Source organism: Apis mellifera, linkage group LG5 (genome assembly GCF_003254395.2).
Source record: "Apis mellifera strain DH4 linkage group LG5, Amel_HAv3.1, whole genome shotgun sequence".
Taxonomy (NCBI): Eukaryota; Metazoa; Arthropoda; class Insecta; order Hymenoptera; family Apidae; genus Apis; species Apis mellifera.
Window position 1 is genome coordinate 1,932,908 of NC_037642.1, and position 71,796 is coordinate 2,004,703.

Sequence of the window (71,796 nt, forward strand, 5' to 3'; positions counted from 1 at the left end):
TAATTTAATATTATACAATTTCTATGCGTTCATCTACAAAAACATAAATAATATTAAAACTTAAAATATTTTTTAAAATAGAAATAGAATATAGGATAAAATATGAGAATTAACACCATCTTCAAAATGCTGCAAATGAAATTAATATAAACAAAGAAAATAAATAATAGAAAAACATAGAGATAGAATAAGAATTCATTTTCAACGCCATCTCTGAAGAATTAAAAACATTAAAAAATTATGTTTTTAAAAATATTTAAAAGATGGTACTAATCTTTAATTCTTATTCTATTTTATTCTATTTTTGAAAAAATGTTTTTTGTACTCAAAAGATGATGCTAACGATTAATTCTTACTTTTAATTCTATTTTTTTCCTACTATTTACTTTCCTTGTCCATATTAATTTCATTTGCAGTATTTTAGAGATGGTGTTGATCTCGCAATTTTTAGCCTATCTCTGTCGTTTTCCTATTATTTGATCTCTTCATCTATACTTATTAATTATTCATATGAAAGATTTAACGTAGACATTAATAAAAAAATAAATAAAATTATTTATAAAGAAAAATATTAAATATGAAAATAGTTTGTGCTGCCAAAAATTGTAAATATTCTTCGAGCAATAAAGATGCAACAAATATCAAATTCATTAATTTTCCAAACAGTGATATGTAAGTCATCTATTTATAAAATAAATATTATTTATATTATATAAAATATTATTTATATTATAATATATATATTATTTTTTTATAGTTCAAAAATATGGGCACATTATTGTAATAGAACAGACCTTTTAATAAAATCTAATGAAGAATTACATTTAAATTATTATATATGTTCTCATCATATAGAGGATCATTTTTATATAAATAAAACAGATCCTATAATATTAAATGAAAATGCTATTCCAACATTATTTGAATCACATAATGTTGTTGAAAAAGATTCAAGAAATGTCTTTGAGAGAAATGAACAAACTGAAATGGCTAATAATGTTGTATTATCATATTGTGATATGGATGGTGAAATGGATCAATATCATAATATTAGTATTAAATTTTCAAATTTATGTAGAATATGTGAAGAACCATCTTTGGATGGCATTGAAATATTTTCTCTGAAGGGAATGGATTTAAAATTAAAAGAAAAGATTAATTTACATTTACCAATTACAGTTAATTTGGAGGATTTAATGCCACAAAAATTATGTATGAATTGTTACAACAAATTAGAAGTTGCACATTCATTAGTTATAACATCCCTAAAAACAGATATGAAGTTGAAAAAACTTTTAAATATAAATACAGAGGTAAATAATAACTTATTATTTAACTAAAATATATTATAATATTAATATTAATATCAATTATTTGTTTATTGTTATTTATTTTACAGCTAAATTATGATCACAAATATGATGAAATAACAAAAAAATGTTCTTTAGAAATAGCTGAAGAAATGTGTATTAATGAAGCGACTGAAATTACACCTATAGAATTATCTTGTAATAAAATTAGTGAAATTACTAATCAAAAAATCTCAGCTAAGTTTACTCACTTAGAAAATATTAATATACATAAAAATAATTTTGTAAATAATATCAGGAAAGAAATGCAATATGAATTACATAAATTTGAAACACATAATGAAAAAAATAGAGAAAATGAATATACAATTATAACAAAAAATTATCTAAATAATGAAACATTAAACAATGAAATTCAATGCTTTTTTTGCAAGAATACATTTAAAACACAAGAAATATTTGAAAATCACAAAATATTGTGTAATAAAGAAAAAACAATAATACAAAAAGATAAAGGAACTAATAATAATACAAACGATAAAGAATCCTGTAATATAAATCTAATGAATTTTCAATTTATAAAGACTTGTAATATTTGCCAGGAACATTTTGAAACTGAAAAAGACTTTATTGAACATAAAATATCATATTGTAAAATTCTTTCACAAAATTATCAAAATCCTAGTAAAGAAAACAAGGAATCATATGATAACTATAATGATTCTTGTAATATCAAAAGTACTCCACCAATGGAAACTAATAAAAAATGTGGTCATTGTAATTTGATTTATAATACTAAAAAGGAATTATTAAATCATATTATGGAATGTCATCAAGGTCAACTTTTATTTAGATGCATCATATGTGATAGAAATTTTGAAAAGTGGTCTAGTTTAGATATACATGAAGCCACTCACAGAATAGATAAACCTTATTTATGTGATTTATGTGGAAAAAGTTTTAAACATTCTAACAATTTAAGAGGTCATAAAAGAATTCATTTAGATGATTCAAGAAAAAAACGACATATTTGTGATATTTGTGGAAAAGCATATAGATCTAGGTAGCACAGTTCCTAAATATTATATAACATATTAATAATTATTATATAAATATAAATAGCATAAATTAACTCATAATTTTTATGTATTTTTTATTAAATTAATAATTCAGATTTCATTTGGGAGAGCATATGAATCAACATAATGAAAATAAACCGTATTCTTGTGAAAAATGTGGTAAAGCATTTTATAAAAGAATACAACTAAGACAACATAGATTATCACATGGATTAAATAAACATATTTGTCCAATATGCGGTGCAGCTTTCAATCGTAAAGGAAATATGAATACACATATAAAACGTCATAGTAATGGGGGTAGTACATATACATGTAGTGTAAGTATAAATCATTATTAGAAAGAACTTAATAATAATCAAAATTATAAATATATTATTTTTAGATATGTATGCATAGATGTAAATCAATGAGTGAGTTGAAATCACATAGAAAAATACATACAGAACAAGACATTATAGACAATATGAAAAAGAAATATAATGGCAAAACTATATGGCAATGTAAAAATTGTAATCGAATATTTTCAACGCGAGCTGTATTATTAAATCATGAACGTATACATAAAGAAGAAAAAACAAGCTTTGATTGTAATATTTGTGGAAAAAAATTAGCTAACAAAAATTCTTTAATATATCATAAAAAATCCATTCATTCTTCGAACAAGATGTATACATGTCAATACTGTGAAGAATCGTTTATTTCGAAAGAAGCACGTCTTATACATGAAAGAATACATACTGGAGAACGTCCTTACGTTTGCAAAATATGTAAAATGGAATATAAATGTTCAAGTAATCTTAATCAACATATAAAAATTCATTCTAATATTAAACCTTTCAAATGTACATATTGTAATAAGAGTTTCATACGTAAAGGAACATTAAATGTGCACGAAAGAATTCATACAGGAGAGAAACCATTTGCATGCATAATATGTGGTAGAACATTTTCGCAAAAAAATGATATGATCAAGCACACTAAAACTCATAATGCTAAATCATTGTGTTGTGAACAATGTGACGAAGTTTTCGCAAGAAAAAAAGATATTCTGAAGCACATTTCTTTACATGAACAAAATAATCCAATAATGCAGGAATATATAGAAGTACAACAAGAAATAGAACCTTATGTGGAACATATAGCATGTTCTGAATTTGAATGACTTTTATATATAAAAAAAATTAAATATTATATGCTAAGGGAAGTAAATATATCTATAATACAATTGTATAATAAATATGCATAATAACAATATTAAAGTACACAGCCAAATTATTAATAATATTTTATTATTGTAATTATTTAACAAAAATTAAATATATATTTTATTTCTTTATGAATTATTTAATTTTAATTTTTACATATAAATCTCACATTTAAAAATTTAATATAATCTATAATAAATTATAGATAATACAAAGAAATAGCACATCAATTTCTCATTAATAAATAGTACGATTATTGATTTCTAACAAAAAAAATATTTTTTATTAATAATTATTTTATTTTTCTATTTTAATAAACATTATTAATATAATCAATTTATAGTTTCAACGAATAAATAATATAAATTATATTATAATTAATGAAGTTTGTCTAAATTTACTAAATTAAATCAGACTAAAAAAATTAATATATCGAGAAAATATAAATATTTTTATAAATTACTAATATATTTAAATAATATAATAATGATTCTTTATATAAGTAGTATTTTCTATATTTTTTTCTTCTAATTTATACAAAAATTATTTAAAATTAAAAATAAAAAGAAAATTATTTTCATTTCAAATTAATAATTGTAAACGATATTCTTTTTTAAACGCTACATTTTTTCATATATAGGATATTAATATATTGGTAAGACATTTTTGGAAGATCAATTTTAGATAACAAACAAAATATAATATAAAAATATTAATTGAAATTTATTAAATAATAAATAATTTAAGTTTGCAATTATCATGAAACAAGATGAAAAGAACGAAATTGCAGTTTTTTCATCTAATACAAACTTCAATTAATTATAATTTAATAAAGAGATTTAATTTGTATATATCAACTTTTATTTGTTTTATCGTTATTTGGTTTTTATAAAAAGATTCCCCAAAGATGAATATATTAATATTCTATATAAAGTATTTTCGTAAAAGTTCAATAAAAAATATAATTATTCTATTAATTTAATTAAATATTCTATTTGATTAAATTTAATTATAAAATATTTATTATTCACTAAAAATTCATATTATTTAATAACACTAACTTAATTATCATTATTAAAAAAGAAAATCTGCTTTATTATGTTAGTATAATAAATATCTCACAAATACCAAAATGTAAATATTTTAAATATAGTTTTATTATTTTATGTTTATGTCAAAATATTTATGTCATTTTATTAAATTGAACTGTATCATTGTTCTCAAAAAAATAATTAAAATGCATTATTACGTATTAAAAATGTTTTATTTATGATATTCTAATTCAAATACAATAAATCTTAATAATTTTAACCTAGTGTCTCTTCTTATTAACATTATAGATAATTAGAATTGTAAATAACATTATATATAAGATTTGAGCATTAGAATATCGCCTATTTTTGTAATAAAAGTATGAAGGAATAATATATCTTTTCAACTTAAAGTGTTTAAATATTATATACTATATTATATATTATATTATAACTGTATTAAAAAAAATTTAATGAAATCAAATCATATATAAACATCTTAAAACAATATCATCAAAAAGTTTAAAAATGGATAAAATAAAAATTGTGCAACCTAATAATAAAGAAAATTTAAAAAACACTAGTGATAGTCAAATACAAAAGTTCTATACTGGAAAACATATATTTTTTACAGGATGTACTAGTTTTCTTGGAAATAGTATTTTAGAAAAAATTCTAACTACGTGCACTGAAATTAGCAAAATTTATATTATGATTAAATTAAAAAATAATGTATTGATAAAAGAACAATTGAAAAAATATTTTCAAAATGAGGTAAGTAATATAATTCGATAATAATATAAAAAACAAATGAATAGATTTATGATATATAGACAATTAAAAATTAATATAATTAAAAATGAAATAAAGGAGAGAAAATAAGATAAAATGAAAGATATTGAAATTTGTAAAATTTTATTTAAATTCTTTAAAATTAAAAATATTTATTCATTATATATTTATTCACTCATCTATATGTTTATGAATATAAGAACACAAATTTAATTTAGCTTTCTTTCATTTTAGAATAAAAATAACTATAATTAAAATAAATAGTTAAAATATTTTATTGCTTTGATTTATTTTTAATGAAAAAAAAAAATTAATAATGTAAAAGAGATTGAAATGTATGAAAAACTTTAAAATGAATTTACGATAATCATTTGAATATTATTTAACATATATTATACATTATAGGTCAAATGTGATTTCTTTTGATGACAATTTTTAATTAATGCATTAAGCGGAAATTAACTTGCAAAATTTATTCTATTAATACATATAATTTCTTATTAAATAATTTTATTTATAATTTTCAGATATTTAATACGTTACATAAAACGAATCCGAATTTTATAGAAAAAATCGTACCAATTTATGGTGACTTAAGCAAAGCCGATTTAGGTCTATCATCAGAAGATCGTCGATGTTTAGTGGAGAATGTGAATATAATAATTCATAATGGATCGATCGTACAATCAAAGAAAGTATCCTACACATTACGTATAAACGTAATTGCAACGCAAAAACTCCTTGAATTAGCTATGGAATGTTCACATTTAGAAGCATTCGTATATGTTTCGACTACATTTTCTCATCCTTACAAGCAAATCATCGAAGAAAAGTTTTATCCTATTGCGGCCGATATAAAGATAATCGAAGATGTGATACGGGCCGATGAGGAGAATGAATCTGGAATTACAAATGCAGCACTACGCGATATTATAACAGACTGGGTAAATTTGTATAGCTTTAGCAAAGCTTATGCTGAAGATTTAGTTTACAATTTTGGAAAAACAAAATCGCTTCCTTGTGTTGTCTTCAGGCCTTCCATGGGTATGATAATTATATTTTAATATATTTTTAATTTAATCCTAGAAAAAGCTAAAATATTTTATATAAACTATATGCAGAATAATTAAATTAAGCTATAACTTTTTTTCATCTATTTTTGTTGCTTTATATCTGATGCTTGATTAACAAAAAATATGTTGTATACAAATCTTTTAATCTCAAGAATAAATATATATTATTCTAAAATGAATTAATCATTTCAAGATCATATGAAACTTGATTTCACATTACAATTATCTAATTATTATTATTATATGTTTTAAAGATAAAAATTTTAAAATATTGTCATTCTTATATGAAATAATAAAAATAAATAAACGTATCACATTATATTATTTATTTTAACAGTTGCATGTACAAATGAAAAGTTAATTCAATCAAAGAATAAAAATGGTCCTCTAATGTTAACAAAGGCAATAAGTCTAGGTTACATACATGTATCAAATCTAAAGAAGACTGATACTATGGATCTAATTCCAATTGATATGACAGTTAATAGTCTTTTGGCAATGATCTGGGATTTCGTTGTTTATAGGTATTTTTTATTATATACTCATTATTACTCGTTATTATTAAAAAAAAAAAAAAGAAAATCATATACAAACAAAATAATTATTTTTTTTTCTTTGTTTTTAGGAAAAAAGAAGAACCAGAAGTATATAATTATGGATCTACTGATTGGAATCCCATAACAGTAGGCTCGGCATCAGAAATGATATTTAAAGAAATAGAAAAAAATCCATCAGATAATATACTTTGGAAACCATATTTAATATATGTTCAAAATATTTATCTTTTTTCGATACTTAACATATTATTGAATGTTATTCCTGGTATATCGATTGACTTAATCTTATTAATTACTAAAGCGGAACAACCACCGTAAGTTTTTTTTAAGATTCTTATTTAAATAAAAACGTACATTAAAATTTACTATAATAATATCTAAATATTTCATATTCATTTTGCATAGAATTATGAGAACAATATACAAGCTGAAGAAACATTACCTCCCATTTATACAAATCTTTAGGCCTAATCAGATTATAAAAACAAATAAATTTAAAGAATGTCTAACACGTATGAATACAACCGATTTAAAAGAATTTTCTTTTAATTTAGCAACAGTGAATTGGAATGATAGCGTGGTTAAATTAATGACATGTTGTCGAAAAGAAATGAATGAACCAATAACCGCAAGTCCTGCTACAAAAGAAAAGTATCGAAATTTAGTAAAGTTACATTTCATTATTTATTCTTTACTTATCCTTTTTTTATTGTATTTTTTCTATAGGATATTGTCTATTTTTTGACACTGCTAGCACCATTGATATAATAAATATAAGATGAAGTTATCATATAGATATGTTTTCATTTTACCATTCATTTTTCAAAGTATGAAAATGATTAATTGATTTGAGGGTAAAGGATTGCAAAATAGCACAACACCATTATTATATATAGAATAATACTCTTTATTGTTTTTGATAGTTTTTGTTGTTGTTGTCCATATCGTGCGTTATCCTCTTACTTTTTTTTTTTTCAGGTTAATCATTTTTGCGCTGCATTTGTTGTTTTGCATGTTCTTCTTCTTCTTTTGTTGTTGCTGATTCTTTGCTGCTTGATATTTTGGTAAAACGGTATGCGATACAACGACACAACTGTATGAAATAAAGTATGAGAAACGAACGAAGAAAAAGAAAAAGATACAAACATATCCAATCACTCGAGAACCGTACATTTTTCGTACCGTATACACTGGGACTACTTAGGACTAGAGTAACTTTGCGATTCATACTTTTTCCTTTTTTGTAATTCTTTTTTTGCTTTTTTTCTCTTTTTCATTGTAGCAAATTGGCAAGCACGCGTGCAAAGTAACGAATCGCGAACACGCATTAAATTAAAATATTATTTTCTTTTTTTTTTTTTTTTTTTTTACGCTCCATTTTGCGCTTATTAAGAAAAATGAGCAACTTAATCTTATTTCTTCTCTATTCTTCTCTCTATTATATATATCTTTTTATTTATTTTTATTAGATCATTATTAATATATTTTTTTGTTTTTTTTTTATTATTATTATTATTTATTATTTTAGATGCAGTCTTGTGACACGATACGGATTTACAGTCGAGTGATCGGTACATGTTCCGTAGATACAGCCGTGCATCTTAAAATTTGTTCTAGCTCTATTAAAATGGCCGCACACACGGTTCGTATGGCGAATGTACTCCATCGGGACACATCGATTTCAGGCTACTAGTTAATTTTCTATTGTCGAAATCATAACGAAGATTTTGAAGATGAAATCGTTTCTGAAATCTAGAGAACAGTTCGCATATTTCCTATTTTAAATTATCGCCTTAGAATCGAATATCCCTCCGGATAGTGCATTCGCTTCACGCGCCCGGCGCGATTTCGATGCAACTTCATCTTTTCTTCATTTTTTCTCTCTCTTACTTCCATTCATTCTTTCTCTCATTCCTTTCTCTCTCTCTCTCTCTCTCTTTCTCTCTCTATTTTTTACATACATATGCTCTCGCTCGCTCTATTTCTCTTTCTCTCTCTTACACACACATCATTCTTTCTCACTCTCTCTCTCTCTCTCGCTCTCTCCTTCGCATCATCTCATTTTTATCATTTAATTAATTAACTCTGTCTTTCTGTAACCGTCTTCTCCGCGCTAATATTTACAATGTACAGTGTCGTGTGTTCTTCTTTCCATCTGTTCCTAGGTTTTGCGGTCACGATGGGACTCTCGTAAGGTCTCGGACATCCGTTACGATCTAATTCTAATTATCCGTCATCCGTCCTCGTTTCTATGATTTTTTTTCATTTCATTTTTCGGCAATTATATTTTTTTCATACGCTGGTCGACACATTTTGTACGGCCTCATTCTTTCATAATTTTCAACTGAAAGAAAAAGATCGTTCTTGCGTCCGTTTGATAAATACAATCAATATTTAATAATAATAATAAAATTAGCATTAATAATGATGATAATAATAATAATAATAATAATAATAATAATAATAAAAATAATAACAACAATAATAATAATAGTAATAGTAATAGTAATGATGATAATGATGATAATAATAATAATGGTAGTAGTAGTAGTAATAATAGTAGTAATAGTGGTAATAGTAGTAGTAGTAGTAATAGTAATAGTAATGATAGTAGTAGTAGTAGTAATAGTAGTAGTAGTGATAGAAGTGGTAGTAGTGGTAGTAGTGGAAGTAGTGGTGGTAGTAGTAGTAATAGTAATAGTAGTGGTAGTAATAGTAGTAATAGTAGTATTGGTAGTAGTAATGTTAATAGTAGAAGTAGTAGTAGTGATAATAGTAGTGGTAGTAGTGGTAGTAGTAGTAATGATAGTAGTAGTAATGATAATAATCGTAAAAATTAATAATTGTAATCATAATAATAATAATAATAACAATAATGATAATAATAATAATACTATTAGTAATAATAGTAATAATAATAATAATAATAATAATAATAGTAATAATAATAATAATACTAATAATAATAGTAATAATAATAATAATAGTAATAATAATAATACTAATAATAATAGTAATAATAGTAACAGTAATAGTAGTAATAATAATAATAATAATAGTAATAGTAATAATAATAATAAAATTAATAGTAATAATAATAATAATAATAGTAATAATAATAACAATAATAACAATAACAATAATAATAATGATGATGATGATGATGATGATGATGATAATAATAATAATAATAAAATAATCATACAAAAAGAAAAAGGAGGATTCGAGGACGTTGCATTCGTAAGGCGGGCCACACGAGAGCTGCATATTTTATTTGACTGGAATAAAAATGTTTCTAACTAATTCTCGTTTAGATATCATCGTAATAGGAACTTAATCGTACATTTTCGCGGCAGCCCAATTAAATTAATCTTCTTGTAGATGTAATCTCTAGTAAATAAAATTTGTATTAATATTTAAAATAATGATAATAATAAAAATAAAAATAATAATAATAATAATAATAATAATATAATAAAAAATCTAAATATTTCTTTTTTCTTTCATACTAACAATGAACGAATAAAGAAAATTAATATAAATCTCACTTAACTGTGTATATAAATAATTCGATAAAGAGTACGATTAAACTTCTGTCTTATAAATTAAAAATTAATAAATTGGCTATCATCAACGTAGTTCTACATCATTTTAAAGTCCTAGCTGATCGCCGCTAACGTAGATTTACGTCGTTTTAAAATCCATGATTGTCATTTGTATAGTTTTATGTAATTTTTTTGTATCTATTTAGCAATTCATGCAGCAATATGTATAGCTTATAATTATTAAGATTTTATTATATTTTTTTTTATAAAATGTAAAAATCTAAAAATAAAAGATTTAAAAAATTAATAATACAAAATAATATTGATTTTTCAATGGAAATTTATTATTACTAATTATCATATTATTCTAAAAAAAATGTCTTTGATTGATAAAAATATATATTTTTAAAGAATTAAATTTGTTTTTAATTCTTAATTTTTATTTGTAATGTTCATTTTTCATATTTTAAACAAAAAGTAATTACAAAGTGATATTATAAAACAATATTTCTTTATTTTACTGTATTTTAATACAGCTACGACATTAGCTAACTATAGATCTTTAAAAATCGTACGGCGGCATCCAGCTAAGGCTCTTGAGTTAGTTCAAACCGCCGATGAAACAATTAAAAAAAACGCAACTTTATAGATTCCATCTTGTACTTCACTATAATCTATATGTTACGTCTAACTGATCATTCTAACATGAGAAATAATGAAAAAAATTGACAAAAAAAAAAAAAAAAAGAATTCATAATCATGCATATACATAATAATCAAAGATTATATGTAATGTATCAATGTGCATAAAAAAACGATTTGGAAGAGCATGTATGAAAAAACGAACGATAACAATAGAATGACCAGGTTTCGTGTTTGGTTATAAAAAGAACGAGATATCCCCCAAGATATGCGCTTTATAAATTAAATCTGAATATCAATGTAAATCGCTCCGTGGGCCAGCCGCGAATCACAGCAACATCATCCGAACACAACGAGATTGCGCGAGTCCCCGTCACCGCTTTTGTATATCACTTACCACGGTAAATATATATAATAATCTTATATATATACTTCTTGTTTATATATAATATATAATAATATCTTATATATGTATATTTTCTTCACATTATACCTATTATATCATCTTTTATTTCCGCTTAAACATACTTCTGCGCGTGTGCTATTTATACTATTTACAATGTTATCCTTCATCCTCTTTTCCTTCCTTTCTTTCCCTCGATTTACAATCGTAACTCTCTGAAATAGTGTTCGTTACACATCCATATTTTTTTTTTTTTCGTTTTCTTTTTTTTTTAAACGTTAACATTAACACGCACGTAGGCGCAATTGTCGAAAACACACGCGTATAGAACTCGTTTCGTCGTTCTCTCGCACGGTTACATTAACATTTTCCCTGCATCTCGTGATCCACGTATAGCTCGCGCCTCCTCTTCCCCACGTTTCGTTAAAATCTTCGAAAATCGCAGGCACTCCGTCGGTACCGTGTGTATATATGTGTATACGCGTATTTAATATACGTTTCAACGCAGAGAAGCTACATTTCCGTGTAAAAAATACGAAATTATTTATCACCTTCCGAGAGTTCCTTTTTCATGCCCGAGAAGCGAGAGTTATCGGGTCTCGCTTCCAGTTTCCAAACGCACTTGCTTGGTATTCCGTTCGTCGATCAAACTCTGTACAAAATGTTGATCGAGAGGTTAGAATATTTCTTCGTGATTGATTCGTGATTTTTTTTTTTTTTTTGTTTTCAATATCAATAAAATTCCGATACATTAATTAGCGTTGATTTTCTTCTGATCAACTTCTCAAGAACTTTTCAATTTATTATTAACGTGTATCGAAAGAGAAATCTTAAGGCGCCATTTGTGTCGCGACACAGAACACCAAGCCAATGAGGTAGCGCTGCGATCGTAAAACACGAAAAGGCATATACTTGAGAGATGCATCAACGCGATGGACGAATTTCTTTAACAATCTAGCATACGTTGGTATATCTCGTGTATGTGTGCCACGTGCTTTAAATTTCACGCTGTTTCTGATTGGTACACCATGCAAGAAAACAACATTGAACCATCCTAAAACGTCCCCGTACATTCATATCGAGCGCGCATTGTAATTTCACACAACATCGTGCGCGTATGTATGTGTGTTTTGTGTATAAATGTGCTGTTGAGTTTTAACATTTTCATGCGGTTGTAGAATAGAATTGTGCACTGAATTCGAACGATTTGCAATCTTAGAAAAACGTAACGAGAACATCTTTCCCTTATTTTTTTTTTGTTATTTCATTTTCAAATATTTTTGATCATAAATTACTATCGTTCTTTTGAAAATTGATGAAATTAAAGTTTAAATTTCTGTCGATCCATACATATTATTATTTTTCCAATATTTTGTAATATTTTCTATTATGTTTTCACATTTTGTATATTGTCAATCGAGCATACGGTCTAACATACAGAAATTTGTTCCCATTACATGTTTGAAAAAGTTCACATATCGTTCGAAATCGATACACTTATACTTTTTTTCTCTCCTATTTTCTGCACCGTTAAAGTAATATTGCTCGTTGTTTTTTTTTTTTTTTGTACAAAATGAGAGAGGAACTGATGAACGAAATAGAGATGAGATGATTGGTGGTGGTAAATCAACGATTGAATCGAATCGACAAGAGATGACAATAGAATAAAAATCAGAAAATTTAAAATCTTTTTTTAACATTTTTTCTAACATGAATAACTGAAAAAAAAAAAAAGAGAGAAAAAAGAAAATAGAAAACAAGAACGAAAAAATGAAAACTGCCGAGAATTCGCTTGAGTTCGCGTTAACAATTATTAGACTTAGTACGTAGTGTGTATCTATATACATCGAAGTATCTAATGTATTTCATGTATAAACATGTACATGTTCCGTGTTCTTTGTATTCCTTTGTATACAAATATCGCGTGTTACGAAATGGATTTTTTTTTGTATGGTACGTGTCACGTGTTAGTGTAATATGTCTGGCTTAATATTGAATTAATTACAGTTTTAAATCAACTCGTGAAATGTTTTTACCAGTAGAGTTTTCTTTTTTTCGTTTCTTCCTTTCTTGTTTCTTCTTTTTTTTTTTTTTTTCCTATCTTTTTTCGTTCCCTCACGCGAGTAATCAGTCGATTTATAAATTATTGTATTATATCGCTTTATCGTTCGTTTTTTTTTTTTTTAAATTCGCTTTACAACGCTTAACTTCGATTTAAGTATAGCTGCTCTTTTGAGTTCAATTAGTGGACGTTGAGGACGAGATCGCGCGCGGATCGCCATTCCTCTTCGCGAAGTGCGTATCGTCGAGTTTTATTTTATTATTTTTTTCTTCTTCTTCTTCTTCTCTTAATAATCTCTCCGTTCCACACCCCAAGTGAATTATTGGCTCCCTTCGCTCTTTGCTCGTCGGCCACTCTCTATTTTACAATAGTATTATGGTACATATTATTAACGGGAGATCAGTGGCGCGCAGTGGCCTACGTGCGATGATACGAAGGAACCGATATTTATCCCGATCTCTAAAATGCAGGTACATTTGTTTTTTGCATCGTGCGTCAGAGCATAGTACGCATTTTCATTTTCACAAACTATATCTCCATCGGTTAATATTATATGATATTCCCTTTAATAATCGTCTTGGAGAATCCTTGGAGAATCCCAGGAACGATATTGATGCTACTATTAATTAATTTCATTACTTCGTATCGGATATCACACAATGGAAATATGTTTCGACCATCTATGTTCTGTTCACGACGCGTCAGGACGTATCTAGACTCCTCGACGAAGGCTGCAGGCGATCCGTGCGAATTTACGCACATGGCTCTGTGTGTATACAGAATTAAGCACCAGGGTGTGATCGTCCTAGCACCATATATCGACTTTTCTGTGTACGAACCTGTGTATATATCTGTCTGATGTACATATACATATCGTATGTATATATTTATATGTGGTATGTGTATGTATACGCGCGTGTATGTATGTGTATGTATTTATCAGTGTACGGTATAGGCCACGGCGGTTATGTCTTATTACGCGTGTAATGGTATCGTTAGTGTATTACAATGTATGGCATTAATTAATCGTCGCCTGGATAGTCTTTCTAATCCAATGAGAAAACAGCGATCGATGATGATGGACACTCCCTTTTCGACTGGCTGTCGTCGCAAACGACGCCGAAGAGTTCTCAACGTCAGCCAGCTAGGCAAGCGATATCGCGCTGTTCGAATTTCAATTATATAAAAAAAGAAAGAAAGAAAGAAAAGAATATTAAAAAAAATTAGAAGAAAATTGAAGAAATGTGGAAGGAAGAAGAGATTTTTTTTCTTTTTTTTTTTTTTTTTTTTCCCCAGTCTGTCGAAGTACCGTGCCGTTTGTCATCGTTGTTTTTAAAAAAGAGTCGAAGAAGAAGTCTATATAGGTCCTGTAGGTACTTGTCCTACCGTATCGCCGGCCCGGGGGCGTGAACATTGAGCTCTTTTCACTTTCTCTCTTTTTCCCTGTCGCTCTCTCACTCTATTTCTCTCGCTCTCTTCCCCCCCTTCTCTCCCTCTTTTTTCATTCTCTCATTCTATTTCTTTCTGTCTGACGTGCCGGTGGCGACATTTCGAGCGACTCGGGAACTCATACATGCGCCGCTGAATTCGCAGGTGCAGCTGCAAAAACAGATCGTTTCGATATAGTATAACCAGGCTCGTTTTGAGGTGGTCGTTGATGATGATCCGGAGGAGGACCCGATCTCGCGTTGTTCGTTAACTAAAAATTATAATTATCATTCGAATGTGAAAATATATTTCTTACACACACACATATATATATATATATATACATATTTTTTTTATATATTATATATATAAGTATATATATTATATATATATGTATGCATGATAAAAGATTTAAATAATTTCTATTAAATCGATAAGTAAATAATTTTAAAATCTAATATAATTATAATATTAACAAAATATTAAATTATTAGTAAATAAATATCAATTGAAACAACGTGAGTTTAGGTACTCGTCGGTTTAAAAATTGTAATCACCTCTATTTCCTTTGAATTTTAAATATTTCCAATGGGCCATGAATTCTGCACCAGTTGCACCTGCGAACACAGGAGGTATCACGTCTCATACCTCCTCGCCCATAAGGAGTAGACCACCCATGCTGGTTACCGATGTAATACGAAGTAGAACGTAACCGAGATAATCGATCGGTGCGTAATTGACACGAATGGTAATAAATAAGAAAAAGAAGACCTCCTGGAGAATCGCCGACCAGGCGTTGCAAATAATTCGTGAGGCGGGCGATTGCGTCGTCTCTACATCTTGATTTGTGGTTCTTTGTAAATGCCGCATACTTATTTGCTCTGCGGCATCAGTGGGTAAAAATCGATGAGATGACTCAACGATGTCAAAATTGGGGGCTATGATCCAACGCACATTAACGATTCGTGCGTACTACTGCTACTTCCAGTATTAACGCAGGCACTGGCCACGTTGCTATTGGCACAGCTACCGCTGGTTGATACCAGATGCTGTTGCTGCTGTTGCTGATGATGATGGTGTTGCTGGTGTTGCTGCTCTTGCGCCGTTGTACTCCTAAGAATATCGTCCGCAGACAGAGGTGTCAATTTCCATCCGGGCATGAAGTCTAAATCTAGATCCGGACCAATATCGACATCCAGTAACTCGTTGTTGTTCAATGGATCTAAGGGCGACTGACTCGAAAGAGATAGCACGCTGCCCCAGTTAATCGAACGACTATCATCGCTATCGCCGATACCAGAATCGACGTCTGTCTCGTTTGAAGACGTTGGTGGCATTGGAAATGGCGTTAACCTGCCCTGCTCAGGAGGTTGAAGTTGAGCAATAGGCGCTGGTATAACTGGCTCCATGGGCGGTGGACTTCTGTCCCTCTCCATTTCGCGTTCTAGATGCCTCAATGTATTGCAGATGAGAACCGATCGATGAAGGCTCGGATCCGGAAATTGGCGATACCTCGCAAGCTTGCACATTGAAATATTTAACACGGCTAGCCGCCTTTGTCTATAACACGCTCTGCCACGTCGACACCAACTCGACCTCGAACCCTCGCAGCATCTATCGTTTGCTCGATAACTAGATCCAAGCTCCAAGTAACTTTTCCCGTTTTCTTCTCGCCGTATCGTTGGAGGTTCGTAATGATGAGGCGCTCCCCATTGCGGCTGAGGCCTCGACAGTTGACTGTAACCATTATTACCGACCGGACTGGTAGGTCCGCGTTGATGGTGATAGTAGTGCTGCGGATGATGGTGTAGGTGCGCCACCGTAGACGGTGGAGGCGCTGACGTTGGCGTCGATGATTGTTGCTGTTGTTGCTGTGCCGTTTGATGTTGCTGTTGTTGTTGTTGTTGTTGAGGACTCGTCGATGTTGGTTGACAAGGATTTGTCTGCAGGCAAGGCGGACTCACTTCCATATCGTAATAAGAAGCCGGTGTTTGGCTAAGCGGAGGCGTGTAACTATCCTCCATCGCCCACCAGCTACCCTCCACTCGGCCTAACTTCGATGGGCTTTCGCCCATATCCATGTCGAACTCCATGCAGCCCACACCTCCCTCCAGTTTACGTTTCCCTGCCGTGGCCTGCAGACCCATCATTGCACAACTCTAAAAATAAATAAATTACATATTATATTAGTTTTTCTAAATTCTTTTTTATAAAAAAAAAAGTAAGTATATCTCATTTTATACTCTATCTTTCTCTTTTATATCTATCTTTAAAATTGCTTTCATAAAGTTATATAAATAATATTATTATATAATTATATAGAAAATTAGAAAATTGATATATTATTATATTAGAAAGAATAATATTACAATTAAATTAAAATTTATATGAAAGAGAAAAAATTTTAATGATAAGCTAGGAATCTTTCTTAAGTGATAATTTAGCGACATGATCACGAGAGACCTTGCCGAGTCTCGATATTCTGCTATAAGCAAAAGAGTAGGCAAAACGGCATGACTCAGAGGGTCGGCTCGCTGACAGACGTTGGAGAATGACGTCAGACGACTCCCTACCCTAGCCTGGAAGAAGTCATCGTTGGAATGGATGATCGAGTGGGCATGGAAGAGAAGGGGGACACAAATGGCGAGGGGGACAGAGGAGTGTTGTTACTCATGGGTTCAATCAGCAAGCATGCGGGCCCCTTGTGAAATACTCCTCTTCATTTTATCTTTCCCTCCGTCTTTGTTTTCATTTTTCTTCTTATATTCGTTCACAGATATATATATATATCAAATTTATGAAAATATATATTATTATTTCAAATATTTTATAATAGTGACTTTACTATTCTTGTTACTATTGTTAGTAAATACATATTAAATCAAATATTAGAAAAATTTAAATAATAATGTTTATTTTTTCTTAATTAGTTTTTAATTTATATATTTTTTTTTTAATTAATGAATGTAAAGTATATAAATGCTATCTTGCATCACTTACAATGATACCAACTAAAAGAAATTTAATCGATCCATGCGATATATAATTCTAAATGATAAAATATTTATCGATTAATAATTTTCATTCATATGTGTAATTTCAGTTTTATTAATTATTATTTAATTATGCGAATAAAAATAAAGAAATAGTCACTTTTTACTTCCACTTGCTTAACTTTTGCTTAATCAAATAAGATTTTTAAGATAAAAATAGAAAAATTTTGAAAAATAAAAATTATATAAATTTAATTGAGAATCACTGATAGCGCAGTTAGTTGAACGAATTGCCGTAGGATGTCACTAGCGATACGTTCGTCATTTTGTCCGATCCACGTGGTCTGCACATGACGTTTGATTTTATAAAAAAAAAAAGCAAAAATAAAAATTGAGGGAATGGAACTAGCGAAGAGTTGACCTATGGGTAGGGGATGTACAGTGGCGTGAACGTCATTTAACAGATAATCGATGCGTTATGTTGTCCAATATGAAGAGTCTCGTGTGTGTGCAACTAGTAAGAACAACAGTGGGAAAAGGAGGGAAAAAAAGTTCCGAGGAAACGAGCAATGCCATCAGACGATACCGGCGCGCTTATAATGATACCGATGGTAATGGCAAAATAAGCGAAGCTATTTACTGTTTTATTTAATTATATTTTAAATAAATAATAGAAAAATAAAAATTTCGAATTAAATAAAGAATAAAAATGAATTCGGATATAATACTAATTAATGTATAAAAAGATAATTTGACTTTTATTATAATAATTTCATTATGAAAAATAACTTTTGAAGAGAAGAAAAGTACACTTTCTTGGAAACAATTTATAGATTTCTAGAAGTAACTAGTTATACTATAGTAGTAACAGCAACAGCAGCCAACGACTCAATCTCGATTCGACGGTGTACATCCGCCGCGGCGGCCTACTTGGAATACGACTCGCTCGCGAAGGTTCTCCTTCCAACAGGGTCGACCAGTCCCGGAGCTCTTCGAGAGACGATTCATGGAATCGTGGGGAAAACAATGAGGGATCGTATCCGCAAGCTTGATTTCGCCTTCCATTACGGTGAAAACACGATTTCCTCAGGAAAGTACTTCTAGTTTTGTCGATCAATACTTTCCCAATACCCATATTTATCAATATTTATCATATTAACCTTTATGATTAATATAATGCCGTTTTAATACTCTTTAATGAATTATTTATTGTATTAAAAAGAATAAATATTATGATAAATAATGATCAATCAGTAACAGGAGAATATGAAAAAAAAATTTCAAAATAGATTTGGAATTTAATTTATATTATTTATAAATTTTTATTTCATCAACTAAATTATTCGAGATATCTATGAATTTTATAAATAATTTTTCTATGCCTAATATTAAAAAATAGTCAATCATATTTATTGGCACAATTGAGATCAAGATTTCAATGAGCGCGATCAAGAATTGAACGGACGGCCTCTAACAATGTTTGCGAAACATGGTCCGGGCGCACTTGTTGAATCGAGACGACCACCGGGTGGTTACTGTAGGGAGTTACCGCATAACGGATTAGCTGTGTGTAACAGAAATGCACGGTTCTTAACTATCCATAAATCAAAGTCAAGAAGCATGTGCTCATCCCACTCTCTTTTCGTCTCGTGAAATCTTTAAGGGTTGCAATTTGCGTTTTTTTCTCTTACATATAAAGAATCTTTTGAATATTCATTTGTGTTAGAGAATCGCAATATTGAAAGGAACATTGCTATAAAATTAATTTTTATTCGTTTATATTTTTTTAAATATTTTTTATAATGTAATTGTTTACAGTTGATTCAAGATTTTACGATGATAAAAATTGCTTTTGATTGTGAAATATGATATCTTATTATTTAAAATAAAAATATTTTTTTTAATAAATTATCCTTCAATAAAAAAACAGATCTGATTCAATATTTAATAAACTATTTTTTTTATATTTCTCAAACTATTTTTATACAAGTACTAAATAATATCGTATTTTTCTTACAGGAATGCCATCTAGTAGTGAATTCCGTAATCAATTCGTATAGAGGATTTATTTCGAGGTTAATCAGATAAACGAATGTCTGAAATATTGTATGTATTATAATTTTTATCATTATTAAAAAAATTTTAATGAAATACAACAAATAAATTATTAAATTTATTAAACTGTATATTTAAATTTATTAAACATGAATAAATAAATAATATTTTTGAAAAATTATAAGAATATTTCTCTAAATAATTATTATCAAATAATAACATATTAATAAATTTTTTATAGAAACTTTAGTGAGGGAATTTTCATAAACAAATTTGCTCCAATTCCTGTTTTATCATCAGGAATGTAGGTCAATGGAATAAACGTGAGAGAAGTACCAGAACTAGAAAAGATTCATGACGACCGTGCTCGCAATAAGATAATGTTCACTGCATGAAGTCTATCTAGACAAATTATAACATATACATATAGTATGAAAAGATTAATAAAATCTGTTTTTATCTGTTACTTTTAGTAAAATCATAGTGAAATTAGTTGACATAGAAAATGAAACAAAAATAATAAAAATATAAGTTAAATAAAAATAAAAAATTTAATTAAATAGAAAAAAATAAAGAGAATGATTTCAATATATAAGTATTAATTCAAATGTTATTTTTTATTTGAATAGTAAATCTGTAAATACATTTATTTTGAATAAGTTCAATTTCATTTTATTTTTACAACTAATAAGTAAACACAGAAAAGATGGGAGACAACAATCAAAAGTAGAGAAGGTTCGTTGTGGATCCGGCTATGCCTGACGATGAGGTAATGTTTGCTACACGAGTCAAAGCTATCTAGTCAGCCAAAGAACGAACACACACGAAGCCATCGGAGCCCCGTAGATAAAACCAGTTAGTGTGTGGCGTCGTACATTCCTAAGCTACATATATATGTGTGTATACTAGCATACGCGAATACATTGAAACGATGAAACTATAAGATTGAATATTCAAATCCATTTTTGAATTCAAATGCTCCAGAATACTCAGTGCAGCTTTGCATATTTAGTAACGAAAAATATTCAAAGGTGTTGCTTCTTTAGAGGTTAGATCATTAACTCAGTTATACCAACATAATAATATATAATCGTTTTAATAATAATTTCATGAGAGCATAAAATAATGAAATATATTTTTATATATGTATATTAAAAGTTAATGCAAAAGCAAAAAATAGATAAAAGAAAGAGAAGAGAAAGAGATAATATGAAAAAAATCGATATAAAAAATAAATTTCTAATATTCGCTTTATATTTTATTTTATAGTATTAACTGAAAAAACAATCGATGCAATATTAAACGATGCATCATAAAGTTTATGAAATTTTAATTTATCTCAAATTCAAAACTGTATAGCAGATAAATGTAATCAATTCATGTTGGTGCAAATTTTCTGCGCTGTTCAGACACTAGAAGAACGACATCGAGTCAATGTTGGTGCCGGCGGTCGGCAGTCATGACAACATGACGTCAACCGGCCGTGTGTTATTTTCGAAAGGGGACTCGATCGGTGCGGCGCCTGCCGGCGAGATCGCCAACTACGAAAAACAGCTCGACAACGACGTCGCGCACCACGCTATCGGGCCAAGAAATAACAACGCGCACAATATAGCCTGCCGTGTTATGATTATCGAGCGTAATTCCGTCGGGAATATTTAAATAAATGAGAAACCAGCAAGTATTCCCTTATATAAAAAATTTTCGTTCTTTGTACAAAATTAATCTTAAACATTTAATATTTCTTTAACAGATAATATGGTATTCGATATCGTCTAATTTTTATCCGTCTATTTATCAATGACGTGCTATATTATTTATAGGTATGATGTTCTGGATAATTTTCCACTACTACTACAGCCAAATAAATTAAAATAATTCAAATTAAATTAAAAATTACACAATATTATTTCAATATTACATTACTCGTTTAGGAAATTATTTTTATTTTAAATATTGAAAATTACTAAATAACAATAGTAATAAAAAGAAAGAAAATAATCAATATCTTTCCTTTGAAATTAATCAATTCTATATAAATAAATAATTTCAAATATCCATCTAATTAGATCGTATCGAGAGATTTTTTTAAATCGTCGATTTATCTTATAGCATTATAAAAATTATGCAATCGATGAATTTCGTTTCGCGATGTGACGCAAGATCGTTACCAAGCGGTGACATTTCTTTGAATTCGACTTCGAGTTTCGCGCGTACGATCCTGGAAGCTGTTTGAATGCTAGCTTTAACAGTGTAAAGTCCGTGACAGATTAGTGGTACGCTATCTCGTCGAATGGATAAGATTGTCGGGGAGCAAGCCAGTTAGACTTAGATTTCAAGGACTTGCAAATCGCGCTCATCATCGTGAACTTCGAAAAACCTAATGTTAATAGATCTTTACCATTTTTTAAATTAAAAAATTTTTATTTTCGATAAATTATTTTTATTTTAGATATACAATATAAAAGATGAAAAATCACGGCAAAATGGAAATTTTTTGTTCTTTTTTTTTTTTTCAAATTTTTTAGTATACAATAAATATTTAAGAAATCTACACAACTGTAAAAATGATTTAAAATTCTAATACTCTATATATTCAAAGTTAACTTTTATGTATTGTATATGCTACATATATGTGAATATATGTATATGTGTATACATGCTAATTTTATTTTTATGTGCTTGCCTCTGTACTTTAAACAGAATAGTACATTCAAACTTGTAGTAGAGAGATGTTTTTAGCAAATCCAATATATAATATAAGATTAAAGAAGTAAATTTACTTACAACTTATAATTAAAGTCATAATTTTTTTACGTATAAAAATAATATTATTAAATCTATAACTTTTTTTACATATAGTATAAAATAAAAAATATATAAAATGAAAAAATTAATTGAAATAAAAATGAATTTTGTAAAAACATTATATTATATATTATATTGTTATATTACTATATTATTAATTATAATTACATATATCAATATTAATATTGTAATATTGTGTATACATATAATTTATATATGTATTAGTTTAAATATTAGAATCAAAAAACCAAATTTTAAACCAATGATATATTTAATAAAGATGATTGAAAATTAAACAATTAAATTATTAAAATTACATAATCGTTTGTATTGAGAATTGAAAAATTGAAAATTAGTATCACGTCTAAAGTGAGAACAAACTATGCAAGGGATCAGTTTACGATCTTTAAACGAAAAAAGAAGTACAAGAGGCAGCAATCTACAAAACTTTATTGTAGACCATCAAAAAAAGAATGATGAATAAGCATTATCCTTGGTGAACATGATCGTGCAGGATAACATTTTATATTTTAGCCACGTGTTCAATTAATCGATAATAGGGAGAGGAGAGGAGAGAGAGCAGAAAGTTTTATAAAAGAATAAGGGGTGAAAACTACCTTTGATGTATGTTTGCATTAATGGATAATAATCTAAGTCATTCATGTGATCATCTATTATCCTCTAAATGTAAATAACAATAACAATTGAATATTATATTTAAAATATAATTTATTATGCATGATTTTAAGAAAATATAAATCTGAATTGAAAAGAAAATATAAAAATCTTGAATTTTATATATTTAATTCTATATATAAATATAAAAATTTAATTGAAATTTCTATTTGATAAAATATTTAAATAAAACTAATTAACTTACATACATACCATTTCATATGAATAATTTTTACAATATTTAATTATTAAGTATTTATTAAATTATGTTAATAGTTCAAACCGTCTATAATATTTTTATAATACTTATTAGCATTAGTTTTTTTGAAAACATTTTATATCTTTTTATTTCAAGATATCAAAAATATGCATTCATTAATTTTTTAATGATTTTATATTAGCATATAAATATATACTTTTTTTATTCTTATATTCTTACATTTTTGTACATATATTAATTTATTATATGATTATGATTTTTATATCTTTATTTATACAATTATATATATATATGCTTTTTACAATATTTTATAAAATTAAATCACACATCAATTAAATCTTTCTGCCAACTAATTTTCAAATGATTATTTTTCCAAAAAAAAAACGAATAAAATAGAAAATTATAAAAATTTCCAAAATAAAATTTCACAATAATTCTTTCAAAATAATAATAATAAAATATTACTAACTTCCTCTCTTCCTATTAGAACTATTCGAAATTCTAATTTAAATTTCATTCGATCATATTTTTTTCAAAAAAACTTCTTGCAAGAAATAAACCCAGCATCACAACTACGCGAAAAACGTCGTCCCCGAAGAATAGCCCCACGATTGTTGACCCAGTTCCACGGCACGCGATGCAACATTTGCAACCGCGAAAATACGAGCGGCCGTACGCCCATAGGTGTTTATATGCCACGCACAAGCGTGCAATAAATGCATCCATGCACTTAAACGTATCGCAACTACACACATAAACCGAGGAATCCTGCGAATCGTATACTCTGCATATCCTTTATACAAAACATATATATTATTACATACATATATATATATGTATCGTTCATATACAAGTTTCACGATAAATACACTAGCCTATATACTATCGTTGTGCAGGGGAGAAGGTACGCTGGTCGGTCCTATATTAGGGGATGAATAAAGGAAGGTCTCCGAAAAGGGAGGGTTGTTTCCCCTTGCAAGTGGTTCTCATTGGCTGATTTTACGTAATACGATGGAAGAGACAGGGAGAGACTAGGGAGAGACTAGGGAGAGACAGATAATGAACGGTTGGATAAGATCGAGGTTGAGAACCATTGGCACGTAATCTAGTAGGGCACGCGGCATCTGCGGTGCCCTAAACGAAAGGTCCAGCACCCTGAGCACTCAGAATCGTTGGGAGGAAAAAGGGAGAATGAACCGATGTGGGGTGGAAAATTAGAAGAAAGGAATGGAGAAGTGGAAAATGTAGTTGGCTTCTTAGCGTCATCTCCCCCCCCTCTGACGTTAAAAATAAAGAGATCGAAAACGAGGATGGGACTATTTCAATCTCTCGCTGATTCTTGAATTCTAGCTTAATTGATTCGGAAGAGAATGAAGTAATTTAAAGAAGAATAGTTTATGATTTTCTTGTTTCTTCTGAGACTTTTAACTCGCAAGAGAAATACGTTTCTGTCTGTCGAATAAACAAATGTTTAAAGAGATTTTTAATCAGACAATTAAATGATTTTTCTTCTATATGGAACATATCATATATACTTGAATTGTATATATATACTTCAGTAAACAAAGAAAATCATTCATTTTCGATTTCACGCGAAACAAGTTTCGATAAATCTGCGGAAACCAAGCTCAACTCGATAAACTTCATTTAAATCGGTAAAACTATTCCATTGCATACCTATCCTCCTCTCCGTTGCCCCGCGGAAACCGCACAATCCGTCGACTGGCAAAAATAGAAATCGAAGCATTGAACCCGGTGTCTAAAAGCAGAAATTGCAATTTTCAACGAAATCCTCCGATTGAAATTACTAAAAAAAAAAAAAAAAAAAAGAAAAAAGAAAAAAAGAAAAAAAAAACTAAATTATTTCATTCTTTTCATCAATGACATAGATGTATATCGAGAGAATATTATTTATATTTATATATCCCTAAAGACAATGAAAAATTTCCACCTGATGCGAAACTTGGTTGCTCATTTTTGTTGTTATAAGTTGTAACAAAAAAAAAAAAAAAAGATTGTTCACTTTCAAGGAAGCCAGCACGGAACCCATGTACAGCTGTAAACACACACGTGCACGCACACGTGAGTGGTTACCTTTGTCATGTGGGAAGAAAGCCGTACAGAGGTGGGTAAAAAAAAGAGGGGCCATATGGCAGACAACGGACAGCACCCCTTATGTGTGGGAGAACTCTCCCTTTCTCATGCATTTTTTTTCCACCCCTTCGAGCTTTTTACGCGCAGCATCTTCCTGCTTACACACGTACACACAATGGGACGTAACATTCGGCGTATTTTCATTGCATTTTCACGTATGAATGGTTGTTCATCGTTAAATGTCGAAAAATCGAATCGAAAAAAAAAATAAAATAAAATATTCCTTTCGTTTCTATCAGTTTCGACTCGGTGTTTTTGACCGATTACCAATTATACCACCCCATTGTTATCAATTTTTCAAATGAAAAAAATATTGATATGTTATGTTTATGCTATCTCGGTTATATGATGTGTAGACTCATATTTATTGATTGCATATTTTTTTTCTATGAAAAATTCGATCTCTGAATCTCTATTGCGAATTGGAAGGGTGGAAATATGGCTTTTATTTCATTTTTCAATGACTCTTGAAATAATTAAAAGACCATTTATTCTAATAGTCGGTTTCTGACGTTTTCTTTAAAATATAAAGCGATTAAAGAAAATTGCCACATTGCAGTGATCCTCAGATTCGTAATTTCATAACTATAATATTATCTTTTAAATATCCATCTTTATCTAATAATGAATATATAATATTAAATCATACAAACAAATAAAATTCAAGAAAAAAAATTGTATTTCTATTCTACTTTATAGATTAAAGAATCTTTATAAGAAATAAATACTTAATTACTAATAATTAATATAATTTTTTTTATAAATATGATAGATTAAAATATACATCACAACTAAGAGTATTTTATATATTTTAAAACTTTAAATTCATTTCAAATTAAAAGAAAAAAAAAATCAAAAATGAATTTTTCTATTGGCTCATCAATAATTTTCTCTTGGGAAAATTAAATTTTAAAAATATCGAACAACTTCAATCGTTCAATTGAAATTAAATCTTATATAAAAGTAGAGGATGATAATTGATGATAATTAAACAAGGTAAAAGAAGGGTCAGGTATGTAAGTGTGGTGAAAGAGGAAGCGCAAAGCCACGGGTGGAACCTGTTCGCAGTGACGAGTGGGCGCGTTGGCTGAACTTTACGAGGTAGTCATCGCAGGACAGCCAAAGGAGAGAATAAGATAGTTGCAGCGTCGCAGGTGCCTTCACCGGCCATGCTAAATAATACACATACGACTCTTGTGTCGTATATTCGTAAGCACGGTACGCTGACGAGTGGAACAGTCGCAAGATGTATTCGACTCGAGTGACAAACAGGTAGGTTTTGCGTGACGAATCTTGCATATAGAGACATGTATACATAATTTCACCGTGGACAAGAAGAAGGATGTAAATCATGGGGTATATTAAGGTTAAAGGGTAGAAAGAAACTCGTTGAAGAGATGAAACATGCCCTTTCGAAATTGTTTCAATCTGTCAAGATAACATCTTCTTAAACTTTATAAATTCTTTCATATGACTCAGTGGTGAAAATCAAAATTTTGCAATAAAATCCTTAATGATTTCTGCGAATTTAAGAGATCTAATGTAAAGATTTTCCAAATTTTTAATTCGTATGTAAACATAGTGCAAATTATTTTATTATTCTAATCTTTGTAGTACACAGAAGTTATTTTTCATCGACATATGATGTTATATCTTATTTAATATTTTCGGTCAATATGCATTTTTTGTGCATTGGTCTAAATATCAACCAATCAGACCCGCATTTCCCGTCTGCCTCAAAGATATACAACTATTTGTCGAATTTTTGAAATTGCAATATTCGATCAAACAATTAATTACGATTAATTTTCAAATATAAATTATTTACGTCTTACGCGTGAAATCAAATCTATATTTCGACAAATAAGTTCGTCAAAAGTTTTAAAAAAGAGAGAAAAAAGAGAAAAAAGGATGACATAGCAAACACACTCATTAGCATTTTACCAAACTAGGTTATCAGCAAGAATTGAAAGCAGGTATCGGTGTGCACCGTCAATGTTTCACGCTAGGAAACACCGTATAGACCGAGGAGAATTCCATTTACGACGATCAAGGAGCACCTGATCCCTCGATCGATTCACCTTGCTTTGCCAAGCGGCGAGAACACATCGATGATCGCGTTGCAACGCCATTGTTCCGATCTTCCGACCATCGCGAGCACGCGACTAACCCCCTTCGTCCCCTTTCCAACCGTGAGAAAGAGAGAGAAAGCGCGATGATATTCGTGCATGGAAAAGGCAAGTGACGAAAGTCAACGAATATCCGTCCACCTGATAAGATACGCTTCTTAATTCGAGTCGTATCACTTATCCATTCGAAATCGTATATATATCTCGGTTAACCAAACTCAAGATCGATAAAGACGCGTTATACACCACTGCTGCTAAACAGTGAAGAGAAATCCCGGTTAATGCGTTATAAGTTTAACGAGGTCTCTTAACGATTGGACCTGTTGCTGACCACCGACGTTTAATATTAATGGAGTACATAAATAGCCATAATCACCATATCGTCCACCCTTCTTTGCCAACTTCTTAATCTCGAGAACTTTACTCGAAACCCCAAAAATTCGCTCATCCCGTTACAATTTACGACCGATTTTGGGAAACTTGCCCCCTATTCATCCAAAAAAAAAAAATCTTGAGAATAACTATGCCATAACCAATTGCCAAAGGAATTTACTCTGTTTGCGAGAGAGAGCCTTTTCGGATACCTGGGCCCAGGTAGAGGAAACGTCTCTCTGCAACAGGGCTACGCGTTGTTCCTTGACGAGGGTCGGACATTGGGCCACATCGAACGTATCTTCCTTCCCTTTCTCTTTTTTAAACGTGGACCTTTCGATCTGGCCAGTGACTCTCAAAGTAAATACACGATAACCTATCTATTGGAATATGGAGGAGTAAATGATCAATAATTTGAGAACGTACGTTTTGTTTTCTTTTCGACAATCTAGTCTAGATTGGTTCAGAGTTCTTTAACCTTTCGTATGAAACGAGGAAGAGGATTTGTTTTTTTCTTCTTCTTCTTCTTCAAAACTAAGATGCAAATAATGGAATTGGAAGGAAAAGGATAATTAAATTCAATATTTGATAAATATTAATTATTCTTTTTGCCTTATACGAATAAAAATTTTTGAAAGAATAAAATTGTTAATTGCTTTACGAGATCACTGTTTCTGGATAAGATCAATTTTGCGGAAGGAAGTGGTGGTGCACGATATAAAAAATAATCCCGACAACAAATGAATTTTCGCGATATCACATTCTAGGCCTATATATATTTTTAACTCGCGTCAGTATCGAATTATTATAGGCAGAGTGAAGGAGTAAGAATAGCGAACAATCGTTGGGACTCTAAGAATCGGGGACCATGACCAGTCACGTATTCGTCATGCGGTAACGAAGAATTGAACTGGACGCGTCATCGGGATCCAAACAATGACTTTATCTTCGCGGAATCTGACGAAAGCGAAACTTCTCAACATCAACAATTCACTTCCAATTTTTTACGACATTCACATTAGAAATATTCTATAAGAACACTTCTCCTTACCAAAATTTTAAAAATTAAGAGAAACGGGAAGAAATAGAAAAGATCTCTATTAATTAAGATCAAAGAAACAATTTCCATTCTCATTGATCTTATCTCTCTCAAAAAAGTTATTAAATTTGAAGAAGAAGAGGAAGAAGGGAAAAAATTATTGTTATATAATTTGGGGAATAAAATAAAAGCTCCATCGTGTGTTAGAGCTTCGGGGCCCCGATCCTACTCCTGCAGAGTCCCGCAGACAAGCTTTTGGACCCTATTGTTGGATTCGGGGTAGGACACAACCCGTATATATATATACCCTCGCAGGCAGGCAAACGAGGGTTGCAACCTTTTATACGGCGAAGGGTCGCCAGTCGGGTATCGGCCCCCGGTTCTTTTTGTCTGGTTCGTCGAAGCGACAACGGAGAAATCCCCCCTTGTCAGGCGACTGTGCCATGCCTGCCTGTTTGCCTGTCGTTCTATGACTGACGACAGCAGGCCAACGCTTATTTCTTCGCCTCGACGAACGGAAACGAACTTTTACCAATCTTGCTACTAGGAAATGACCGGTGATAGAGGAGAATGGAACAACTTGGATATAGAAATGTTGCAATTCGTGACAATTTTGTGATTCGAGGAATCATCAGGGGTAGGGAGGAGTGATTGAAAATTTTTCGAGATCAATCTTTCTCTGAATTATGAAGAGGAAAATTGTATAAGAAGGATAAAAATAAAACAATGATCGATGATAAATAAATTTCTTATAAATACGTTAAAAAAATAAATATTTGACGTACAGCATAGAAATTGTATTAAGTTGACCTCTTTCCTATGATTATCATCTTTAATCAAGAAATGCAAATGATCATGGAAAAACTACAATTAAGAGTTTATGTTTATACTCTTACGATACTATCATGGATTTCACATTACTATTTGCATCTATTTATTTAAATTTCGATTTGACGATGAACATTTTGGTTTTATAAATAATTCTCGAAATTTATTAAAAAGATAAATAATATAATAACTTATGAAAATGTAAACATTATCATTTTTACATAAAAATTAAATCAATTTGGAAGAGATTTAAAGGATGATCAGACATTTCTTCCATCATATTTTCATTTTTATTCTGGAACTGAAAAAGTTTTTTGATAATGAAAGGGGATCTTCCGTTCGGAGACAGACTTGCCAGCTAACGATCTTCGATTCTATCAATGACAGTGACTTACTCTTCTTGTATATCTCTATCTACTCTATTAAAATTTTTAAAAATTTTAATAAAAAATGTACAAACTTTCAAGATTTACACGTCATAATGCAACTTCTCGGCCCAGCATCTCGCGAGCTATTACGTAAGCACGTTCCTCGCAAGAGCGCGAAGAAACAGCATGCCGCGTGACGGCTTTGAAACAGGAAAAGATCCTAGAAAATGGCGGAATATAGCGAGGCGCGAACCGCGCCTGCGGCTCATCAACGCCACTGCGTTCTCTCGTCGCGTCTCTCACCGATGCTGGAGGAGCCAAGTGGAAGAGTTTACTGTTAGCCGGAGTACACGTAGTATACACAACTAGTGTGTCTAAGCGCAAAAGCTACGGGATGTATATCGGGGAGCTAGCTGGTCGTACGACCGACCGACCAGCCAACCAAGCACCACACAGCAGCAGCAGCCATTGCGTTCACCAGACTAGAGAGCCAGCTAGGCCAACGACAGGCCGGTTGGGTGTTGGTGAAAGGTGTGGCCGCGTTGGCTACACAAGAAAACGAGAATGCAATATTCCGGCTGCTTACACGATATTCACCGTCAAATACGCAGTCGGTAGAGAGAAGCGTGGAGAGAATCGACTGACTCTGAACATAATCGTTCTCATCCTGTTACTTTTCTTATTCTCGCTATGTCGATGAATATCCATCGAAAAGAAAAAAAACAAAAGAAAGAAATAGATCGAGAAGAACTTGGACGAAGACTTTCAGGATGTATGCAGGTGGTCGAGATCTCTTATGTTTTCAAACGCCAAGTATCATTCTGTTCCGATCCTTACGGAGGATAGTTGGCCTACCTTTTTCAGATATTTCATTGTTGTAAACTGTTCTCTATATTTACATATACGGAACCGGAAGATCGTACCTGATAAACTTCCGGTTTTGTTGTGAGGATTGATGAAAAGTAATGGAACAAGTTTTTTCTTTTTAAAGGCAACAAATTTTTTGGGAGAAAAAGTTTTTGTGCCTTAAAGTATATATATGCTGTTATCCTTTAAGGATATTTGATGTATTTTAATAATTTATTTATACGTACATTTTTATGTCAAAGCTTCTTTGTTAGATTATTTTGGTAAAGATAGATTTTTTCGCGCGATAAATCCCCGCGAAAGAAGAAAGAATGGCAATGGAAGATATTCGCCTGTAGCGGTACTGTCCTTGCACGATCGCCTCGAGCAATACCGGCCCGGGTCGTAACTGTTCCCGTATCCTGCCTCGGCTATTCCTAGCTCGGTGCCGAGCAAAGTGCAACTACATTAAGGAGATTATGAGATATTGAAAATGATGATGAATACGCGGGATACAATCCTCGTTTCGCCATCCAATATTATTTTATTACACTAATATAGTTAAAATTACCAAAATGCATATAAATTTATAATTATAGGCTTTCTTAATATCCACATATACACCACTACTGCGAAATATTTATAATACGATTTTTTTTTTGAATTTTTAAAATTGTGATATTTAATTTCATAAAAACTATAAATGAAGATGATAGATTTTCATAAGCATTTTCATAACTAGTTATCCTCATGTATATTAAGATTGATTATCATAGGCCAATCGTAATTGAACATTGATTTGCGTCAAATGTAAAGTCTGTTTCTTTTGTTTATATATATATATACAGATATCTCGGATATTGCACGAAGACCGTCTGGAATCATAGAGAATAGATAACACATACATATTAATAACGCGAAGTTGGTGAAGTTATATCAAATTCGAAATGAAATATCTCGGTCATATTTCTATTTATATATTAGGACTGTTATATTTCTTCGATTTTGAAAAATTCTATAGTAAAGTATTGATATATAGCAACAAAATTGAAGGCAGAATGTTTTGCAGTTTTTTTCCTATACATTTTTGCCGCGAATAATAACCGACGTTGCAAAATTGACTGATATAATGAAGCTCCAGCGAAAATCGCTTGCATAAGGCAGCCGCTCGACACGAGCGGGCTGAAGAACACGATACCGAGTGTACGTTGTCAGCACGTCTACGATAGCTGGTGGATGTAAAAAGAAAAAAAAGAAAAAATAAATCGATTATGCGAGAATTAAAGAATGATTGTTGTAGTGTGAAACTCCAAATTACACGATCAATACGTAAATTGATCGATAATTGTATGAAAATAAATTTCAGAAATTTATCTTAAATTGAATCTCACTTTTTTTATATATAAAAATATTATAAATAGATAATTTGATGATAAAATATAATAATAAATTATTAATCAATTTATAAAATGTATGTTACATAGTATTAAAAAATATGTAAAAAAATTTAATTTCATAAAATAAAAAATTAATTCGTAATAACAATTATTCTTTTCCTTCGAAAAGACGAATTTCGATGTTGTAAAAAAAACTTATTCGAAATAAAAGATACTTTTTTTCCTTTAATATTATCTATATATGATAATATCCTATCTTTCTACATAAATTTTTATAACATTATTTTTCGTAATTAATGATTTGTATTTATGTGAAATGAAATGTATAAAATTTAGTTACGTAATATTACATAAGTATAATTTCAATTTAATATGCGATAAATATAATATTACGAATTTAAAGGGGTTAAAGAGCGTTCCCATCCGATATTACCCTCCCCGATTGCTTTCACCGAAGTAACGACGCCGAATGCATCCGAGAAACCGATTTTGCTAATTTTACAAAATGATTCCGAATGCACCGTGTTCGCCACTCGTGTTGGTGTCGTTTCACAGGCGAGGTAAGTCGAACCCATCATCGAAAAATCATCGAAACGTTCAAGAACGGTTAAAGGAGATCGAGTACGAGTCGAATTTACGAGCGTGTCAGCCACGCGCGCTGGTGAAACCAGAGGCAAGCAAAACAACGAGACGACGACGACGATACGAAAATAAAATCCGTCCCGTCGTTGCACGATGTTCGCGGCCCGTTCTGACGGCGCAGCCAAGGTTACGTGCGACGACGAACCAACGAGTCTCCTCGTGAAAGTCAAATTTGTAAAGCGCGTACATGAGAGGAGCGCATACACACGAAAGAGCGTGTAAGAGCATTCGCGCGCGCGCGCGCGCGTCTTTTCTCGAAGCGAGTGCGCGTTCAATGCGCGAATGCAACGCCAACTGGCGGCGTACAAGCGCGATGTCGTTTTTTCGACGCCGCGACGAAGCAACGCGTCGCCACTGCTGTTCCTTCAAGGCTGCGCCGTTACGGCTGACGTCTCTTGCTACTGCTTACCGATTGCTCGATCCCGTCGTTGGTTGGTAATTAGCGATGGGAAGTTTGTACGAGTAACGCCGGCAATGTAAATCTTCCAATTCCTGCGTAGAAAAATCATCACGTCGAAATTTTGTTGGTTATTATAAGATTATTACGGAAATGTCTAATTATTTTTTGCGATCAACTAATCGTTCTAGACATTTGTTGATAAATGATCAATACTTAGACAATGATAAAAACGTGCGTCAAAAACGTGGGATTAAACTCTATTTTCAATAACGGACTCTAATGGTAAGGTCGATTACAGCATTTATGATGCGATAGATGCCTTTATGGTACAATGTTCCAGTTAAATGGAACTATTTAATTCTGCATTTTTTTCTAATTTTTTTTTAACAGAGATTCAGATTATACGTGTTTTATATATATATATATATATATATATATATATATATATATATATATATATATATATAATAGTTTTATACATGGCAGATGCAAGGATAAAGTTAAATACGATAAATGCGACAAATACTGGTCTTCTCTTTATCGTTCTCGTCTCGATAATATACAATATAGATATGGCAAGAACATCACGCAATATGGTATTAGCAAGATATGAATGTATCAACGCAAATCTAGTATGATTGCAATGATTCTTACTAGGAAATAATATATAATAAAAAAATCATTTTAATTGTAAAAATAGCACAGATATGATTGCATTTTCTTTAGTTTTTAATAGTAGTATCTATGCTCAAGGTTATATCGAAACAGTTCTACGCCATTGTCAATATCGTTGATGTAGCTTACTATTAGATGATACGAGTAATGCTAGAACAGTAACGAGAAAGAGCTAGCAGTAAACGCAGACGACGTAGACGCTGAGGACTGGCTCTGTCCCGCTGCTGCTGTTACTGTTATTTTTAACTCGACGCCGACGCGTCGAGTCCGTAGTCTAAAACCGTCTACCCTCCTTCCTCCCTGTACTCCACCAGATCGAGCTTCTCTTCTCTACTTCTTCGTTTTCTTCTATATGACCCGAACGATAGGAAAGACGATTAGTGAAGTAATCACTTTGAATAGCATTTCCAAAATGAGGAATTTTCTACTTTTAAAAATGAAGAGCGATAAGTTAAATTTTAATGGAAAAATCCATTATTGAAATCTATGATAATTAGTTCTCGTAACTATGCAATTAGGAATTTTTAAAACTTTTATCAATAATTATTATAAATTCGACTTGGATTAAAAATTTTTTCTTCATTTTGTGTATTTTTCTTTTTTTTTTTTTTTCTTAATAATTACATATTAAACATTGATAAAATTATAAAAAAATTTTTTTATACAATAGTTCTAAAAAATTATTCGTAACTGATTTTACTTAATTTTTTAATTTCCTAAGAATAAAATGTAAATGTAATAACAGGAATTACCATATAAAATTGCCGCGAGAAAGGTATTTATTAAAAAAGTTTTAGCAATGTCCGTCACAAAAGAGTGCCGTGAGCGAAGGAAAATTTGTTTCGAAACCCAGTTTTCCCGCCAGTCGAATTGGCAACGCTGCGTAACCAGAGAAAATCAAGAAAGAACGAGACAATGCAATACTGGCAACGTGGAAAAAAGAGAGGGGACGAAAAAGAGAGACCTCGAAACGTGGCAACGCAGCGCCAATGCGTTGTAGACTCGGTTCCGTACTGATACCCACGCTCTGAGGTCTCGCACGATGTCGCTCTTGCGCTGAACAAAATATCTCTACACGAACTTTCTACTCGCAAGAATGGGGTTGTCGGCGCAATAATCATACAACATTTAAGGGTGGAATTTTCTTATTTAATATAAAATTCTTTATCTACTTTTTAATTTAGTATCTATAAAGTATATAATAAGATTAAAGAAAGAAATGTTTCATACTTAATATAATATTAAAAATATTTGAATTATAAAATTAAATTCTCTATTTCTAACATGATAATGTATAATCAAAAAACATTATATTTTCCTTTTTTCATACTTGATATAAATATTTCAACTGATATATTATTAAAATTATTTTCTGAAAAATGATTATAAATTTTTATAATCATTACTTTTTTCTGAAATTTTTTTTATATACTTTAAATGAAGATATATATATTTTATATTTATTATAAAATGAAATATTTTTCTTTTTGAAAAACAATTGAAATTTGAAAGGCTCTAGGCCCATCGTGTACCGCTGTTTCTTCAACGTTGGCTGGGGCAACTTTCTAGTTTAGCGTATACGTGTACGTAGCATGTACACGCGTGTGCTCTGGCTCATATATAGCAACGTATGCGTTAATTGTGTGCGTACAGAAAGTATGTATGCGTGTCCGTCATATTAGTATATGTTTCTTTTTCTATCCTTCGCGCACGCGCGCGCGCGCGCGCGCTCACGCTCTCTCGAGCGTGTGGAGGAAAACTGGTTCCAGGAGAATAGAGCAACTGCGCCTTACCAGCAACAGCAGAAAGAACGAAAACCTCGACACCCTCGCGCGTGAGTTTAATCTCGTACCCGTATATACCATGATCCTTTCCACTCGTGAATATTTGGAACGTCTGCAAGGACGTACCGCAAGGTGCCTTTCAACAACGAATCATAACCGAACTTCTTAACAACAACTACTATTAGATTTTTCTCTTTAAGTTCTCCATCTCATGGAAGCGTGTTATATAATTGTTTATTGTATGTAGTAAATATTCTAGACTCTAAAACGATTCGTAAATTTAAAACAAAATATTTAAGTTTCATTTCCGGTATTGTTGATTCGAATGATTAACAATAGTAACTAAATTACAAATACACTGATGATTTATTTTTTTTTTTATATATTTTGCAATTGATTATCAATTTTTTATTTTTTTTTTTTTTAAATTTAGATTTACAAAGATTTTTAAATTTAAATTAAAAATTAATATATATTTTACGACATTTTATACAGCTATAAATTAAATATATATGCCTTAGCAACGAAAATTTTAATAGACGTGTCTGTTTTACCGACAGAGTTTTCTATTAAGTATTTAATAGCGAAGCATTCCTTTTTTACATACTATCATTTTATAGCTCTTCTATTTCTTTATATCTTTGCGTGTATAGATATGTATACACGTACATGTTGCTATATATATTTTATATATATATATATATATATATATATATATATATATAGCGTCGCACAGCGATGGTGCTCTCTCTGTAATATACGTATCCTCGTTTGACTTTGGGGTAGTTTTACCCTCGCGGGCGGGCAACGGGTTGATTGCACTGACGGCCCCGCATTTGGCAGCTTTCTCACTCGCTCTTTTTTTCTGTCCCTATCTTCGTCCTCTGTCTTTCTCTGACCATCACCCTCTCACTTCCCCGCCTTATTCCTTCCTGTTTTACTCTCGTGTTCCAGCACCGTTTTCTCTCTCCCTCTTTACGTCGCACTCCTAGTTATTCTTTCCTTGTCTCTCTTTTTTCAATCTCTCTCTCTCTACCTCTCTCTCTCTCTCTCCCCCTCTCTCTCGATCGTCCTTTCACTCCCTCTATTTCTGTCGTTTCTTCTCTCTTGCTAACTCTCTCCTACTGGGTTGTCTTTCACCTCCCTTTTTCACTCTATCCTCTCGTTTCCACCAACGATGTGGTAAGGGGGTGGAACGAGCTAAGGTTTCCATGGCAACGCCCCATGCGCGCGAATAACGTGTCTCTCTTTATCCCACACGTTCCACCTTCCCCTCCAAAACCATACTTTTCTTTCTTTCTCACACTCTCTTTGCGTTACTCACGGCCTCTCTTTCTAGCTTCTTTCCTTCTTGTTTCACTCGTTTTCTTTCTTCTATGCGCACGCACGCGTACAGCATACATGTACACCCATATACATACTGTTTTGCTGTCTCTGTTGCTCCAATAGTGTTCAACGTACAGGCTCGTCCAATATGACCGGCGAGTCCGTACGATATCGAGGCTTCTCGAGGAGGACGAATAACGGGCGCTCTCGAAACGAGGATTCCGCGATGGGCGAAATCGTCGTTGGTGCCGTATGCAAAATTGCAGAAAATGATGGAAGCACATAATAGATTCGACAACGAATTTAAACGCAATAATAAAATCGGGAAATACTTTTCTTCCTATTTTCTTTTTCATTGATACAATGGGCGTGGCAATATACAATATATTTAATTTTAAAATAATTTAATTATCCTTAAGTTTCCTAAATTTTAATCCTAGATTTATATATTATTTCTTATTCCGGTAACCTTTTTATTAAATATATAAGTTCCGTTTTCTCTTCAATGTATTAATTTTTCGTTATGGTTGAAGCACACTTAGATATACTTCAGATAGCTTCAAGTTGAAAAAAAAGAGAAAGAGCCTTGAAAAATGTATTTTTCTGAGATTGTCAAAACGTTCCATCACGATAGAAAATAAGAGACGATTGATAGCAAGCATCACGAAGGAGAACGAGTATGGCGCTCGTCATGTAACGCGTTGCGTAGGTGTGTTTCGCAAAAGTTTGCTTTACCCTACGGGTAAAAGCGGGAATGAACCTCGTTAAAGAACTCTTTCCGGAAAGTTGCTAATTCAAGCTTTAATTTATTTTATAATATAACGTTAATGCGTCCTTTCATCGGTCTGAATATGTATATAAAGGGCAAGTGGCAAATCCGCGCCGCTTTTAAATTTCTCTCCGCGTAATAAACTAGGAGAAACTCGTATTTCATTTTCGCCAACTGTGTTTTTCACCAATCTTTCCTTCATATCCACGTTGTTTCAATTCGAGAAACGATTTGATCAGATCAAAAGAAGCAACATTGATGGCCGAATGAATGGCAAACGATACCTTCGGGGTAATTATTACCCCGGTGAGTGTAGGAATCATGTCGACAATTAGAAGATCGCCTCTGGCCACGGTGAATCCAACAGCAAGCACCATTAAGCAAATAACCGCGAGGCTGCTACTACTACCCGTTATTTGCTGAATTCGGCTGTCAAGAGCCCTTCTCTTCCTAGGAAACTTCATTTCTTGTACTAACTAACTGTCTTAGATTATCATTCAATAGTTACCTGGTATACGAAATTTATTTAATAATGATTTTCATAAAACATTTTGTTACAGTATTGATTTAATTGTCTATTATGAAAATATTTTCTTTAAAGATAAAAAGATTCAATGTTGAGGAAGAAAAATTTTCTTCATATTGAATCATTGAATATATTAAATTCGAAAAGATCAGAAAGTGATTTCGTCTCTCTCGTTCGAGGTGACCAAGTCAATTCCACGATAATTTGCGCCAGTCGGGAATTCAAAAATGGCCTTAGAACATGAGAGAGTCGCGACGTATCCTTGGGTGGTAGTAAGGGAGGTAGTAAGAAAGGGATAGGGCTCAAAAGAGAAAGAGGTTAATGGATGAGAAAATGAGAGAGAGAGACAGAGAGTAAAGCGAGAGATCGTCCAATCCACGAGGAAGACGAAAGTATCAGTTACGTCCGTGTGAAACTGGTTTGGAAGGATGTGACGCGCGTGCACGCATGGACGCACGTATGCATACTTGTGGACGATTGGTACACCTTGAAAATTCCTTTGATGCGAAGAAGAATATCCACCCAAGATCTTATTATAGAGGGGGGTTCATTTTCACTGAAATTTATCCTGGTCGAAAACGTGAAATTTAACGTGAGTATTTTTCGATAATATTGAAGATCAAAAGTCATATATAAAAGTAACCAAAAAATTCTTCAATATATTATTCTTGAAATATACACATTCAAAGTGCCGACGGCGAATAAGAACAACGATTTCGTTGCTGCCAGACTTTTTACTCAAATACATCGTTATCTCGTATTGAATGCGTGACATATTGTATATATATATATATATATATCATTCGAAGAATTCGAATCGTAAAACGCACATGATACCGACCGCAACCAGGTCGCGAAAGATATACGTGCAAACAAGTTACCGACTCTAGTCTCTAGAGCCGACCTACCAGGCGAATTAACGATGAAAATTAAAGAACGTCAAATTAAATGTTTACCGAAGGAGAACACGGATAAATCGCGCGCATTGTCCAATGATTGCGAAAACACAATACGACACCCGAGTAACGGAGTGAGACATATCAGCATCTACCGGCGACCTTCCTATCAGATTATCCTGTCGTCTGAAAAGAGACTGAAATTCGTTGAAGCGTCGGTAATGGCATAAACTGTATACTTCATGTTCAGCGACTTCTCTCGCGCGATATATCCAGCTCATTCTGAAATACAGCTGTACGACCGCACGTATTCACCCACACACACAGAGAACCATCTCCACAGTCTACTCTTATATATATGTGCGTGTATGCATGGTATATAGAGCGCACACGAGAATCTGTCGTACATGCAGCGCAATATACTTATATGTATATACACATATAGACGTTATGTATGTATATATATACGTAGAGACACCTATATATATACGTAGCCATAGTTCGGTATAAGGGTAGGGGTGTGGTGGTATGAGAAACGAAATGATGGGGATGGCGGAGGCAAGAGGGTGGATTTCGAGGGAGGGAGGGGTATGGAGGGTTGTGACGGATAAGGGAGAAGTAGGGGAGAGGTATAGAAAGGGTGGATGAGGTTGGGTGGACGGGCGGATTGGGGATGGCGCCCGTTCGATAGCGAACGCACGTGGCCGCGCTTCTCGCAGCCGCCGCCGTGGCGCCAACGTCCTATTAACCCTCCACCCATCCGCCCACGCGCCCTTTTGTCGCCTTCCATCCCCACCACTGCGGCGTCCAACTGCCACCACCACTTTCCACCCTCACCACTGCCGGCCGAGGATTTCCATCGTCGATCCGCGCAGGCGTCTAACTTACTTAAAGGACACTGACTCTCTTTCTGGGGTGACCGGTGGTGGGGGGATCGTTTTTTGGGGGGAGATCAGCGAAAATAACGTTGAACAATTTCGGGACGGTAGTACGGGAAAGTTTCAGCCACCAGGGGAGAGGAGAATGTCTGGTCATTTTCAAGGTGGATGAACATATTTTGATGATTTTATGTTTTTGCGAAGAAGAGCGATTTTTCGAGCGGCAATGCGTGCATTGTACGAGCGATCGAAGAGAGAGCATATTGATAATTGGCAATTGATAATTGTTGAGAGAGAAGGGAATAAAATTGAGAGCCACGTGTGTGTGTGATTCGAGCGAGCGAAATAAATCGTTGGCAGTAAAAGGAAGCAGCATCGATTTGCGACTGCGGAGATTATGTAATTTTACTATGTTTTCCTACATGACGTATCATGTAAGAAAAAAACAGCTAAAGATTACATAAAGTTGCACGTCTAAGTTTTACAGAATTTTTTACAGATTTAAATAATTAGATATAATAAAATAGAATTAACTATCTACGTAACTAGCTATCGAAGCAAATTTTTTTGCATAAATAAAATATTTTGAAAAATAAAAATAAAAATGGACATTTTTAAAATAGATATTATTGAAGAAAAATTTAAATTTTTTTTGGAAAAATTATTCGATCCATCCGTAGAATTATTTATCATTAACTATATATATTCTTCGTATATTCTTTATATCAAAAATCTTGAAACACTTGTACATCGGACGGCATTACGTAATCTCAATTTCCCCGTATCCCTCTCCTCTCTCCTACTGTGCCACGTAACTGCTCACGCTACTTGAACTTCGAAAAAAGACTGTTCTGCGTGGTAGCAGGTTTTGCTCGAGGATCGATGTCGACTATTCGCTAAGCGTTATCGAACGAGTGACCTGCGACAGCGTCGAGCGCCCTTTCGAAAACGACATTGACGGAGACGACTACGTTGACGTCGACGTACAGTCGGCAACGTCAACGCCGAAGTGGAAAGCATGATTGCGTAACCTAGAGCACACAGTTGAAAGCATGTTGCTCGTGATAGTCTCCCACCAGAGCACCTCGGCGCAAACTACGTTGGATGTAGCCTCGTTACGCGATAAGGCGTTCTTCGTGTGGGTGAAACGACGAGCAATATACGCGATTACATTTTGTGTCTCGGCAGAAGCCGCACGAGGTTAGATTCGCGATATATCCAATGGAATGTTCCACAGTTCATTTTTTGAGTTTCGTTGTTTTGGAGAATTTTCTACGTACATGATAACGTTTTATTTTAATTAACGTTTTATTAATATTGATTGAAGACGAATATAAATTAATTTGACAGTTATTGATTCGCAAAATTTTATCTCGATAATGAGGAACATTTTACGATAATCAAAAATCAAATTATATCTGTTATACGATGGATTTTTGATATTTTTTTCTTTAGCATAGAAAAGCATAGAATAATAAAAAAATGAAGAAATATAGATAAGCATGTATACGGGAGACAAAAAGAGAGCATGAGCGCATGAGTTGTGCGTCGAGAAGAATTCTTGCGCAAGTATCCGGGTATTTACGCGTGAGACAAGAGTTCGTAATGCTGCATTGGTAGTCGACTTCGTAATTGTATATGTGTTCGCGTGTATGAGTGACGAAGCGCCGTACTGTGCTGCCACCTACAAGAGAGTGCGTGAACTAACGAATATAGCTAGCTTTTGTACGCGATAGCGATCCAGTTGCATGTACTTATTACAACGCGAAAGAAGTTTGTTTCCGATTTTGCTAATATTTTAAAATCTTTGGATACGTAATTTAGAAGCAATAAAAAATTATACATCGCAAAAAATTAATATATATTACTGAGAAGAATGAGAGTTGAGTTAAGAAATGTTAAGAAATATAATTTTCACAAGAATAAAGTACCAAGAAAAATTAGCAATAATATTATTTATTATTGTTGTAATTATCATTGTGATAACTCTGATTCTGATATTTATCGATAAAAATTTCTAACTCTTTCTTTACATCAATTAAATATTTTCGTACAAATTATTTTATCAAATAAATTTTTACTAAAGTAATTTCGTCCAAAAAAAATCTAATTTTGAGCCAGACTTTGATAAATAATTCATTAAAGAGAAAAACAATAAAAATAAAACACGTAAAGGCTCGGAGCCACGCGGAGGCTCGTTGCTGCCGGCACAACGGTCCCCGTTGGAATGCATTTATTGCTGAATGGAGAGTTCCTATCTTCTCCGTTCATACAGTCTCTTTTTACCATCTTCGTCTCACCCACACAGTCGCCTCAAATTTACATATGATAAACAGACAGAATCACTATCTCTTTCTCTCTCGGCCACGTTTATCCCCCCTACAACGTCGCCTAGCGTACAGAGAGACACGTATCCATACCTCCAAAGGGAGTGCTCGTTCCAGTTCGTATATGCACTTGGCAAGAGGGCGGTGCCACCTGTGTGTAGGCGCGTAAATTTACAGTTGGCTAGAATGTTGAGGGGGGAAGCTGGGGTGGTGAGAGATGCGCAGGGGGAAACGAGGGATAACCTGAACCACGTGGCGATCTATTTGTCACGCGAAAGCGGCTACCGTCGAATCAAGTTAGCTTCCTGATGCGTCTTCGTTAGTTCATCAAGCTAATGGCATTTTTTTTTTTTTTTTACAGTGAAACTTAAAATGATATTATCTATCCATCGAATATTTTCAAACAATTATAAATCGACGACAACAATAAAATTTAACACGTATATGTACATGTACGTATTTAGTAAAAAATTTTTATATTTTATACTATACAGCAATTCTGCAAAAAATCTAGTTTTAGTTGGATTCGTTTTGAGGAAGCGTAATAACCGAAGTCCGTCGGTGCGGCGTCACGGGAGGCGACTGACTGTCTAAGATCGTTTACCATTCGATTGAACCGAATCGCGGAATCAAACGCGACGGGGGGAACAACGGGGAGGAGAGGGCACGTTGAAAAGTGAGACAGAGATACGAGCAGATAGAGAGATATATAGAGAGAGAATCGTGGAGGCACGTGCTACCGAAAGGAGTGGTGGGAATGTAAGTTATGCGCAGCACGTGATCTTCGGAGATCCGTCCGAGCATTTCTTCGTTGGGGGGACGTTCGCACATCCCCTGCACGTTTCTCTACGTGCGCGCGCGTACGTGTATGTGTAAGCCTCGCGAAACAGACAAAGAGAAACGCACACTGGCAAATACGATTAAAGGAATCGTAAATCGCGCGAGTGTATTGGTACCGGACGAAAATGTGTACGTATTTGTAAATCTATCGCACTCGTCCCACGTGTATCAGTATATATACATGTTTTACGAGATGTTTTTGTACCAATGATACGTGCCATTCTATGATCAAAAAAATATACGCAAACTTTGCGTAATAATCTCATCAATCTAATTACATATAATTTACAATTTTAATTACAAGAATTATTTTGAAAAGCTGTTCATAACTTTTAAGTTTTATTTTTGATATGGATTGATTTGAAGTATTTCCTTAGTGGATATAATCCTCATACAAGTATAATTCTTAGAGACTTAAATATGTTTATATCTACATTTTCAAGAGTTTCCAATCATGAAGATTACCTTAAATCTTAGTATCTGTTTCTCTTCTTTCAATTAGATTTTCAAAACCATCATATCCAAAATTCTAAATGAATATATTGAAAAAAATAAACGTTTGTGATTTTCTTTGTAAAAATTTTGCGATAAACATTGTGCAACGAATGAATGAAATAATTATAAATATATATATATATAAACACACGTAAACATTCATTAATCAGAACAATGTACATACATATTCGTTTATAAATCAAAGGAATTAAACACATATGACACATTTAGGCATTCGTACAATGAATAGAGTTAATAACTAGAGAGAAACAACTAGCAATAAGTAAATCAGTCGCGCGTATATGATGTCATCTATTTTTTTTTTCGATAGTACAACGATCGAAAGTCGATCACACACGATGTGCATACACAAGTTCATTGAAAGCTCACATATGACTGCTCGCCGTTCTTTAAAATACGACACGCCACGTGGTTCCTCTCTGTTTCCCTCTCGTGTTCTCTTTTAACCGTTCCCTCACCCCCGCGGATTTCCACGTCCGGCTTTTTGCCGATAGGGAAGGTAAACAACCGTGGAGAGTGTCACCTGTTATTGCTCGTACGCAAATAGGCTTCATTCACGGTCAACCTCCATACATCGTCGCGTGCTTGTTGTGTACCGAGTTCAAGCGACACTACCTCTGTACTTACACACTTTCAAAGTTTCTCTCTCACGACATTGAGAGTCTTCCGTGTGGCCGAGAGAAGTATTAACGAGTTCAACAATATATATGTATATATGTAACAAGTTTTCCTCTTCTGTTGACAAGAAATCATTTTCACAAAAATTTATTTCTCTTAAAATATTATTTTATAAAGGGAGCAGTCTATTTATATATTTATTGGATTTATAGAAAAAAAAAAACAGACGCATTTCTTCCATCATCGACGACTGATCAAAATCAATTGAGAAGTAGATAAAATGGAAACAACAACCGGTGAAGACGAAGAACAAAGCTTAGTATTTGCTAGTTGCAGGAGAAGAAAGATGCATAGATTCGAAAGAAATGCACAATCATGGCTGTGTAGTGTGGAAAGGTATGGAAAAGTATGGTAGGAAAAAGAGGAGGTATTACACAACGTATGTAACCCGATGTGTAGAGGGAGATACGACGGCTAGTGGAAGAGAGCATCACAATGCACGATCGACGCACACTCCGACGATTCCTATATGTCGCTGCTCTCGCTATCTCGCTCTTCTTCCATCTCTCTCACTTTACCCTTTCTCTCGTTCATCCACGTGTGTTTACATCGTACTTTACGCTATATACGGACCGGTGTGCCCCCTGTAACGCGAGAACCTCTCACGCATACACGTGGATCATCCTCCTCCTCCTCCTCCTCCTCCTCCCACTCTCCCACGTAGAAAGTACATAAAGTGTCCTCGTTCACGTCGATATCGTCAGCTGTTGCTTCCTCTGTTGCGTCCTGTAGATTCTCCTACGCGCGTGTATTTGTATCACGTCGGTTTCAGGTGTATCACTTTTGTGCCGACTTTTATCGAGTTGAGAAAACTGTCCGAGAGAGACTTTCGATTATGATTTTATACAGTGAAACAATATGTTGCTTACGTAGACATTGGATATTTCCATAGATAATTCGAAGATTTAATATATATTTCGGGTGAGATTATGTATATTAAAGTTATAATATTAATATTAATATTGCTGGATCTATCTATATTCAAATTTATTCAAGTAATGATTCAAAAATGCGAAAGTTAATAAGACACGTTGAAATTATCAAATCTTATATCTTTTTAAGAATATTAGATCTAAAGTTGACGCTATTAAAAATACAAATTTCACAATTACAGATAGATTGGTAATAGTCTATATTGGACGTACTTAACGTACAGTTCTACTATTTTCGACGGAAGAACACGTTCGTGGTTCCTCGTGTAAATGCCCCCCCCCCCCCCCATGTCCTCATTGTCTCGCGTGGTACACAAGCCATTTCACGTGAGAACGTACACGCTTGGTCGCGATTGTCAATGTCACGGGGACGCGCGCGACTGCTTCTATTAAACGCGTGTGTAGCAGAGCACACACGCCGTCACACTACTTGTTTCGACCACTTGGCGGGAAGAAAGAGGGCCGAGAGCGTATTGCATATGCGGAGACACGTGCTCGCGGGACGCTCTTTTGCGGTCTGCACTACTACTACCGGTAATTGTACATGCTCATTCGATTCGTGTTGTACCGGCCGTAATATATTCTCGCCAAGGATGGGTGAATGTTTGAAGAGAGAGAGAGAGATTCTGTTTTCAGAGAAAGATGAAAAAAGATGACACGTGTAAAATTGAATTGAAGAAGAAGAATGAGAATATATCATCAATGGACGTAATTAAGAATAAGAAATAATAAGTAGAAAGAATATAAGTATATGTTTTCATAAAGACATTTATTAAATTAAATTGAATATTATTCGGTAAAATTGAACTGCTCATCATGTTATTGGAAACTGTTCTCCAAAACGAGTTTATCGTTCGAGATACATCGGAAGCTCAAAGGAGCTATACAAAGTAAATTTAAATGAAGATATATAGCGTGTAATAATTGAACTATTAGCTCGAAAGAGCTTTTACTGCCCGTTCGAGTATCTGATATTTTGAAAGCTCGATACGTGAGATTTTGGTTCGTAATAATTTTTAATTTTATTTTATTAAATTTTTTTTTTTCATTTTCCCCAAATATAATAGCATTAAATAATACCAAACAAAATCATTATATCATTGTTCGTCTATAAATAAATCAATAATCTACTATAAAAATATTTTAACAAAAACGAGGAGAAAGGAAATCGATGTCAAACAACATTTGCAATCGTAAAAAAAAAAATAGAATTGCCGCAAAAGGGTTTCATTCATCTAGAAAACAATAAAGGAGAGGCACGAGCCACTGATATAATTTCGAACGGCGAGTGAACAATGCCAGTACCGGTAAAGACTAATAAAAGTACAATATAAGGGTCCCGGTAAAGTAAAAAGGAGCGAGAGAGAGAGAGAGAGAGAGAAAAGAGAAACATAGTGGAGGGTTACGCTACCGAGGATTAAAGGTTCAAGGCCGAATAACAGCGGGGTAGAGGAAGAGAAAGAGAGAACGATCATTCGCCTCAAACGTTTAAACGTAAAGGAGTCAGAGCTATTGGCAAAACAAGGATCGAACAATGACAAGGTGGCACAAAACAACACCTGTCTTCATGACCCATGTAGAAGAAGACTCTATGAGAAAACCCCAATGAGTAGACTATTGGTGGACAGGTGCCATTATTCCTGTTTCATTATATCGGTGGAGGAATCTAAATACATTGAAAAAGGGACTGGAATTTTTCACACAAGGTCGTTAACCTTCTTTGGGCACACAGTTATTCACTTTAACTCTTGACTAAGAGCGATCGGATTTTCTTTGGCTTTCAATTTTTTTTGGCTAAGAATTTGTAATATCGTGATGAATTAATAATTGTACGTTATTCTCCTCTATTTCTCGATTTAAATTTTATATAAATTACAGGAAAAATTCAGACGAGTTTGCATACATGTAAATTTAATTCTTGTGTCATTTACAACATTTCTGAAATAAAATAATGTCAGAAACACGTGTCATGATGATCCATACAACTGATAGAAGAATTAAAATTTTTAAATAATAATTTTTAGAATAATAATAAATCTTCTAATCTTCTAATTAATTTCTTAAGAATCTAAATTTAATTAATTTAAATACATAAAGAAATTTGAATTATTTAATTGGGAAAAAGATTTCCCAAATACATTTATTTTTCAACCATAATTTTAATGATTTGAAATTTGACGCAATGATGGAATATCGGACGATTGAACAGAAATAAGAATGCTTTTCTTCCGTTAATCTCTCGGTATTCCCTTCATAATTACAAAACCATCAACGTGATGGGTGTGATAGTTGGGTACAAAAGCTTCATCATTGTCGAAAGACCAAAAAGGACGAGAGAAAAGTGCAGATTGAGAGACAAAGAGATCGAAAGAAAGGCATTCTCGTGTTAACCTTAACCTACCCCAAGGCTCTCTCACCCTGACATGCACTCCAATAGAACGATACACACGATAGACATTTTTATCGATGAATTTTCGTAAAGATTTGCCATGAAGATTACCTTACGTGTCATCAACAATTATTTTTCGTGAATATATAGTACAAGTATCGTTAATGGCACGTGGTTGGAATCCACGAAAGTTGAACACCCATTGGGAACCTCCATTTTTTATGATTTGATATTATATAGCCACGGAGAAATTGAGATTTATTTCGATAATTCGCAATCAAATTAAACGCATGAGTTATAGCCCCATTTCTTCGATTAATCATTTCGTCTCTCGTGACTTCGATAGCTTTTGTTTAATTTCTATTTGTCAGAGAATATAAAGAGGAAATGGTATAAATAGTAATAAAATGGAGAATATATATATTTAGAAAACAAACTGTAAGTTATTTTTAAACACATTAGAATCTCTTCTTTGATCGAGGATCATTAATAATTTCTCGTTATAAAGTCTCATCCGATTACGATTGAATTATTTTGAAGATGATAAACGAAATTTTTATCATCTTCACGGCAGAAAATATATTTTCAACAATAGAATTCGATTTTTTAATTTTCGAGACATTTGTCGTCAATATTCTAACGTTAATTAAAAATAAATTTAAAATTTTGCACGAATTAGAATATCAACATAGATAACAGATATGTAAAACTGAAAAGAAAGCTTTTTAACTATAAACCGTCAAAAAAAGACTCTTTTAAAAACTATTATTTTAGCGATGCATCATCAATCTGTTTTAATTTTTATTCGTGAAAAGAGAGAGAGAGAGAGAAGGATAAAAGGAAAATAAAACCGCATAAACTTTCGTTTTCATTTGTAACCGCGCAAAGCATGACGTTGGACGCCCCGAGTTCGTCACGTCGATGCGTGAATTACGACACACAAGTGCGCGCGAGCGCACACGGGTGGCTGCGAATTTTTCAATCGGCCGGAGGCATGCCGGTAAAACGTAAACAAAACGGGACACACAGAGAATGCAACACGAGCTTGTCGCCTCTCTGCGCGTGTACACACACGATCGACGACACGCAACCACGTGCTACGGTTGTCTTTGCATCGAAAGGGGGACAGTGGGAGATGCCAGACGCAACGTAACATTCGTAATTCGTGATTCACCGATGTTATCAGGGGCCGCCAAACAGTGGCGTAGGTCGTAGCTTTTGCCTCGCGACTTTTTTCTTCTTCTTTTTGCAAAGTTGTACGAAAATTCGTCCCAATCTCGAATTGCCATTTGTCGTTTTAACGCGTGTTTTTAAATATTCACAAAGTTTTCTTTAAGAATATCGAAATTAATCGTAGCTATGATGATTTGCATAAAATGTTCGTAACATTCAATGATCGAGTAATTCATTAAATACTTTCATGATACACTTATAATTCGAAACATTATCCTATTGATCACGTAAAAAGTATTTCGTATCAGATTAGTTAATAAAATATAATTACATGAATCTTTATATTTATTAGCCTATATATATAGTCTTTAGTTTATATATAGTTATTAACATGTTTTATCTTCCCACTTTGTAACTTTAATCTAAAAATTCATTAAACTTGAATTAATTCGATATTTCATACTTCACATCAAACGATTGACCACTTCCCACGAATCTTTATTTAAAACCTATTTCTTTCTACAAACTATGAACTTAGTATCAAACTTAAATGTCGAAATAAATATATATATATAAGCAAACTTTATTTATTCGATTCATAATTATTAATTTATATAACAATATGATAACAATAAAGTTTAATGATATAATACAGTTTATAGAAATATATTTCTTACTATTATTCGTTAATGTAATTGGATTCAATGTACAGTTGAATAGATGTGAATTAAAATTTTGTATTAATGGAATTGTACTAATTTTGACCGCTAACAAACGCTGTAAGAAATACTTAACCTCAAAATCTATTCCTCGAGTATCACGCCCTCATTTCTAATATTATACAGTATATATATACATATATATTATATATGCGTATAAACATATATTATATTTCTCATATACAATGGTATTCGATTAATATTCAAAGGTCTGCAATCTTATCGCGAACACTATTCGGAACGGATAATAGAAGGATAGAATTTCAGGAATTAATGATTGTTTTCTTTTTTTTTTTTTCAGAGATTGCTCGGCTCTGATTGGATTGAAGTGAAAATATTGAGAATAAGCGAGACGACCGATGTGAGATTACGATGAATGATTGGTAGTCAAGTGTCCCATCGCAGATCAAGAGTATTATATTATGTTTATTTATCTTACTGCGTAACGCGGAATCTCATACCAGACCAATACTAAGAAGCGATAAGATGCATTCGTTAGCCGAGGTGGAAATGCAAATGTTCAACAGATGTTATTTACGATTGAAAATAAATTTTTATTTGTTGTTGTTTTATTATTTTAATTCAAATAATTATTATATTCATATCTCATTTGATATTATATGATATTCATTTTGTTTCACTAAGAAAATATAAATGTAAATTTATATTCTTCAAAATTATTTTTTTAATACATCTATGTGTAAATATATTTCCTTTAAATTTATTAATTTTTACGCTCTTGATACGCTTAAGATGAGACGTGTTTTATATACAAAAAAAATTATTTTATTATTATTTGAAATAATAATTAACAAATAAATTATTCTAAAAATAATGTAGGTATGTAATTTGCTGATATTATAATCACTGAATAATTAAAAAATCATCACAATTAAAGAATTAATATATTATAATAAAGATGAGAAATTAGGAAGAAATATAAATCTAATTAATTACAATATAGTAAATTCAGAATCATTAGATTAAATATGCGAAATTTTATTACTGACAGAAATTATCATAATTTAAATCGATTATACAGCTTGACCTAAGGAAGAAAACAAACATGTATTAAGACAAGAGTGGGATATGAAATTCAAAACATTGCATGGACTTTGAATCATATTCAGAGTTGTTACGACTTCATAATAATATAGAAACTGTACCAACACTATCTATATCTATTCGTCTAATATTTAATAATAAAAATTTTGAAAAAAAAATACCAAAAACAAAGATAAAGCAAGCAGAATATAAAATTAGAATATAAAATTAATTAATTTAATCGTGTTTGAAATAAAGTTTGAACACATAATATTGAATCTATAAATGTATAGAAACATAATACTTAGAACCTGACATTCTCATATGTTTGTTTATGTTATATATAAGTTGTTATGAAAGACTTCGAGGAAACGGCAAAAATAACTAACTAGTTGAAAAAACAAAATTTTAGCCAATTAAAATCATTTTTTTAATTTTTACATAATAGAGCAATGCTCATTTAGCATTTGTAATTCTGAATTTTTCTCACATACATACATATTAAAAGGATAAAATTCTAAGAATCACTGAATCCATATTAAAAATTAAAATGAAAAAAAAAAAAAACCAATTGCAAACATATATTAAAAGTTTATTCAATAGCCAATATGATACGATATCCTATTATAGAAAATAATTCTAAAAATTCTAAGAATTAATAGACATAAAATGCAAATGTATTTTTATATCTGATTGATTGTACGACATTTTTCATCTAACGTACGTGTTTATTTTTAAGGATTATATAGATACCATATCGAAGATAATCCATTATATCCGTTTCTTCCACGTGTTGTTTCATTCCTCAAGTGAAACAACAATACCAAAGGACAAACCGCGTTATATCTATTAAAGGATATTTCACTTCGCACTCGCACCGAAAAAGCGCGAGCAACTGGGTTCTCCGGAGGCATTCGACTCCCACGTTGCACGTACACAAACCCATACTAGGAGGGAACTAACAGATTGCATGAGACGAAATGAGAGAAACAGAGAGATGAGAAGCTGGCACACTTGTACAGAATGAGAGAGAAGGACGTGCACACGCACGGTTGCTCTGCATGCATTTAAAACGGGGACGCGGCCCGTAAATCACGTAGTAGAGCCTCGGCTCGGCTCGTTGCGGTGCAACTCCACGGAGAGGACGACGTTGCGCGCTACCGCCGCCACGTGGTTTTCGCGGCAAAACTATGCAGCCGCCACACGCCGGGCGAATTTATGAATGGGAGAAGCCTATTGACAGATCGCGCGTCGATAACTCTCTCGTTAATGGCCCGTGATGGTGGGTGAGCGGCTCGATGCGCCGCAGGAGGACGACGAGACGGAGGAGGAGGAGGAGGAACTGCTGGAGGCCAGACCGACCAAGGAGGGTTACACCGCCACTGTTCGCGGCACACGCCGTTCTTCAACTTACAACCACCATCAGTTTTTGTCCTTTAGCCTGATGAAAAATGTTACACCAAGATATGGATCTATCTGCTCTCTCAGAATTGCTTACATCTGGACGAACTTTTCTTAAATGCTGTGAAATGTTTCCTGACAAATATTGTCTGAGGGTATTCTGACGAATGGTTCAGAGTAGATTCTAATAGATGTATAGAAGAGAATTTGATATGGTTGTAATTATGGGTGAAGAAAGAATTGAAGTATTCATTTGATAAAGATCATTGTGAAATACTTTATAGAATATAAAAATTTTAGTTAGTTAATAGTTAACCTCAATGTTCAATGCAATGTTCAATGTGCATATAGTATTTGTTTAAGGAAAATAAACAATTTTCTTTTTTTGGACTTTGTAAAGTGATCTCGGAGAAAATCATCGCTTTATCTTGAATTGGTTTGTAGAAATATAATCAAAATCTCTGTTCAAAATCTCTAAAAGAAAATAAAGATAAATGATAGTGTAAAATGATTTAAAATTTTGAAATCTCTCTTAAAGTTATTAAGATTGATCTGATTATGATACGAAGAGTTCTTTTTGAAAATTGTAAAAAAAAAAAAAAAATAGAAAAATAGAAAAAGCATTTTACTATAAATAAATAATTAATTTCTTGATCATGTTTATCAATAGGATTATGCGGATCGATCGATCAACCGTATCGGAAGAAAATATCTCACTTATATAAATAACAGTACCAAGCACTATCTGTCACTAGCAGAGACATCTACTGTTCTATTGAAAACCGAACTTCTTTTCTATCATTAATATATTTATTATAACGTTGTGAAAATACAAAAAAAATTGGATATGTAAAATCATCATTTCGATTCAATTGATTAGCAATATTGCCGCGTAATATTATCCGTCGGATACGTTCGAACTTCTTAATTCTTAATTCTGCATGTTGTAAATTATGAAATACCGGTGAATAATACGAAAAATAATTAAATTATAGCACATTATTAGAGATATTCTTATATTTTCTCATAGTAAATTCATTATCGAAACTTAATTGAGAAATATCTTAAGTATAAGATAAAGAAGTTATTCTTTAGATATGAAAAAAATAAATTTGCGAAAAAACTTTGCAAAAATGTCTAATCATATACTAGATCCGAAACGTAGAAACTCTTGCAACGCATTTTCTTTCATGTAACGATATTTCGTAAAACGATAAATGTATTGGAAATATTCGAGTCACAGATTCGATTGGTTCTGTCACCGTCGGATACAATCATCATGCGAATGCTGCTATTTCTCGAAATATGCCTATCATATATTTCACTGATATAAAACATTTTGAGCATATTCATAATTTGAAGAATAAACGAGTTTACCACTGGGATATATATTATATAACTATATATATATATATATATCGCTGTATTTCTAATTTATACTGACGAAAAGATTAAACTATAAGTTTTACACGATTACGATTATATTATATTTCTTTAAATTTCTGTTTTATTAAACACGTGATGTATACAGTCACAGTTGCAACTGGTTGATCTAATAAAATGGGGCCATCATTCGGCGAATGGAAAATAGAAAAAAAGTCGTTCCTATCGTTCCTATCGCCTCCACGCGATCGGCGAGAGAAAAAAAAGAGCAAAGGCAAATATATGCTTTTAAAAACATCCCTTAGAACAGAATCGGGTTGTTGTCGTCGTGGTAACCATGACGACGTTGCCCCCTTGATGGTTGGTCATAACTATGCCCCCTCCCCGTCACTTAGTGAACATCGTACCCTTCTCCTCATGGCGCACAGGCAATGCTAGGTTTCCTCTACAACGTTGGCCAAGTAAAGAAGAAGCAGCCTCGGAGCCTCCGGTCACCTTTCTCTATCTCGTTCTCTCTTTATCGAGAATTCTTTCCTCGTCTTTCATATCGTACGTATATTCTCATCTCTCTCTTTCGTGTTCTTATTCCTTCTCTATCGCCTCTTCTTCCTCTATCTCGTTCCTTCTCTCTCGCTCGTTATGCTCCCCCCCTCCAACCAGCGACCCACGACCCACCTTCGTTACCACAGCCACCTCGACCATCTCCTCGCCACTCCAACAACGCCACCCAGCCGCGGCCGCCGTCCTACCTCCTCCTCCACCTCTTGCTGCTGCTGCTGCTGCCGCCTCTACCCTCTCCCTCCCTCCGCCCCTCATCCCCAAGCCCAAGGAAACGCGGGATCGCTTCGAATTCAAACTACTGAACACGAGGTTACCACGCGTCAAATCTGACACTTCGGCACGACGTTGATACGACGCTATATCATTTTCTACGCGGTATTGGAAACACCGTCGATGATGTAAAAATTCGCCAACTTTCACGGCATAGATCGTGGTTATCGTTTCCTAAAAATTCGCTTATCGAAAGAGACGATGGAACACGATACGAAAAATCCATGACACTCTTTTGCCCTAAGTTCCAAGATCAATAGATGAAAAAGAATAAACGAGCTTTTGTTTATGATTTTTTTTTAGCACTTTCGAATAAACTTGAACAAATACTCATAAGATTCAGCGATTCTTAACCGACGGATGTGTTTAGAATTCTGAGATACGAGTTTACTTAATCCATGCAATATTCGAATTATATCATACGATCATCAATTCGATGGCATAAGAAGATCATAAAAACGTCTCCACGAGATTCATTGCCTTTTCTATCGTTCATGCGAGCCAGCCTTTCAAGGCGTTATAAGAGGTTAATTTTCAAGCAAATTGCGTTTGTTGCTTCAAAATGGAACGTTCTCTTCGGTGCTTCGAAGTGATACATATAATCGTATATTCCAGGTATCCATTGACGATAAAAAAATCCACACACTGAAACACTAGCACGATCGAGACACAAGATTATTCGATGGCTGAAAAACGTCGCAAAAAACGAGGAAAGTCCTTTCGCGTATGAACACCGAACTCAAGAACCGAAACAAAGTTTGAAATTTTCACAGCGAATGACACACAACCACCTCGTACTGTGGTGTCGTGATCACATAACGCTCTCTTGGCTGGCCATACAAGAACGTTAGAGATAGGCAAACACAGACTGGACACAGTTTTCGAAAAGAAAAAAAAAAATTGTAGAGAAAAAGAAACTGACGTAGCACTTTTCACTCACCTGACTAACGTCGCACCACATTATTATTTCGCTGGCACTGACGACAGCATCTTGGATCGCTCGTGTACCATACACAGTGTAGCGCTATGGTTTTTTGTTTTCAGTGAAAAAACAGTACGTGAAATCGAAGCTCCACCGTCGGTGTGCGCTCCGTGAAACGCTCTGTTCGTTTTCTTTCTCACAGTCTCACGAAATGCACTCACGTTTGTAGCTGTATTTGTCGCTGTTTGCTTGTACGTCGTGTTTTAGAATACCGCCTGACTATCTCGTCAAGTAACACCACACGATCACTTCGAGTAAACGACACGACTCTCACCAACAAGCCCACTACTGACTGGCTGGTCATGCAAAGCATTACTGAATACTCTGACAACAGTACTCGTCGAGTGCCGCCGCTCGGTTTTCCCCCGAGCGTGCGCTCGGCTGTTTCCGTTGGACGTCGGCCCACCTGCACTCTAGCACGACGGCACGGCACCCAGTGCTGTAGCTTTGCTATACTGGACCTATTCCTCATATTTATATCTATTTTCAAATAGCATTATAATTTTTCATAAAATTTTTATTTTTTATTAGAAGATTAATATATAAATTTTTTTTATAAATTTTATTAAAATAAAAAAAACTAAAGGTGTAAAATATGATTACAGTTATTAATATTTACTGTTACTATATCTCTTGAGAAAGAACTAAAAATTTTTTTATTCATATCGATCGTTATATAATGTATACATATACTACGTGTACAAATTTACGTTGAATTATTTGTAAATAAATATTTCCTAAGGAAACAAAAGAAAAATACTTCCTTAATGAACTTAAATTAAAAGATTCTCTATTTTCCAGTTTGTAAAGTTGCAATAACGTGAGTGTCGTGGATATTTTAATGTTCATGAAGAAAGTTTCAGAATTTATTTTTACACGCTACCGGTTGTCCGCGCGTAGCCGAACTATGTAACACGCGCATTGTGTGTATTTTGTTCATACAAAATCATGCAGAATGAATTTCATGAATATCGGTATGCGATCATGCCGATGATTTAAATGTTCGATCGAATAATTTTTTTTATCCAAAGATAGTACCTTCGACAATACGAATCCATTAGAGCGTTAGCTAAATTGTTTCGATATATCTATCAAAATACGCGCGAGAAAATTAAAATAGTTCTGCGCGTTTCAATAATTTACTACGTCGACCGATTGGATTTCGAATTCAATAAATTATTTTTAAAAGCCATTGTACACCGAAAAGCGAACAGCATATTGTCGACATTCGACCGGTGGTAGATTTCGTACGGGCGGAAGGGTGCGTTCTATTCACGCCACGTAAATTAATTATATAATTGATATTGAATATCCTCGGATTGTTTATGCCATTCAGGTTGCTCATAGAAAGGAAATTCATTGTTTGAATGTATGATTTTGAAATGTAATCAATGCTTTTATATAATCTGATTTATATCCTGATTTATGATACGTGTAATTTTAAATAACCGCAAAACAAAAAAAAAAAATAGTTGGCAAAGATAAAACTTACTTGTTTAAGATACAAAGGGCAAGAAAAGTGGAAAGACCACGTGTCCTTAAAGCACGTCCAAAAAAAAAAAACAAATCAAAGATTAAAATATTTAACATTTTGAATAGTAACTTTATTCTAAACAAATATAATATAAATAGAAATATAATACTTCATAAATATAATACATCTAATATATGATATATCTAATATTATATATTATATATATTTATTTATAGAATATATATACATATATATATATATATATATATATAGAATAATAAATATGTTTAATAAATATATATTTATAAATTTATTTTCTTTTTTAAATTTTTTATTTTATTATGAGGTAGTTTATAATATGAAATATTATTGTTTCAACATTTTTCATAGAAATATTTGCACTAACATCGATGAGAAAAATTGTTCTGCGCGAGAAAGTGTAGCCTGTTCTCGCTCGATGAAAGTTACGGGAGAATGGATTGAACTACGATGAAAAATTTGATCCAACATAAAAACTCAAAATGACTTAAACCATTCAATAGGTTCACCAAGAATTATTTCGCGAACTTCGCACTTCTCGTACCATTTATCAGCAAGTTTCTTATATCGTGCGGCCGAATTATATTATCAAATGATATAAAATCATAACTGAAACTACTTGATATCTCATATAATTATATATTATAATATTTTATAATAAAATTTAACGTTATAATTAAATTTTTCAATTTTTCAAAATTTTAAATTTATCAATATCGATAAAAATCTTTTTTTTTCATTTTTTTAATTTGTTTAATTTTTAAAATATAATCGTATAAATGGAAATATAAAAATTATACACGAAGGAATATTTTATAAAATACAAATTAAATAAAAATAATGAAAAAAATAAATATAAAAAAAAATTTTTTTAATATCTTATAGCGTAATATAATAATAATTTAAACGTTCGACGTACGATTTTGAGGCTACAAAACGGGGAACTCGTAGACATCGGGGCCCCCGAGTTCGAGGGAGTTTGCCCAACGCCGTTAGCTTCGAAACCCGCCACTGACTGTCAGCCTTTATACGGCAAGCAGCATAAGAGTGCTCGAAGGCCTCGGCTCTTGCGAGCCAGCAACGAACGGCAGACAACGTCGTACGGATACCGCGCGCCACCTTCCATACGGCATGCAGCCTAAGAAAATTCACCGCGAACATTTTTATTCGGTATCGGGTAAACGAGCTGCATCATCGGAACGCTTCGATCGCGAAACAAGAGCGTGCAAATTGACGCATCGATCGTTGATCGTCAGTACTCAACAGGCCAGTTAATTTCGCGAATTTTGCGTGACATTCCGTAGGCAGCCCGAGGGGAGAGCGTGCTTGAGGCTCTGAGAAGCGTATCGCGCGACGGCCACAGCCGTCGGCGAGGCAGTTCTAAGCGAAGTCGTTTTCTCCGTGAAGGCGCGGTGAAAATGTCTTCCTCTTCGCGATGAGGAACAAACTTCTTTCTCCCTTTATTATTGGTTGTTGGTATCTGCTTACATACATGTATCTTAGTATTTGTAACGCTTTTAACATATAGAGAAAGAATTTCAACTTCTCGTTACGTACATATGTGAAAGTTTCTATCTCTATAACTTAAATTTCGATCGATTTTCTCGTTGCACGATGAGGATCAAGATAACGCGGAATTTTTGAAGCAAGAATTCAAAAGAAATATATTTCAAGATATTCGTTCCCGTTGTTTGTGCTGCGCAAATGATGATGACGATGTGACTAGTCGGTCAGGCAGAGATCGTTGTTTTCAAAGAGATTGAACTGCAGACCGTGACGAGTCAAAATGTATTTCATTTGATGCATTGAGATTCACGATTATTGATAATCAAATGTTAAATTGGTGCATAGCTCAACTTTGTTACTATTATTCATATTGTTATTGGCCGCAAATTTTGATGCCGTAAAACGAACAGCGCCGAAAAAAAAGAGAAGAGAAGAACGAGAGAGTGGGAGTTTTAACTGGCGGTTTATTGCCGGCGCGAGAATGTGCCAATGATTCTGACCGCGGAAACGAGCGCGTACCAAGCGTTTAAACCTGCTCACTCGCGAGTACAACCGTATGCAGTGAATATATAAGCATATAATACCTGTGCCGTGACAACGAAACCAGTGTACGCGAGGACAGACGAACGCGTGGCTTCGCGACGGAAGTAAAGCGCTAGTCAAGTTTACGATTGGTTAAGCATTGCGCGACAGATGAATTGTGGCCAATGAATGTCCTTGCTCTCTGGACGAGGCCGCGACGACGTAAGCAAGACTTATTCGAACATTATGAATTGCTTACGTTTCTACGACATCGCGTTGCCTGATTGTATACATAATTGCTTTTGAGAAATATTTGTAATAACTAACTATTTTTATTTTAGAATATTCTAACAGATTTATTTCAACTTAATAATTGGATGAAAATTATATATTTTATCATTATTTTATTTACGATCAATTTTTTAAATAAACATTGAAATTAAAAATATTGATTTTTCCTTTTTATTTTTTTTATTATTATCTATAAAATTATGTGAAAATGATTTGAATTTTTCTTTAATATAATTATTAACTTTCTCATCTAGTAACGGAATAAGAAATAAGTAGATATCAAAGGTACTCGCAGTGGGGATAAGGAAACATCGAGGAACTCGCGAGGCGTTTTACGATCGTCTTCGAAAGCTGCGACTCCTGTGCACTTCCGGCCTGAATTCTACATAGAAGCATCTCCAGGCGGTTTTCTTTTCGCGGAAGGGAAAAGATAATTTAGTAATCATCTGAAAATATCCCTATATATTTATTAAATATATATATAATCCATTTTATGCATTGATTTTTCTATTGACAGAAATTAAAAATAATTTTTATTTAATTATTATTTAATTATTATTTATTATTTTTTTATATAATTTTATTTATTATCAATTAATACTATAATTGACAATCGATTTTTCATAATCTATACATAATTATAAAAAAATAAATTAATTTGTTTCATATTATATATAAATATCAATATCTCTCAGATTATGTATATTTTTACATCTTTGTATATTATTGTATAATATTAACTAAAATTCAAATTTAAACTAAAATTCAAAAATGTTTACGTTATAAATCCAAATATAGATTCGAAAAAACATTTGGGAAAATCGTGTTACATTAGTTGTTACATTGGCGAAGATACTTGGAAAGTCGAGTCAGTTTTTGTGCTATTCCTCTGCAACCGGAAGTTACTCTTCGGCTGCGTTTCCCTCATCCTCAAATCTCTTTTTCTCCGTTTCTTGATTTTTCTCTCAATGATTTTTATCATTTATTTTCCAAATGTTATTTATACACATTGACAAAATCAAATACAGGATATTTATTTATAAATATTTTTTATAATAATATTCTTTTTTTTCAATTACATCTTTTCTATTGAAAATTATTAAAATATATTATAAAATTATTATGATATAAATTTATATATATTAATAGATTTAAATTTTATATATTGTTGAATATTTTTTATATTTTATTTTGCATATTTTTTTATTTCTCATGATATGAATTTATTATCTATTAATTATGAATCAAATATTATTTATAAATCACATGAATAATATTATTCTTAGAAAATGTATATATATATATTTATAGACTGCATATTTATATTTGAAATAAGTTCAAATAGTGATATAAATAATATAGATAACATTCAGAATATAGATATAAGAATCCTTAATAAATCAGGAAGTAAGGTTTCTGGTAAATAAAATTTAATGTTAAAATTATTCAATCATAGATAAAAATAATGTTAAAATATAATTATAATTGATTTTTACTTATTATTACTTATTAATTATTATATTATTTTTATTAATTATATTTATTTTTACTTTCTATTCTTACTTTCTACTCTCTTCTTACTGTAATTATTAACTAAATTATTAACTAAATAAATATATAAAATATAATTTATAATACATAATTTTTTATTATATATATTTTATTTTATTTTCAAGTCATTAAAATATCATATTAAAATAATAATTTATTAAAAATAGATTTCAAATTAAATTCCTATAATTTTACATAAAATTTTATATACATTTAATTATATTTACATAAAGTGTCATACTAATATACTAATCTACATTCCTAATCCATTAATATAAGTATATTAATCATTTCCAATAGATATTATCTATTGGAAAAGCGACAGAATTATTTTAAGAAACATAAAATTAACAAATTATATTTATAATTATTTCGTAATAAAAATATATTTGTATTATTCCCATTATTATTTCTTTTTTTGTATTCTTATATTATTTACATATAATTTATGTACAATATATTCTTATATATTATTTAATATCTTATATTAAATCAAATTTATATGTAACAAAAATTTTTCTTGATAGTTGCATACCGAAGAATTATAGAGATATATATTGATTTGTATGTTCCTTTTGTAAATCTTATTCTTCCTTGTTTGATCAACTGAGACTGTCAGTCACTATTTATCGATAATCCTTCAAATTCACGTTGTTATAGCAGGCCCAGCAGCTGGAAGTGCTTCGCACCGACCGAATTAAAAGCACCTGTTAACACACGTTCGGTTCTACAGTGACATCCGGACGACATCGACAGGTGCTCTAAGTTAATCAACTAATTTGACAACTCGTGCGTGCACGTGACTTTCATGTATCTCGCACCCGCGCTAATTATCGATGGTTTCAAGTATATCTTGAGAGATGAAAGCCTCGAGATGATACGATTGAATAATCTTAACCTTACCACCGATAAATATCATATTTCTCAAATAAACATTCACAGGAATCTCCCAAAATTTTCTAAAAAAATAAAATGCATAAAATATCTATTACAAATTTTTTTCTTTAATCAATAAAAACTAATATTTTTCATTATTATAATAAAATAAAATGTAAACAATTTTTAAGAATTCAATTGAACTGGAATTAACAAAATAGCTAAATGCATCGAAATAAAATTTCAAAATTTTTTTTATTTTTCAAATCAACATTCCTGGCGAATTAAATTCTTTACAATCAGAGAAATCAAAAATTTTATGCAACTTTATCGTGCTCAAGAGGATTAAAACGAAAGGGTGAACCGGAAATAAAAAGAAGAACAAAATGTACAGCGGTAACCGTTCAAAAGGGCGGTCACGCTAATAGCGACGATCGGTTCCTCATTATGGATTCCGATCGTGGGCATCGATAAAGATCGGCAATAAGATCCCGGTTCCTCTCCATCTGGGGATCCCTTCCGTTTTACGGGCAAGTGCCACGAATTAATTCGGATCGAATCGTTTCGGATTAGCTTGGTAAGAAGCCTGCCAATTTCAATTCGGTTACTGACCGACTGAACACCGTGTTTACATAATAGGCCTGATCCTGCCTCTTGTGTTTTCGTTTAATGAATGATATACAACTACTATATACAATTACTAATTAGATATTATATTATACTTTATTTATTAGAGCGAACTTTTAGATAATTAATTATAGATTAATTGAATCTGTAAATTAAATATTTTAATAATAAGCTTATATGTTCTCTAATAATGAACTGAATATATTTTCACGTTTGAAAATGAGCTTCTATTATTTAATTCCTTTGAGATATTTTTTTAAGTCATGACAAAAGTTTTGTGATGATTATTATAAATCTTAAATTTTATGTTAATAAATGTTGAATATTTTCTAGAGTTTTAGCACAAACAATACATTTTATGAACGTAGATCTGGGAAATTCACTTTTGATAATTTTTTGTCAACATTTAAATCTAACGATTAACAAGAAAAAATAGAAAATAATAAAGAGATTCTTTTAATGTGCTTCTTTAAAATTAATTTCAACTTTAAATATTTAAAAAGATCTGATTAGAATCGTTAATAATAGAGCGAATTCCTATTAAATTGACAATGAACTTCTTTTTTTTAATGTCTCAAATCTAAATATTTTAAAAGTTTTGTAATCCTATTATATTGGCTCTATTGTATACTCAACTTATGAATAAATAATACAACTCTTTTTAAAGTAATAAAGTATAAACAATTATTACGATATATATTTATATATATACAATATCGATAGCTTAAAAAAAAATTACAATAATTATTTCACGATATACAAAATTAAGATAAAAATCCTTTACTCGTCGTTACATAATTAATATCTATCTATATCATTCCACTTATCCCTATTTATCCTCCAAATGTATTCGTATAAAAACAAACATCTATTATTATTCTCGGAATCATTCCCGCAATTGTATTAGATTTATGCAAATCAATAAACAGTTTCTCACGTGTGCAGTCGTTATTCATTAGCGCGCGATTATGCGACAAATGAAAAATAAAAAAAAGGAGATAAAATAACGGAAACGATACACACCCGTCCGTGTCATTGATCGCAAACGAGCCGACATCGTGTACATAATTATAAGAGACATTTATTAATTCTTTACGATCGACGTAACACGAATTCAAAGCGATCGCATGACGGAACCGAAGGTCTGCATCCGCGAGACGAGCGCGCGTGTGCAACGCTCGGCCATTCATTCATGCGTTTCGCCAAGTAACATGTATCGATAAAAGCGATGAAACTTATTATTCATTAATTGCTCATTGTCACGGACGACCGCGTAATACCGCGGTGATCCCGCTTCTGTAACCTTGTCAACGACCCCGCGGTTTCGCGATTAATTAATTCTTAACAGTTCACGAGAGGCTGCGACCACCGCCGAATGGGATAAAAGAAGCATCGGTATGCGTGGAATGATGTAGAAAATGATGTAGAGAAATCGTATTAAGTAATTGCAGATTATTCTTAATCCCGTATTCTTAATCCAGCGATGGCATATCGGAATCATATTATTAACCAGATCCGACCATTTCAAGGAATTTTTAAATTATATTATTTTAATCTTACTCTTTAAATACGAATTATTCATTCTGAATAATTTTTTAAAAAATTAGATATTTTTTTTTGTTTTATATATATTTGTAATAAATAAATTATTGCTTAAATTTTTCATTCTGAACTTAAATTTAGAATGTCAGAAGATGTTGTACGAATTTTTTCAAACTTTTTATCTATCGAAAAACGATTTTGGATATAAACGATGCCCGTTTATGGTTTGAGATAATCATAAAAACATTCACGAAATAGGAATTAAAAAATTATTTTTTAAAAAATAATCTATTTTTAAGGTAACATAAATATTTTATGTGAATGAATGTATTTACGATTAAATAATTTATTCGTGTAATAAATTATTTGTTACAGAAATTTGAGAATTCAGAGCTCAAAGAAAACTTCTTCTGAGAATAAGAACTGTATGAGATGTAACGATAGTCTTGGATGTACGGAGTAAGAAAGGTGAATATTGCATGTGACCTTGGGTGCTGTTGCATCAATCGGTGCCGCTATTTAACGCTTTAATTCAAGACTTCGTTATATCTTTGCTGACTATACCGAGCAAGAACTAGCGCGATCATTTCTTATCATCGCAACAAGGATGATAAGGAAATCTTTATCGGAGATAAGATTATTCACAAGCCTTTGAGTTGGAAATTATCTTCCAATATGCGAACTTACATCGTATCAAATGATTACCGATACGAACGAAGTATATTGAAAAGATCGATAAAAGTCCGCATAAAATTCTAGGTAAGAAGAAAAATTTATATCGAATTTTATTTTTACATTATTAAATTAAAATAATGAATTTGTAATATGATCATTCGAAATAATACTGTATAAGATTAATATTGCTTGGATACTAGTATATGAATATAAATATATTAGCTTATATAACGATAGAGATTAAAATTATCACGAATATTGTTTTGTATCTACGATGCAGCGAAAGATTTTTTTTTTATTTTGTATTTGAAAATTGTACATATAGGAAATTATAAGTATACGTTCATAATTGACAAGCTTAAAATAGCTGAAGTATAGTAGCTTGTATTTATCAATTCGTCTAAAGAATTTTTATAATCGATCATTTAACGATTACTCAACGACTTACGTTCTCAAATATTATTCAATCGTAAAACTATATGTCATGAACGGAAACACAACAAAAGTGACGCAAGTGATAATTTTTGAATTTCTAATTTGAGAAATTGTGAGTAATAATATAAACTTTATCTAATAGAAAAATTTGTACAATTGTTATAAATTCTTCTGCAGATTTGAAAGCAAAATTTTATCAATTATATGCATTTTATTTATTTTTTAAGGTTTTTCTCTTTTTTTATTGACCTTTCAATTTAATTATAATGATATTTTAAACTAATCTATGAAAGAAGAATTTTTGAATATATTTATATTATATGTTTTACTTTGATGTATACAATTCTTAACTAAAATTTTAATCAATTTTTTTTTAATAATCTATCTAGGTATATAATACATATTAGACGAGGCTATAGCTATAAAACAATTTTAGCATAACTTCTTTTTAAATGGTTAACGATCTATAAGCGTTATACATGTATATCTACATTATCTTTATTTCCAGTGACGTTCAACAAGCTCTTTCAAGTACTTTCTGCATCGAATCAATCTAAATATTTTTCCATTTAAGATAATGTGTTAAATCGATTAAATTGCAATTAAAATTATTTCGTATACGAAAATATATATTTATAAGATTTATTTTTTTTACTATTTTTGACCTATACCGTGGACACAAGTTAATATACGCCATCACAAATTTGAAGTACGTGTGAAGAAATGACACCAATGACAATTTTTTTGAATTACTTGTTGTCATGTTATAACATTTCAAACTAACAACCGTTCATTTTCGTTAGAGTCCTGCTACACAATTAATGCCTTTTATTAGTGCTGTAGTGAACAATTTATGCACGTTTTTATCCAACAATGATTAACGATAATTTATTTTACAAAAAGATGGAAAGAATAAAATATTTCATAAGAGATGCAGTTTCTGTTATCAATCACAATTTACAATACATTGGAGAATGAAGAAATGTCAAAAAAATAAAATAATAGAAAAAATAAAATATATTGTTAGAATATAATGTGATTGCAATGTAGAATATTTTATAGCTCTACGATAATAATGATAATAATTATAAAAGTAATTAAAATTTTAAAATAATATTGACTTGTTACTAATCATCTTTTCTTGCAAGAATTTAAAAAAGAAATAAATAAATAAAATTCCCAATTTTAATACGATCCACAATATTTTAATTCATGCGAAATATTTCCTTCTTTTTTAAATTTTGAAATTCTGAAATTTTATGCATTTTATTTCGTTCATCATTTCACATTTCGCCGTATTTAAATCACAAATCATTTCTACAATTGCATAAATTCATAAGTCCAAGATTTTTCCTTCGAACTTGGAAAGGAGGATAACAAGGAGGAAAGTGAAAATTCACGAGGTGAGGGAATGCAGCTGGGGCGGGAGATGGATCAGGTTCACCTAAATGCCGCTACCAATTAATTCTCAGCCGGCAAAAGGGTCGACGTACCGCGGAAGGAGAGAATCGTAGCCCCATAAAACAGAGTCTCGGTTCGCCTCTTCCTACTTCCACCTACTCCTCCTCCTCCTCCTCCCTCTCCTCCTCGTTCCTCTTTCCGCCTCTTTAACCCTGACCTCCCGTAAAATACACGGAGAAAAAGACTTTTCCAACGTATACGCACGAGCGAGCTACCGAGCTGGCCGAACTCATGAATGGACCCGCGGCTCTATTTACGAGCGCGCGACCTGCTGCTTTTATCGTCGTCTCGAGCCACTCTTTTGCCGGCTTTGCCGCATTTGGACCCTGCCACAGATGCGCCACGGGCCGACGCTTTTATCCCACCGAATGTGACATTGGAGGACGACGATGTCTTCGGCCGGTGATTCACCCTTCTTCCGGAACGGACAATTTTGGATTGGATTTCGTTTTGGAAGGATATAGTTTTTTTTCTTTTTTTTACTATCTAAATAATAATTATGATATACGTATTAAGAATATCTATTCAAATTTATATATTTATGGACAGATAAAAATCTAAATAGAGATTTGTTTCGTGTCCATTAGATGCTACCAATATTTTACTTTGAATCTTTTATGCGTAGAATTTTGCATTTTTAAATACAGTAAGTAAATAAAAGCGTAAAAATTATACTTATAAATTTTTTATAAACACGCAAGTATTTTTCACTAAATTGATTCGTATTTTTACAAGTAATTTAAAATTTATCTTGATATTGTGCAAAATACAATTTTGTACAATTGGATCGTTTTACAAATAGGTTATTAAAAATACAAAAATTGATATCAATTGGATCTTGTTAAGTTTGGATAAAGCGAGATATTACGATTTTATTAAATAAATGCAGGAGGAACATTTGAAAAGTAAAAATAAATATTTATACTTGCCTTACATTTTCAAGTTCCTTCAAGCTTTGAAAAAGAATTCGCATCAAATATCGAAATTTCGTAGATAGAATTATATTGCACAGATTTCACCATTCACTTGATAAATATTTTAAAAGACGCGTCAAATATCATTTACCTTCGAGTTGCTATAGAGACATAGAGACTTATCCAACAAACTTGCAAGTTTCCCGCCGTGTTGTACTTTCTACTCGAACGGCCCCCTAATGTACGTACAAACCAGAAACCGCATCCACCTCAACAATATATATTCTGGCCACATGGTACATTGTCACGAAAGTGGGCTAAAGGAAGCGACGTTAACGGTGCAAGATATCGTTTCCCATGAACTTCGATTTCCATAATGTCGTCTCGTCACTTTCCAACCAGACAAAATATCCGTAAACATACTATAAGCACGTGGTACCCTTCCATAATAACAAAACTCTCCGTCCATTCTTCCCATCCTCTCTTTCTACGATTTTGGCGCGAAATTTAAATTCCTTTCCCCCCTCCATTCAACGTTTTCTCTCTTCCACGCCTGTTGGCGGGAAATTTAAACCGTAGAAAAGAGAAATGAAAAAAGATAGGAAAATAAAAAGTCGAACGAGAGTCCTCTATGCATCGCCCAATGTTTCTTGGCGCGAAGTTTAAATTCCGAAGAGAAAGAGAAATGAAAACAAAAGGGGAGAGAAAAGAAGAGAAAAAGAGAAACGTCGCGTGGTGGGCAGGCAAGAAGTCGAGTTGTTGCGTTCCAAGTATTCCGAGTCCTGCGAAATACCGTCACGTGCAGGTTATAATTCAATCCGGGAGGGAAGAGCGTGTTTTTCAACCGCGTCACCGCGCAAGGATCAAGCCATGACCTACGTCAAATTTCACGGCTCTCAACGACCAAAGTTCGTTCGCTATCACTCGGAATCGTATATGCAGGTGGGGAACAATGGGTTGACAGGGCGCATACAGGACCGGTCGATCCGCTAGAAAACTCGAACGGGCACAAGTTGGCCCCGATTATGCGAGCCGCGTCGTATTCCACCATCGGATTCCTCGGATTCTTTTCACGGCCGGTGCGTGAATGCGCGCGCACCTCTCTCCATGGCGTCTCCCATGGAACTCTCTCGCGTGAATTTTAATTGCTTCCCATAAAATTCGGCGTAATTCGCGATTGGAATTAAAAATGTTTAAGCGTTGCTGGAAGAATTTTTTCCTGTTTTCGTTGTATAGAAATAACTCGTGGGAAAAGCCATGATATTTGAGGGAAAATGTTCTGAAAGTAAAAGAAAGGAAAAATAAGTTATTTATAGATACATGAGGTTAAAAAGTTGAGATGTTAATACAAGGAAAGATTGTAAAGCTATAAAAATTATTGGTAAATTTCTATAGTTAACTGTATTCTATTTTTTTAATATTTAATTCTGTAAATATCTTTTGTATACAATAGTTATTTAATATAACACTCTCATGATAATCATCATCACTTTCAGTATGCAACATATATAGATACATGTGGTTAAAAAGTTGAGTTAATACAAGGAAAGATTGCAAAGCTATAAAAATTATTGGTAAATTTCTATACTTCTATTCTTCTTTCTAAATTTCTATTCTTTCGTATATAATAGTTATTTAATACAACTATAAACGTATTTGAATATATAGTACACGTTCATCACGATAATCATCAACATGTTCTTAACGTTGCATGAGTGTAATCATTTGTAGTGTACAGCAAATATTGGCACAATAAAGTGTTAGAGTTAAGCAACTACAACTAACTCACCTTTTATACAAGTACAATAACCTTTGAATGATTATGGATAAATTCTCAACATTGAACGACTATAATGATCTTTTGCATAATAAACTTTCTACGATTAAACATTGTAATCATATTTGATATATGGACACAACGAATATTTAATATCAAGTTATTATTGTAATTTATATATAAACTCTAATATTAGATATGTATGCTAATCTTTGCTATACAATGTTTTCAATGTTAAATAACTCTATCTACTACTTTTTTTGCAGCGAATTTTTCTTGACTTGCTTCGTGAGGAGGTGTTGTAATCTATGATGACGTAACTTGCATGTATTATTTGCACGCACAGTTTGAACACGCTTTGGCCCTATTACATCATCGCGAAATAAAACTACGCATAATTCTGTTAACATTTAAAACATAATCCCAAAAGGTATTAATTAATACGTATCCAAATTATAGCTTTTAGAGTAGATGAGAAAATTAATATCTATCATTTATTTCTTATTTCCAGTTAAATGTGCAATCTCTTTTTCTGGATTAAATATACAACTCAGTGTAAACAGTTATTTAAATTTTTATACAAATATCGTAAAATATGTGTGTTGTTTATATTATTTATACGTAACTTATATTTCTCTAAGAATTTATGCAAATACATTATAATCTATTCTTAGATCCGATCAAATCTCATTTTACATTATCACAACATTTTATTTTATTTTAAGAATACTGATACTTCTTTTTTTTTTTTCAAGAATAATTGCAAGTCTTCTTTAAAATCTATTACATAACATATTAGCCTATTAACAAATCAACAAATCTGTCATTCTCTAACAACTTATTTAACCTGACATAATTTTCATTTGTTTAAACGAGAATAATCAACGAAACGAAATTTATCGACGATTCGTTCGAAATTGTTTATCTTATCAAAAACCATATATAACTTTCCTCTCGATGCAATGGTACACGCAAATATTTTCAGAATGCGAATATTATTTCCACTATTTAATATCATGTACCAGGTTTAAATCAATCGGTTCAACAACTCAGAAAGATTAGCTGATCGTCAGTCAAATCACTACTCCAATTTTATTACTACGAACGAACATCCGAAAATGTCGAAAAAGAAATTCGAGGCACGCGCGGAATTCGAGGCGGTTTGAAACAAACGGTGTCAGAATCCACGTGCACTGACCTGCGCCAGTAAATTCGACAACGACGTTCGAACAAGGCGCCTCCTCGCCAAGCCAGTGTACCGCCTATCAGTCTGGATCATTTAATATATTCTGACGAACAATGATTCACGTCGCGTGCCCACGCGACAGTAAGTGCGTACGTACGTATCTGGTGGGGAGGGGGAGGGACGAGGTCCGGTAACAGGAACCGAAGTGTCGTAAAACTAATCTACCAGATACAAATTACATAATCCTCGTCTGGCCGTCTTTCCTCTTTCCCTCTCACTCTCTTTCCCCAATAAATATCTCTCCGCCGGACGTATGAATGGGCGTCCGTGCGCGACGTCCGACACATCATTCGTTGATTCGTTTTCTTTTCACTTTCCTCTCCTCCCCCTCCCTCCCTTCCTTGTCGAGCGGTGTTCCTCGCTTGCCAACACGGATATTTGAAAACACGAGCTTTCTTTTCGTTTTTTTTTCTTTCTTTCTCTCCGACTGAAAGGAGATTTCGAAATCGTACGTCTACTACACGTTGCGTGAATTAATTTATCTGTAAATGGTTTGTCAAAAAAAAAAAAAAAGGGAATTTGATATTGAAAATAATTCCTCTTAAGAGTAATTAATCCTTCAATCTGAATATGCATTTAACATATTAACACGTATTTAACTCGTCCTCTAATCGGGAGCACAGTTTATCCACGGCTGGGACACAATGCTATAAGCAATTAATCGAAATGCATTAGCACCTTCCTAAAACGGCGATTACCAAATCGGCCGTACAATGGCCCATCCCTTATTTATTA

General features: G+C 32.2%; 4 protein-coding genes and 1 long non-coding RNA gene across 9 annotated transcripts; 3 read left to right on the forward strand and 2 right to left on the reverse strand.

Annotated features, from left to right (window-relative positions):
• The first annotated feature begins 352 nt into the window (after positions 1-352).
• Positions 353-3,573, forward strand: LOC724513 (zinc finger protein 816). The gene is made up of 5 exons (XM_001120386.5): positions 353-672; positions 758-1,313; positions 1,400-2,373; positions 2,484-2,709; positions 2,775-3,573. The coding sequence occupies exons 1-5, from the start codon at positions 578-580 to the stop codon at positions 3,552-3,554; spliced, it is 2,631 nt and encodes an 876-aa protein (XP_001120386.3). The 5' UTR covers positions 353-577; the 3' UTR covers positions 3,555-3,573.
• A 1,416-nt stretch (positions 3,574-4,989) lies between these two features.
• On the forward strand, positions 4,990-7,842 carry LOC724560 (fatty acyl-CoA reductase 1). The gene is made up of 5 exons (XM_001120449.5): positions 4,990-5,402; positions 5,948-6,464; positions 6,831-7,017; positions 7,119-7,364; positions 7,456-7,842. Exons 1-5 carry the CDS (start codon positions 5,157-5,159, stop codon positions 7,793-7,795), a joined length of 1,536 nt encoding a protein of 511 aa, XP_001120449.2. The 5' UTR covers positions 4,990-5,156; the 3' UTR covers positions 7,796-7,842.
• A 655-nt stretch (positions 7,843-8,497) lies between these two features.
• Positions 8,498-10,504, reverse strand: LOC107964460. Its single transcript, XR_001702978.2, has 2 exons — positions 10,256-10,504; positions 8,498-9,394 (listed from the first exon to the last, which is right to left on the reverse strand). It is a non-coding gene; the product is annotated as an uncharacterized LOC107964460 (long non-coding RNA).
• Positions 10,505-11,848: 1,344 nt separating this feature from the next.
• On the reverse strand, positions 11,849-56,456 carry LOC724450. Of its 5 annotated transcripts, none has more exons than XR_003304699.1 (4): positions 56,084-56,456; positions 25,559-25,640; positions 15,688-17,289; positions 11,849-15,401 (listed from the first exon to the last, which is right to left on the reverse strand). XR_003304699.1 is itself a non-coding variant. In XM_001119836.5 (2 exons), exons 1-2 carry the CDS (start codon positions 56,102-56,104, stop codon positions 16,069-16,071), a joined length of 1,242 nt encoding a protein of 413 aa, XP_001119836.2. In that variant the 5' UTR covers positions 56,105-56,455; the 3' UTR covers positions 11,849-16,068. The 5 variants fall into 5 exon arrangements, 1 of the variants encoding a protein (XP_001119836.2); XR_003304698.1 differs by lacking the exon at positions 25,559-25,640 and adding an exon at positions 34,066-34,148; XR_407612.3 differs by lacking the exon at positions 25,559-25,640 and having other exon boundaries at positions 11,849-15,301; positions 56,084-56,455.
• LOC102655134 lies at positions 18,286-19,325 on the forward strand. Its single transcript, XM_026440841.1, has 2 exons — positions 18,286-18,734; positions 18,986-19,325. Exons 1-2 carry the CDS (start codon positions 18,602-18,604, stop codon positions 19,225-19,227), a joined length of 375 nt encoding a protein of 124 aa, XP_026296626.1. The 5' UTR covers positions 18,286-18,601; the 3' UTR covers positions 19,228-19,325.
• Positions 56,457-71,796: the final 15,340 nt, after the last annotated feature.

What these genes read in the sequence shown, in the direction of transcription:
- LOC102655134 (XM_026440841.1), top strand. Translation starts at nt 18,602, where the DNA reads ATGTTGTCCAATATGAAGAGTCTCGTGTGTGTGCAACTAGTAAGAACA. An exon ending in CGCTTATAATGATACCGATG is followed by an intron (nt 18,735 to 18,985) that starts GTAATGGCAAAA and finishes GTTATACTATAG; the next exon opens with TAGTAACAGCAACAGCAGCC.
- LOC724560 (XM_001120449.5), top strand. Translation starts at nt 5,157, where the DNA reads ATGGATAAAATAAAAATTGTGCAACCTAATAATAAAGAAAATTTAAAA. An exon ending in TGGGATTTCGTTGTTTATAG is followed by an intron (nt 7,018 to 7,118) that starts GTATTTTTTATT and finishes CTTTGTTTTTAG; the next exon opens with GAAAAAAGAAGAACCAGAAG. An exon ending in ACTAAAGCGGAACAACCACC is followed by an intron (nt 7,365 to 7,455) that starts GTAAGTTTTTTT and finishes CATTTTGCATAG; the next exon opens with AATTATGAGAACAATATACA.
- LOC724513 (XM_001120386.5), top strand. Translation starts at nt 578, where the DNA reads ATGAAAATAGTTTGTGCTGCCAAAAATTGTAAATATTCTTCGAGCAAT. An exon ending in AATTTTCCAAACAGTGATAT is followed by an intron (nt 673 to 757) that starts GTAAGTCATCTA and finishes ATTTTTTTATAG; the next exon opens with TTCAAAAATATGGGCACATT. An exon ending in TTTTAAATATAAATACAGAG is followed by an intron (nt 1,314 to 1,399) that starts GTAAATAATAAC and finishes TTTATTTTACAG; the next exon opens with CTAAATTATGATCACAAATA.
- LOC724450 (XM_001119836.5), bottom strand. Translation starts at nt 56,104, where the DNA reads ATGTGGTGCGACGTTAGTCAG. An exon ending in TGTGGTGCGACGTTAGTCAG is followed by an intron (nt 17,290 to 56,083) that starts GTGAGTGAAAAG and finishes ATTTATTTTTAG; the next exon opens with AGTTGTGCAATGATGGGTCT.